At 46.8% G+C, this 67,956-nt stretch overlaps 2 pseudogenes and 5 gene segments (V, D, J or C); all 7 read left to right on the top strand.

The window, feature by feature from the left end:
- The first annotated feature begins 3,595 nt into the window (after positions 1-3,595).
- On the top strand, positions 3,596-5,243 carry LOC130852036 (immunoglobulin heavy variable 4-59-like). The segment is given in 3 exon segments: positions 3,596-3,665; positions 3,750-4,073; positions 5,137-5,243. Coding segments are annotated over 3 exon segments (477 nt in total).
- A 16,389-nt stretch (positions 5,244-21,632) lies between these two features.
- LOC130852480 (immunoglobulin heavy variable 4-59-like) lies at positions 21,633-22,118 on the top strand. The segment is given in 2 exon segments: positions 21,633-21,705; positions 21,790-22,118. Coding segments are annotated over 2 exon segments (375 nt in total).
- Positions 22,119-27,501: 5,383 nt separating this feature from the next.
- Positions 27,502-27,998, top strand: LOC130852481 (immunoglobulin heavy variable 3-23-like). The segment is given in 2 exon segments: positions 27,502-27,577; positions 27,682-27,998. Coding segments are annotated over 2 exon segments (363 nt in total).
- Positions 27,999-33,538: 5,540 nt separating this feature from the next.
- On the top strand, positions 33,539-34,030 carry LOC130852035 (immunoglobulin heavy variable 4-59-like; annotated as a pseudogene).
- A 3,924-nt stretch (positions 34,031-37,954) lies between these two features.
- Positions 37,955-47,458, top strand: LOC130852034 (immunoglobulin heavy variable 4-59-like). The segment is given in 3 exon segments: positions 37,955-38,042; positions 38,127-38,450; positions 47,418-47,458. Coding segments are annotated over 3 exon segments (411 nt in total).
- A 12,411-nt stretch (positions 47,459-59,869) lies between these two features.
- LOC130852033 (immunoglobulin heavy variable 4-38-2-like) lies at positions 59,870-60,434 on the top strand. The segment is given in 2 exon segments: positions 59,870-59,957; positions 60,043-60,434. Coding segments are annotated over 2 exon segments (438 nt in total).
- Positions 60,435-63,471: 3,037 nt separating this feature from the next.
- Positions 63,472-65,442, top strand: LOC130852032 (immunoglobulin heavy variable 4-59-like; annotated as a pseudogene).
- The last annotated feature ends 2,514 nt before the right edge of the window (positions 65,443-67,956 follow it).

The raw sequence follows: 67,956 nt of genomic DNA, 5'->3' as shown, positions 1-67,956 counted from the left end.
TTTTTTTTCCAGTTTTCAGAAAATATGAATAAGGCTAAGTAAACATCATGTGCATCATGTGCAGGTTTGTAGCTGGACCTAAGTTTTGTGATCTTTCAATTGCATACAAAGGAGCACTATTCCTGAAACACAAGGGTATGTTTACGTTTGGAAGGAGCCACCAAAGTGTCCCCCAAGGTGCACCCGTTTCACATCCCCAACAGCAGTGAACAGACCCCCTGTTGCTGCATATCCTCCTAGGGTTTCATGTCCTCAGTGTCTGGGTTTGGGCCACTCTGGTGAGTCTGCAGGGGTCTGCCCTTGTATTTATTTGTATTTCACTCTGATATAAGTTCTTCCATAGCCTTATTTGCAACCTGCGTGTCTTTTTGGTGAAGTGTCTGCTAAAATTTTGCCCTATTTTTTAAAACTCTTGTTTTCTTAGTGTTCAGATTAAGACTACTTTATATTTTAGATAACATTCAAATAACATAGATATGTCGTTTGCAGGTATTTTCTTCCAATCTGTGTCTTGTCTTCGGATAAATTTCAAATATATGTGATTTCACTTTCTTGCTTCTCAATCGTTTAGTGTTTCAACTTCAGCGAAAAGGGAGGTTAAGTGAACTTTCACTGCCTAAACCATCGGGAAGTGTATGTGTGAACATGTGACGGTAGATGCGAAGGCTTCTTACAGACACGAGGATGGAGTGGGTAAGTGGACGGGGATTGCTTCAGAGATGCTCTTCTGGAAAAACAGAAATGTCCAACACACCCCACCTCCTGTCTCACTGGTGAGAACTCTGCTGCACGTCCACAGAGACCCCGATCCCGGGTGGGAGGGTGAAATCTCATCCGATAGCACCCCCATGTTCTAACCCTGACTTTACCTGCGGTGGACCTGGAGCTGTGGGTGGCTGTTATGAATGATTCCATGGTTGTAGCCATGGCTAGAAACAACAGCAATGCTTTTTGTAAAATAATTAGTATTAGTTTACATTTCTGTTGCCCCAGAGCAGGGATTGACAATTACAATTCATTAACACATTTCCATAGCCTGGCTTATAACTACTAAATTTTAGACACCACGCTCTGTCCTCATAAGGGAGTTTCATCTGCATCACTCTTGCTTCAACCTGGATTCCCAGTGCAGCTGCAGGATGAACTGTGAGCATAACGAATCCTTGTACATCCAGTAACATCCTGGACAACTCATCTCACATCGCCTGGGGGCACCGCTGCTTTCCAAGTACAGTTCCTGCTTCTTCTTTCCTCAATGATTCCTACAAAGACCCTCAATATCCTTGAACACCTGGCTTTAAACCTCCTGACGTCCACACTCCGTTCTGAGCTTAGGCTCTGCAGCATCCCAAGGGGAAATACAGAGGCCGGCAGAGGGTCCTGTCCACGTGGTCCCCATGAAGCCCATCACCGTCTCTCCTCCTTCCCACATCAGCCTGGTCAGGCCTTCTTGGTGAGACCATCACTGGTAACTTCGACAGAAATATGGCGGAAATCTCAGCACTTCTTTTCAACATCACCCACGGGTCACCTGTAGAGGATATTCCCTCCAGCATTACAATATATTTTGGTCGCCACGTACAATTGTGTTCAATTATCTCCACAAAGGGCAAAATAAGGTTTTTACATGCTGGTGACCTAACATGTTTCTCCTGGGGTAAATAGATCCTAACAGTCCACCCCACCCAATGAGACATAAAGACACCTGCTGTGTTTCCATCCATGTGACCATGAACGTGTAAGGGTCTCCTCCGATCCACAGCTAATGAAGGCCAGGTCAGGTGCTGGGACATTTGCTCCAATGCAGGCCCTGATTCCACCTGCAGAATAATGGGCTTACCTGGTTCTAGGTGTCAGAAGCCAGCCCTTCCCCTCCCCCATCCCACAGCATCTCGGCTCACTTTTCAGGTCCAGATCAGAGGGTCCAGGCTTGTCCTGTGACACTTGTTCATCCTGTTCTAATTGACTCTCTTATCATCTACATTCAGGCCGGCAGGTTATTTATGATTTAAGATACTCTATTAATATTACTGAAAAGGTCGAAGTAATATGGGACTCTGTTCATGAAATAGTATGGAGGGAGGAGCATTTGACAGACAGCTGCTTCTACATCAGTCAGGGAGATCACCGGGCCGAGGAAGAGCTGAGCTGCCCCAGACCCACAGGTGTGACATCTCAGGACAGGAGTGGAGACAGTGTTACATGAACAAGGGTGTCAGTCAGAGATGGGTTCTCACCTTGGACTTTTGGTCCCAGGAGAGATGATGCCACGGATGATACTGATGACAGCATCCCACACCCCTGGCAAACACACTATACAGTTCAGACACGCTGTGACTATCTGGTCCCCAACTTACATCCTTGCAGACTGAGATGCTGGTGCTGAGGCTGCACACTCAGTGCCCACTGAAAGACAGGATGGAGCTGTGCTCTGCTCTCCAGCTCTATGTACTCATGTGACCTCAGGATCCGTCCCAGAACTCAGGAACCCAGGACTCAGGAAAGCTGCTCTCAGGTGAGTTTTCAGGGGAACCTGCTTCCTGGGATGGGAGATTTCCTCTGACCATGACGCCCTCACCCGCTGGAAGACATTCACAGTAAAGGTTCACTTCCAAGCATCATGCCTGCTCTCTCACCCAGTGTGGTGGGGACTATGTGAGCTGAGCTCTCACGTCACTGTCAGTGACACAGAGAGTAAGACATAATCACATCTAGGAGGAGTGAGTCTGTGCATGGTGACCAGGCCACAAGCCCAGCATATGGGAGGGCTGAGAAGTTTCCTGGAGTGTCCGTTCTTAGTCTTTGGTAGCCTTGGGGTTCCTCAGTGTCCACCCACAAGGAGGGGGTCCTGAGGTTCCTGGTGTTCCTGCAGACACTCTGCTGTGCACAGGAAAAACACAGCACAGGCTACTGGGCAAGTCAGCAGTGCTGGGAAGATGTCCATCTCAGCAGACATGACCAGCTTCTCCACAAAACTAAGTGTATGTTTAATTTTTATGTAAAAATCCACCTCCAGAGCAACTCATGATATGATTTAAGTTGTTTCAGGTGAAGAAAATGTCACCTACATTGAGTGAGAAACTCAATATGTTGCGAACCAAACATTCAACATTATCCAGCTGGTGATTACATATAGGGTCTGTCTCCAGTGTTTGCATATCCAGGAAATAAATATTAGTGAACACAGGAAGCAAAACATAAGAGTTTGTGTCTAACTGTGGGACCCTGAGTGTGTGGTGGGTATTTGATAAGTGAAGATATAAACCTCCATGGGATTAAAGACTATTCCCAAAACCTACAATTGAAGTTGGACCACAGCTGAATTCCTGACCAGCCCTTCAGCATCACTTCATTCCTGGACAAAGAGGCCCCCGGGCATGGGGAGGGGACCAAATGGGGCTGAGTTCTCTGAGGGCACAGTCAGAACACCCCTCACAGGGGGAGCCCCAGACACAGGGACCTCCCTTCACTACTTTCTGCTTTTTATACAAAGGTCCCTCCCATATGCAAATCTCCCCTTAGGCCACCAGGTAAAAACAAAGCACCAGTTCCCATAAATGCAGGCTTCTCCTCCAGCTTGAGGAGATTTTCTGGAGGCGTGAATCTCCTCTGCAAGAAGATGAATCCACTGTGGTTCTTCCTCTTTCTGCTGTCAGCTCCCAGAGGTGAGTGTCTCGGGGATTCAGACAGGAACACATGGGGAAGCTGCCTCTGAGTCCAGGAGTCACCGTGCTTCTCTCTGTCCACAGGTGTCCTGTCGCAGGTGCAGCTGCAGGAGTCGGGGCCCATCCTGGCGAAGCCCTCGCAGACCCTCTCCCTCACCTGCACGGTCTCCGGATTCTCATTAACCAGCAATGCTGTAAGCTGGGTCCGCCAGGCTCCAGGAAAGGGGCTGGAGTGGCTTGGTGTGATGGTTAGTGGTGGAAGCGCATATTATAACTCAGCCCTGAAGTCCCGGCTCAGCATCACCAGGGACACCTCCAAGAGCCAAGTCTCCATGTCACTGAGCAGCGTGACCCCCGAGGACACGGCCGTCTATTACTGTGCAAGAGGCACAGTGATGGGAAGTCCGCGTGAGCCCCGACATAAACCTCCCTGCACAGGGCCCATCCCCAGCAGTGGGCGCTCAGGACCCACCGAGTACAAAGCTGAGCCCAGGTGCAGGTGCAGGGGGCAGGCTGGGAGGGATGCTTGTCAGACCGTGGGCTTCCTCTTCCTGCCCAGGAGCTCCACCAGAGACCCTCTTCTCTGTCCTAATGTCTCATTGTTGTGGTTTAAGTCACACTCATAAAGGTGTGTGTATTTTCATTTAAATTTTTTGTTGACGGACAGTTGATTTTATACATGTGTGCACACACAGAAACACATAGGCCGACTTGGAAGTAGATGCACCGACACAGACACAGACAAATTAACCTAAGGAGCTAAGCCTTTATTTTTGCTTTCTTTTTCTTTTTCTCAGAGAATCTCAAAACAACACTGGGGATCACAATTATTTTCCCGGTGAGTCTAAATCTCGAAACTGTTGAATGTCATGAGAAGGTACAGGAGATTTTCAAACATTATTAATGTTTTTGCTTTGGTAGATGTGGAAGGAAGTGACAGACCCTCCTTTCCGTCACCTGCACAGAACAGTTGGTTTCTGTGGCATACAGTGCTGTAGACGCTAATGCCAGAGTCAAACAGCCCTGCACGTCCAGTGACCCCCGTTACTCACAGATTCCACAAATGCAGCTTTTATTACCAGCCACAATACATACTGTGGTTTCCTGGTCATGCAGGGACATCTACAGAGCGGCTGGTTCCTTGAATCACCCAAGACACACACACACACACACACACACACACACACACACACACACACACACAAACACACACACAAACACACACACACACACACCCATTTGAGGTAAGTGAAGAGTATCACAGTCTCTTTATTGGTTTCAACATCCATCATGAAAAAGATTAGTGCCATGCTTTTCACATTTCTGTGATTTTTGGCTTTCTTTGGTTTCTCTAGTTATTTTACAAGATGATTTATGGAGAACAAAAGATACTGAGGATGTGAGTGGATGTGAGTGGGGGAATCAGTGGATGTGTGACAATGTCCTGACCCAGATATCTCCGTGTTTGCAGGTGTCAAATGTGAGGAGCAGCTGGTGGACTCTGGCGGAGGCTTTGTGCAGCCCGCGGTGGGGGTCTCTGAGAACCTCCTGTGCAGCTTCTGGATTCACCTTTGCTGAGTATGCCGGGAGCTGGGTCCGCCACCCTCCAGGGAAGGGTCTGGAGATGGTCGCAGCCATTAGTGGTGATGGTAGTCACACTAAATGTGCAGACTCTGTGAAGGGCCGATTCACCATCTCCAGGGACAACAACAAGTACATGGTGACTCTGCAAATGAGCAGCCTGAGAGCTGAGGACATGGCCGTGTCTTCCTGTGTGAGAGACACAGTGCGGGGACCTCAGTGTGAGCCCAGACACACACCTCCTGCAGGGAGACAGGAGGGCGGATGCAGGGGGTTCTCGGCACCCCTCCCTGGGGCAGCATATATGGCTCAACAATTTTGCCTTCAGCCCCAGGAGCAGGTGCAGATGGTAGTTAAAGGCTGCTTTCCTGTCAGGAATTGGGGCTTCCTCTCCATAGAGCAGTTGTCCCTGGGGAACATCTCTGGACCCATGCTTCTGTGCTTACACAGTCACTGTGATGGTTTTTGAAAGAAAGGAGAAAACTATCTCAGTATTACAGAAAGAGAGTCACTTGCAGTTAGACATGCAGATTTTCCATTGTCTAAATCTTGTCTAAATTGAGCCATTTCAAAAGTATCACAGTGGGTTTATTAAGAGGTGAAGAAAAGGAAAACATAGGCAGAACAGTCAATGACATAAATCAAAGCAAGATTCTTTTTGACCCACCTCCTAGAATAATGGAAATAAAATCAAAAATAAACAAATGGGACCTAATGAAAGTTAAAAGCTTTTGCACTGTACAATAAAACATAAACAAGACAAGAAGACAACCCTCAGAATGGGAGAAAATATCTGTCAATGAAACAAATGACAAAGGGTTAATCTTCAGCATATAAAAGCATCACATGTGGCTCAATATCAAAATAGCAAATAACCCAATCCTAAAAAGGGCAAAAGACCTAAATAGACATTTGTCCAAAAAAGACGTGGAGATGGCCAACAATCACATGAAAAGATGCTCAGCATCACTCATCATTAGAGAAATGCATGTCAAAGACACAATGAGGTATCACATCACACTGATCAGAATGGCCATCATCGAGGAACAATAAATGCTGGAGAGGGTGTGGAGGAAAGGGAAACTTCCTCCACTATTGGTGGGAATGGAAACGGATACAATTGGCACTATGGAAAACAGTATGGAGGTGTCTTGAAAAACTAAAAATAGAACTACCACATAACCCAGCAATCCCACTACTGGGCATATACCCTGAGAAAACCATCATCCAAAAAGACTCATGCACCCCAATGTTCATTGCAGCACTATTTACAATAGCAGGACATGGATGCAACCTAAATTGCCATCAACAGATGAATGGATAAGGAAGATGTGGCACATATATACAATGGGATATTACTCAGCCATAGAAAGGAATGAAATTGGGACATTGGTAGAGACATGGATGGACCTAGAGTCTGTTATACAGAGCAAAGGAAGCCAGAAAGAGAAAAACAAATACCGTGTGCTAACTCATATATATGGAATCTAAAGCAACGGCACTGATGAACCTAGTGACAAGGGCAAAAATAAAGATACAGATGTAGAGAATGGACTTGAGGATATGGGTTGTGGTGGGGGGAGGAGCTGGGCTGAAATGAGAGAGAAGCATTGACATATATACACTACGAAATGTAAAAAAAGAGAGCTAGTAGGAAGTTTCTGCATAACACAGGGAGACCAACTCGAAGATTGGTGATGACTTAGAGGCCTGGGATAGGGAGTGTGGGAAGGACACATGGGAGGGAGGGGATATGAGGATATATGTATAAATACAGCTGATTCACTTTGCTGTACAGCAGAAACTGGACAAACACTACAAAGATATTATATTGCAATACAGAGCTAAAACAATTTTGAACATATTGTTCCTTCTTCATAATGAAATCTCAGCCCTGCCTACTGGTAGACCAGCTGTCCCTGCAGGCTCTAGAATTAGCTACTAACATCTTGCATGAGAAGCTTTGCTATGGTGTCTCGGGCTTTTTCCACAGACTTTCGCAGTTGTGGCACACCCTGCTCCAGTGCCTTCAGGCTGTCTTTTCACAGCCAAGAGCTGTTCTCCAAACCCCACTTTCCAGCACCCAGCTCCCCTTCCCAACAGGCGACTCATGATTCAGGCTGGAATGCGAGTTCTGAGCAGGACTGATCACAATTCAGATCACACATGCGGTTCTTACTTTGCCTTGCCTTCCACAGACCGTCTGCTGCATTCTCTTTTGATCTCCTGAATTTCTGCTTCTACTTCTGTCCCAGCTGGTTCCCCCCCATGAAGGAGTCTTTCTTAATGTGGGGATCTCTCCTCACCATCAACTTCCCAACCAGGGTTCTGGTCTCTTTTTTGATTCCTCTTTTCTTCTTTCTCTCATTCTTTTAGGTGTCCCAAGTCTACTGCTAACGTTCAGCAGGTGCTCTGTGGGATTTGATCCCTTTGTGGATGTGTTTCTGAGGAGTGACAAATTTCACATCTTCCTCTTCCACCATCTTTACTCCTCCCTCGAAATTGGTGTCCTTGTTTTCTTTTCTCCCATGTGTGTCCTTGTTAGTCAGAGGACAAACAGAGATTTGAAAATATGTCCTCCCTAGGTAGGTTTATTCCTTGGTGTTTTATTCTGTTTGTTGCAATGGTAAATGGGCATGTTTCCTTAATTTCTCTATCTGATTTTTCATTATTGGTTTATAGGAAAGCAAGAGATTTCTGTGCATTCTGGTTGTATCCTGCAACTTACCCAAATTCTGTGATTAACTCTCAACGTCTTCTGGTAGCATCTTTAGGGTTTTCTATATAGAGTATCATGTCATCTGCAAACAGTGACAGTTTTATTTCTCTTCCAATTTGGATTCCATCTACTTCCTTATCTTCTTTGATTTCTGTGGCTAAACTTCCAAAACTATGTTGAATAATAGTGGTGAGAGTGGGCACACTTGTCTTCTTCCTGATCTTGGAGGAGATGCTTTCAGTTTTTCACCATTGAGGATGATGTCGGCTGTGGGTTTTTGACATGCAATGCCTTTATTAGGTTGAGGTAGGTTCCCTCTAGGCCCACATTCTGGAGAGGTTTTATCATAAATGGGTGTTGAAATTTTCAAATGCTTTTTCTGCATCTATTGAGATAATCATATGGTTTTATCCTTCATTTGTTAATATGGTATGTCACAAAATACCTGCATGCAGAAAATTATAACACAGTGATGAAAGAAACCAAAGAGGAAATAAACAAATGGGGAGATATACCATGTTCTTGGCTTGGGAGAATCAACATTGTGATAATGACTATAGTATGCAAGACAATGTACAGACTCAATGCCATCCCTGTCAAAATACCAATGGCATTTTTCACAGAAATGGAACAAAAATATATACAATTTATATGGAAACACATAAGACTCCAAATAACCAAAGCAATCTTGAGAGGAAAACAATGGAGCTGGAGGAATGAAAATGCTCGACTTCAGATGATACTAGAAAGCTACAGTAATCAAGACAGTATGGCACTGGCACAAAAACAGAAATATAGGTCAATGGAATGGGATAGAAAGCCCAGAGATAACCCCATGTCCATATGGTCACCTTATCATGGACAAAGGAGGAAAAAAAATATGCAATGGAGAAAAGACAGCCTCTTCTATAAGTGGTGCTGAGAATACTGGACAGCTACTTGTAAAAGAATGATGTTAGAACACTCCCTAACACCATACACAAAAATAAACTCAAAATGGATCAAAGACTTCAATGGAAGTCCTGACACTGTGAAGCTCTTAGAGGAAGACATAGGCAGAACACTCTATGACGTAAATTGTGGCAAGATAATTCTTGATCCACCTCCTAGAGTAAGGGAAATAAAAACAAAAATAAACAAATGGGATCTTATGAATCTTAACAGTTTTTGCAAAGCAAAGGAAACCGTAAATATGATGAAAAGACAACCCACGGAGAGGGAGAAAATATTTGCCAGTGAAGCCACAGACAAAAAATTAGTCTCCAAAATATATAAGCAGCTCATGCAGCTCAATATAAAAAAACAACAACAAAGCAATCCAAAAGGGGGTAGAAGGCTTAATCAGGGATTTCTCCAAAGAAGACATAATGATGGCCAACAAGCACATGAAAAGACACTCCACATCATGCATCATTAGAGAAATGCAAATCAAAACTACAATGTGTATCACCTCACACCAGTCAGACTGGCCATCATCAAAAATCTAGGGACAATAAATGATGGAGAGGATGAGGAGAAAAGGGAACCCTCCTGCACTGTCGGTGGGAAAGTAAATTGATGCAGCCACTAGGGAAAATGCTATGGAGGTGCCTTAAAAACCTAAAAATAGAAATACCTTACGACCCAGCAATCCCACTACTGGGAATATATCCTGATAAAACCATAATCCAAAAAGAAACATGTAACATGATGTTCATTGCAGCACTATTTACAATAGCCAGGTCATGGAAGCAACCTAAATGCCCATCGACACATGAATGGATAAAGAAGATGTGGCACATGTAGACAATGCAATATTACTAAGCAATAAAAAGGAATGAAATTGTGTTATTTGTCGTGAGGCAGATGGACACAGAGTCTGTCATACAGAGTGAAGTATGTCAGAAAGAGAAGAACAAATATCGTATACTAACACATATGTATGGAATTAAAAAAAATGGTAATGATGATATCAGTGGTAGAGGAATAATAAGGATGCAGAGGTAGAGAAGAGACTTGAGGACCTGGGGAGGTGGAGAAGGGGAAGCTGGAACAAAGTGGAAGAGGAGTATTGACTTTTATAAACTACCAAATGTAAAATAGATAGCTAGTGGGAAGCGACTGCCTAACACAGGGAGATCAACTTGAACATTTCCGATGACCTAGCGGGGTGGGATAGGGAAGGTGGGAGGGATGCTCAGGAGGGAGGCTCAAGAGGGAGGGGTTACGGGAATGTGTGCTTAAATACAGCTGATTCGCTTTTTTGTACATCAGAAACTGGCACAACAGTGTAAAGCTATTATATTCCAATAAAGATAGAAAGAAAAGACGAAAAGAAAACAAAGAAAATATGACCTGCCTGAATGTGTCTTGTCCTTTGACTCACTGAACAGAATCTTTTGCAGAAAAAAAAGTTTTTAATTTAGATGCAGTAAAACGTAACAGTTTTTTCTCTCATGGAATATCTATTTGATGTTTTGTGTCTAAAATCTCATTTTTACATCCAAAGTCAACCTTGAAGGTCTCCCCTGTCCACAAGTGCAGACCATACTCTAGCTGGACGTTAAATTTCACATCCATGAAAGTGAATAAATGTTCACTCTACTGAATTCTTACTGGAAACGTTCAAGTTGCATAGGAGAGACCCTTGAAAGAAGGGATACGTACATAACTAATATGGAATTATTCCTTAAGGGAGATTTTGTCATTCATCTCATGCTTTCTCTCTTCAATCTTTGATTACTATCACTATGGACTCATAGACATCTATTGTATTCTTTGGTTAAAATCCAAGATTCTGTGACTAATTTTGTTGTTTGAATTTTTCAGCTGTTTTGTGTATTGAAACCTCTTTCACATATTCTTTGGAAAGCTGCCCATGCTTTCCTTCTATTTTATGCCGATTCTTTACTTTCTCACGCTACAGGTGAACCCTTAACATAAGCTGCTCCATCCAGAGCAGCACAGATTTTAGAACATACATTCAGTTTCCTTTCTTACTGACCCTGGAATGTCCTAGAGCTACAGATGGGGACTATCTAGCTAAGAGAAAACTCATCTAGCTTTCTTAAGAATTCCAGGTACTGGGCTTCAGGAGGTGGGGCAGATTTATCCTGGGGTAGAAGATTAATTGTGCCTAAAACCAACAAGGTGACCCTGAGCAGACCATCTCAGGATCAGTCTCACGAGGATTATTGGAGCTGACTGTGCTGTTCTACACCTACCCCCACTACCAGCCTTTTGACCCCTTCCACACACCTTTAAAAGTTTTGCCCCCGAACCAGCAATTTGGAATGTTGTGGCAACAGTGAAGGCTTTTAACCTCTTCTGAACAGCCCATAAGAAATGGAGAATTGGTTGCAGAGTTATTAAATGCTATACAATTGTCAAAAGTGTTAGCAGTTGTTGAAACACCAGGTGATTGCAGTTCTAAGATGATGGAAGCTAAAGGAAATCAGCTTGCTGAAGCTGTCACCAAGCAAGCAGTTCTAAATACTCATTTTCTCCAGCCTGAGACTGTCCCCTGCCCTCTGTTAACCCTGGTGGCACAGTGAAGGGTTTCCTTCTACAGGCTCAAGACATTGCCACTGAAGAAGAGTAACATTTATGGCAATAAAAACAAGAGTAGTTAGCGCCATCATATAAACATGGTTTGGACCTGGTGAGAAACCGATAGCCGCTGCTGGAGCCCAATGGCCATTGCTCCAGGATATGCATTCTTCAAACTGCTGGGCACCTGAGGAAATGATTCTATGCAGAAAACTACAGTTGGAAACTCTCTTCTACAGTGTCTCCCCATGGATATTGTCGCCGTAACATATATGATCCAAACGTCATCCTGCAAAGCCACATCTTGGGTCATATGGCCACCCTCCCCTTCCTAAGGTACTCCTTAAGGTGTGGCAATTGGGATTTGTCCAAATTCCACCACCTCACAGAAATACATGCATTTTGGTAATGATCTGCATGTTTTCACGCTAGGTTGAAGCTTTTCCCTGAAGAAGAGCATGCCTTTAAAGGTACGTAAATTGTTATTAGAAAAGATACTTGCTCTTTGGGGATTTCCTTCTGAATCACACAGTGACTAGGGTACTGATTTTACTGGATGAATAAATATACCTTGACACTGGACCAATAATGCAGCACTTTCACTGCACTTTTCATCCCCAGTTTTCAGGACAGGTAGAAAGGACTAATGGAACTATCACAACTCCATTGTTCTTTTAAGGAACCTCCATATTGTTCTCAGACATGGATGGACCTAGAGATTGTCATACACAGTGAAGCAAGCTAGAAAGAGAAACACAAATATCGTATAATACCACTCGCATATGGAATTTAGAAAAACGGTGCAGATGAACTTATTTGGAAAGCAGTAATAGAACCACAGACATAGAGAACAAACTTATGGTTATGAAGCAGGGACAGGAGGGTGAAAAGAGTTGGGAGATTGAGATTGACATATATAGACTACTAAGTGTTAAATAAATAAGTTGTGAGAACCTGCTGTACAGCACAGAGAACTCTGCTCAACGCTCTGTGGTGAACTAAATGGCAAAGAAATCTAAAAAACAGTGGATATATGCATATGTATAACTGATTCAGTTTGCTGCACAGCAGAAACTCACACAACATTATAAAGCAACTACACTCCAGTTAAAAAAAAACTGCAGTGGCAAACTTCTAGAAGCAATTTCTCCTCACATGGACAAAAGCTTTTCTGCTAGAGCATCTCAAACTGAGATATGCACCTTTTGGTAAACATTAGCTCCTTCCTTTTGTTTGTTTGTTTGTTTTAATAATTTATTTGCTGGCTGCATTGGGTCTTCCTTGCTGCACACGGACTTTCTCTCGTTGTGGCAATCGGGGGTTAATCTTCATTGTGGTGCATGGGCTCCTCATTTTGATGGCTTCTCTTGCTGGAGAGCACAGGCTCTGGGCATGTGGGCTTCAGTGGTTGTGGCACTTGGACTCAGTAGTTGTTGCTCATGGGCTCTAGAGCACAGGCTCAATAATTGTGGTGCACAGGGTTAGTTGCTCTGTGGCCTGTGGGATCTTCCTGGAGCAGGGATAGAACCCATGTTCCCTGCATTGGCAGGTGGATTCTTAACCACTGCACCATCTAGAAAGTCGAGCTGCCTCCTTTTGAAACAATAACAGGATAGCCTATGTAATTCGATGAGGAATTACATGATCCAGACATAGTCCAAGGAATATATGAAATTCTTGCCAGGGACCTGATTGAATCACCCAAGCAAAATAAAACTGAGTAGTAACTCCTTTCACAGTAAGCTCCTGGGAGGCAAAGACATAAAGAACCATGGATTACAGCCTGCAGATTCTGTTTATTGGAAAGGACATAGAATGAAAGGTTCAGTGCAGCCACCTTGGAGAGGACCTTATCAGCTATTATCAACTAATCACGTGATGCCAAAGTAGAAGGCAGGGACCCATGCAACCACAGCTCGCGTTTTACAAGGTGCCTCCACCTGAATAGATCCCCTATTTCTGACACCCAGCTTCAACGATCTGAGATCAATGGCACCAACCCAAGATGAGAAGAAGACAGCAGTAGTAGACAGCTCACCCGAGAGTCTGCACCAGGCCTGTGAGACGCACCCTACTCATCTAGAGGTACGATGACCAAAGCTCTGTCTCTCTATCAAAATTTAAAGTTACTATTTTACTTCCAGCTATGCCTTTGCCCCAGTGTTCAGGATGGAAAGTAAACTCTGCAATAAAGTTGTCACAGAGCACAGCCACTGGCAGCAATATAACTGAGTTTCGGATTTGTCCTCAAATTCCTCAGTCAATACAAAACCAACATAAGCCCCTCATACTGTTGTGCATCTGTGTTCGTAGCTCTGGAGAAGCTGAGACCTGCCTCGTAAAACTATCTCAGCAAACAATCCGGTTCCAAATTATAAGAAAACTGGACCTTTAAATGCCCTGTTTTGTTTGCTCCCTTCAGAAATAGACAGAAGTTTTCACTTTGCTTTACAGATGACTAGTATTTTTATACCATGTATTAGCCCTCTTTTCCTAACTATCAGGCTACTCATGACATGAATCCCTGCTTGCTTTAGTTCTACTGCCAAAAGGACAGGTGCCATGTTTGTGTGACCATTTAATGCAGGTGAGAATATGTACAGCCTAGGGAATGCTTCCTGTCAATATATACCTCTGTGCTCATCCAGTGCACTCAATTAATTATTCCCTCAATGAGGATAACTAGAAAGGAAAAAATAGGTAGACCTAATACTGAGAGACATGATGGATCAGGGGCAGGCAGTCGCCGACCTGGCTTCAAGGGACTTCTATTTTGACCATCAATGCTTACTGAAAGATTTATGATCAAAAGGGGGGACTCATAAAGGAGAATTTTACATATTGAGATATCAGGAAGACATTCTGGCTTACATGTGAATTCACTTGAATATTTTTGCTAACTGAAATAGCCGGTTTGTGGCCTATCAAACATACATTGTTCATCTGCTTTAATTAATAAAGAAGGTGGCACATTGACCAGAAGTAAAGACTGTCCCCGTAAAAAATAAAGATAAAATGCCCCACTTCCTGGGACACCAGTGCTGCTAGTCCTTTGATGGTAAAACTCCCTTCTCAGGGCCGAGGCCACAATAAATTGCTGTCTACATGCTGGTCTGCTCTTTTTAAAACCTTGAAGAATGTATCCCTGATTTGTTTAATGTTCTTTGTTCTGACAGGATATAAAACTGCTGGAAATCAGGCTGCTACAGAGTGGTTCCTCAGAGTAATCCAGGAAGCTGGTTTCTGGGCTAAAAAACAGCGTGGCTCAAATTAAATGTTTTCTGTGTATATTATTGATGATGTATTGATTAATTATGTTGACAAAGGGGACAAACCATGAAACCTAACTCTGCCATCTGACAAAGGGGAGCCTCACGCTGCCACAGGGAAACCTAGGAGAATAAACAGGTCTCAGAATTTTAATCCCGAAGAAGGTTGCCTCCCCCTGCCATGCACAGCAACCCAGGAGGTTCAGCAGGACTCTCAGGGTTAATTCCTGAGCTGGCACATCACACTCCTGCCACAAATGCATTGACAAATACAGACCCCGGTGGGGCAGGAGCTACAGGAAAGTGTGTAAAGAAGGAAAGGTGGGTTCCAGGTGTGTGATGAACTGAGATGCTTGTGGGAAACCTGAGGTTTGCATCCTCTCCAACCACAAATGCACAGGATGGAGGGAGCCTTAGGAACTCATGCAACAGCAATGGTGTAACAAAGTAACCAGCTCTCAGGGGTGGTAAGAACGACCTCTCAGGAAAGGTAGATGGAAGGAAAGCAGGAGCTGTGCTGTGCTCAGCCCTGAGGAAGCAAGACCCAGGGACCGAGAGGATGGGGAGCTGAGCTGAGATGAGGGATGGGCAGGAGGTGGGGCTTTGAAACATGGAAACTGTGGGCTCAGAGAGGAGGAGCTCTCTTGGACCTGTTCCAACCCTTCTTGTAGACACAGTGCTTTCCCATCCTAAAACTTTCAAACCACGTAAATTCAAAACTAGACAACCCCAGGGAACCTGGAATGACCAGGGTTAGTGTGGCTACAGCCTCTCCAGATTTACAGGGACAGAGCTCTTCTGTGCAATTTCCTCCTCAAGCTCCAGGGTAAAATCCACCCTTGAGCTGTGGGAGCTCACAACTCTCTCCTCAGACAGGGCCGAGGTCTCTGGGGAAGACAGGGCTGTGGTCCACAAGAAGATGGGGCTGTTTGGTCTTCTCCTCTGCCTGGTGACAGCTCCCTCCCCAAAGTGAGGGTCTCAGATGTCAGACACAGGTCTATGGGGATGATTGTGACTACAGGTGACTGAAAGGGACTAATTCTCATTGTCCCAGGTGTGCTGTCCCAGGAAAGCTTTGGGACTTGGGCCGAGGACTGAAGAAGCCCTGGCAGATCCTGTCCCTCACCTGTGCTGTCTCTACTCCATCACCAGTGGGAACGATTGGACCTGGCTCTTTCAGCACCCACGGAATGTGCTGCTGTGGATGAGGAAATATGTGATGATGGGGACATTTACGACAGCCCATCCCTCCAGATCTACACCCCCATCTCCAGACACATGTCCAAGAACCAGTTCTCCCTGTAGCTGAGCTCTGTGACCACGGAGGACTGGACCGTGTATTCCTATGCAATGAACACAGTGAGGGGAAGTCCGTATGAGCCCTGACACACACCTCCTGCAGGGAGACAGGAGGGGATGCAGGGGGCAATCAAAACACACAATTGTGTGTTTCAGCTCCAGAAGCAGGTGCAGGTGGTAGTTAAGGCTGGCTTCCTGTCAGGGTCTGGAGTTTCCTCCCCAGAGAGCAGTTTTCCCTGGAGAACGTCTCTGGACCTGTGGTTCTGTGCTTTCACATTCAGTCTAATTGAGTCTCTGAATTAGAAAAGCTGTTCAAAATACAGAAAATTTTCTTATGCGCTAAAGGCATGGAGACACTTAAATTTAAATGTTCATGTTGCCCTTGTCTAAATCCTTTCAAAATGGAGCAGTTTTATAAGTATCACAGGGGATTTATTAAGATGTGAACATACTCTTCCTTGCTCACTGTGAAATCCCTGCCCGGCCCTAGGGATACACCAGCTGCCCCTGCCGGGATGCTGGCTCTTGGCATCTCTGCTAACCTCTCACTTGAGAAACGTAAGTGACCTGAGCCACACCACTGGGTCCTCGTGGGTCACTGGGAAGGATGCCAGGTAGAGGGGACGTGGGTGGGGGTTTCTACATGGGCCTCTAGCTTTCAGGTCCAAAAAATCCCTATAGCTTAGTTAATGCCTGCATCCTGGTCTACTGTGCACTTTAGTTTATGTCAAATATTCATCACTGAAGCTATTGCCAACAGACACATAGGTGGATGGTAGGGAAAGGTTATAGTCAGGTGGATAAAAATACACATTTTCACAATATGCAGGAAACAAATCTGTGCTCCTTTCTTCACCACAGCCTCTTAGGTGAGCACGAGAATGCAGGAAAATCTCACCTGTTCTCACTCCAGGAAGAGTCCTGCAGCCTCACCAGGCAGCCCCCTCTGTGCAGGAACCCCTGCAGGGGCGGCCAGGTCCAGTGTGGAGAAGCCCCGGCCTGGACAGGAGGGCTCCCTGTGCCCTGATGTGAGCTCCCCAGAACCTCCTGACCAAGTCCAGGCTGTGGTCTAGCTTCACTTTTGCAACATGCAGGTAAACTGACACATACATCACCTGCTTGGTGTGCATATTTAGGAACAAAATAATAAAACAGACACTGAGTCCTGGGGCCCAGGGTAGGGCATCCCAAATGTTCTTCCATGGAGGACTCTTTGCTCTGAATTAAAGTGACTTAAGAAAGAGCCAAGGCAGAGGGACACTCTGACCTTCCTCCCTGTCTCCCTGGAGCAAGAACTAATCTCTCAAATGAAAGGTGTTCTCCCTGCATCTGGAAGAGGAAGTGAAACTGTCCTCCACCCCATGTCCTCTGCCTGCCTTTTTTCTGTGGAAAAACTTTAGCCAAAGAATAAGTGTAATCAGAGAAGTGAGAAAATGCAGAATGAAAGGAAAACTGTACAACAAGACTAAATAATAATGGTTTCATCATTAAGCAAATCAAGGACTTTTCCTTCCTTCTCCAGGGCTACAGACAATATTCTTGTCCACGTCCTACGAGCTGTCTTATAGCCACTGAAACTCCCTCCAGGAGGAAGAAGTTACCTATGTGATGACCAGACTGTAGCCATGACACAAGCTGCCACAATCCCAAGAACTGTCCTCAAGGAAATGGGGACAAACCAACCCTGGAACTGAAGATTAAATGTACCTAAAACAGTCAAGATGACGCTGGCCAGACCAGAGCAGGACCAATTTCAGGATGACTGTCAGAGCTGACTGTGCTGTGTCTGCACGTAGCCCCTCCTTCAGTCTTTAAAGCCCTTGCCCACGGTGTATAGGCAGGAGGGGGGTGTCCTATGGACAGAAGCCCGTCCCCCTCCCAGCTGCAGGCATCCAAAATAAAGCAAGCTTTCCTTTCCATCAACTTTGCCTCTTTCTTGGGTTTCGAGCATCCAACAGTTGGACCCTCTTTCTGTTACAGGACACTCTCATCACCAGATGTGAGGAATTTGGGCCTGGAAGCCTCTGCGAACAAACCTTGCTCCTTCTTTAATGCCCTGCCCCACCCCCACCCTCTACTTAGGTCCTTCCCTAATTGAGTGCCCAAAGCATACATTTCTTCCTCCTATGAATTCCTCACAAATATGGGATCTTTGTCTAAGAATTTAAAAGCTGCCTGCTTTGCTCCCTTCTGGGTGCATTTCTTTGACATGTCCATGCCCATGGTCAAACTTTATTTCTTTTCTGCTGTTAATCTGTCTTTGTCAGTTTTACCATCACTCCAGCCCCGAGAACTTAAGAGGGGCAGAGGAGGAGAGTTCCCTCCTGACAATCCCAAGCTGTCTTCCCTTCAGCCTCACTCTTAGCAGCCTCCGTGCTCACGGCCACTTTCACATTCCTGACCTCATCTTGTCAACATCTTAGCAGACATCTTCTGGCATGTCTACTTTGCAATTCCATCACACCTTTGTGTGTTTCTTCCAAATCTCTGTGGCATTTCAGTGTCCATTTTCCGGACACACACAGGCTATAAGTCATTCACCTCTCAAAGGACATCTTGCATGTTTCTAAATTTCAGAAAATATGAATAAAGCTAAGTAAACATCATGTGCAGCTAGGTACCTGGTCATAAATTTTATTTTCTTTCAGATACGTATGAAAGAGCACTATTGTGGAAACATAAGGTAAGACTATGCTTACTTTTGTAAGAAGCCACCAAAGTGTCCCCCAAGGGGCCTTCATTTTGTATCCCCCCAAGCAGTGAACGCACTCCCCGCTGCTCCACCTCCTCCCAGGGTTTCAGGTCCTCAGTGTCCTGATTTGGGCCACTCTAGTGAGTCTGCAGGGATCTGCCCTTGTATTTATTTCTATTTCCCTGCGACATATGTCCACCCACAGCCTTATTTGCAACCTGTGTGTCCTTTTGGTGAGGTGACTGTTAAAGATTTCTGCCCATTTTTTACCAGTCTTGTTTGTTTCTTGGTGTTGAGATGAAGACTTCTTGGTGTATTTTAGATAACAGTCAGATACACCAGATATGTATTTTGCAAATATTTTCTTCCAATCTGTGGCTTGTCTGAATAAATTTCAAATATGCATGGTATAATTTTCATGCTTCTCAACTATTAGGTGTTTCAACCACAGTAAAAAGTTAGTTAGGTAAACGTTCACTGCCTAAACCATGGGGAAGTGTATGTGTGAACATGTGACAGTAGATTCAAAGCCGTCTTTCAGACCAGAGAATGGAGGGGGGTAAGTGGACGGGGGATTTCTTCAGAGATGCTCTTCTGGAAAAACAGAAATGCCCCAACACACCATGACTCCTGTCTCACTGGTGAGAACTCTGCTGCACGTCCACAGAGACCCCGATCCCGGGTGAGAGCTCATCCGTTAGCATCCCCATGTTCTAACCCTGACTTTGCCTGTGGTGGACCTGAGGCTGTGGGTGGTGGTCACTTGAATGATTCCATGGTTGTAGCCATGGCTGGAAACAACAGCAATGCTTTTTGTAAAATAATTATTAGTAGTATAATTTATGTTGCTCCAGAGCAGAGATAGCCAATTATTTTGAGTAACACAATTCCATAGCTTAATTTATAACTACTAAATTTTAGACACCACGTTGTGTCCTCATAAGAGAGTTTCATCTGCATCCCTCTTGTTTCAACCTGGATTCCCAGTGGAGCTGCAGGAAGAACTGTGAGCATAAGGAATCCCTGTACATCCAGTAACATCCTAGACAACTCATCTCACATCACCTGGGGCATCGCTGCTTTCCAAGTACAGTTCCTGCTTCTTCTTTCCTCAATGATTCCTACAAAGATTCTCAATATCCTTGAACACCTGGCTTTAAAGCTCCTGACATCCACACCCCGTTCTGAGCTTAGGCTCTGCAGCATCCCAAGGAGAAATACAGAGGCCGTCAGAGGGTCCTGTCCAAGTGGTCCCCATGAAGCCCATCACCGTCTCGCCTCCTCCCCACATCAGCCTGGTCAGGCCTTCTTGGTGAGACCATCACTGGTAACATCGACAGAAATATGGCGTAAATCTCAGCACTTCTTTTCAACATCACCCATTGGTCACCTGCAAGGATATTCCCTCCAGCATTACAATACATTCTGATCGTCAGGTACAATTTTGTTCAATTATCTCCCCGAAGGGCAAAATAAGGTTTTTACATGCTAGTGACCTCACACATTTCTCCTGGGGTAAATAGATCCTAACAGCCCACCCCACCCACTGAGACATAAAGACACCCGCTGTGTTTCCATCCATGTGACCATGAATGTGTAAAGTTCCCCTCTGGTCCACAGCTCATGAAGGCCAGGGCAGGTGCTGGGACATCTGTTCCAATGCAGGCCCTGATTCCACCTGCAGAATAATGGGCTCACCTGGTTCTAGGTGCCGGATGCCAGCCCTTCCCCTCCCCCATCCCACAGCCTCTCGGTTCACTTTTCAGGTCCAGATCAGAGGGTCCAGGCTTGTCCTGTGACACTTGTTCATCCTGTTCTAGTTGACTCTCTTATCATCTACATTCAGCAGGCAGGTTATTTATGATTTAAGATACTCTATTAATATTATTGAAAAGATTGAAGCAATATGGGTCTCGTCTCATGAAATAGTATGGAGGAACGCGCATCTCACAGATAGCAGCTTCTACATCACTCACTGTACAGGTGAGATCACTGGCCTGAGGGAGCATTTACCTTCCCCAGACTCACAGGTGTGACATCTCAGGGCAGAAGTGGTGCCAGTGTCACATGTACAAGGGTGTCAGTCAGAGATGAGGACTCACCTTGGACTTTTTGGACCCAGGAGAGATGACACCACAGATGACACTGATGACAGCATCCCACACCCCTGGCAAACCCACTGTACAGTACAGACACGCTGTGACTGTCTGATGCCCAACACACACCCTTGCACACTCAGATGCAGATGCCGCATCCTAAGTGCTCACAGGGAGACGGGATGGAGCTGTGCTCTGCTCTCCAGCTCTACGGACTCATATCACCTCAGGCTGCGTCCCAGGACTCAGGGACCCAGGACTCTGGAAAGGTAATCTCAGGTGGAGTTTTCAGGAGAACATCCTTCCTGAGGTCGGAGATTTCCTCTGACCATGATGGCCTCAGCCTCTGCAAGCCATTCACTCTGAAGGTTCACTTCCAAGCATCATGCCTGTTCTCTCACCCAGGGTGGTGGGGACTATGTGAACTGAGCTCCCATGTCACTGTCAGTGACACAGAGAGTAAGAAATAATCACTTCCAGGAGGAGTGAGTCTGTACTGTACCCACAGCTGGTTTCCTGACCAGCCCTTCAGCATCACTTCACTCCTGGACAAAGAGGCCCCTGGGCATGGGGAGGGGACCAGGTGGGGCTGAGTTCTCTGAGGGCACAGTCAGAACACCCCTCACAGGGGCAACTCCAGACACAGGGACCTCCCTTCACTGCTTTCTGCTTTTTATACAAAGGTCCCTCCCATATGCAAATCTCCCCTTAGGCCACCAGGTAAAAACAAAGCACCAGTTCCCATAAATGCAGGCTTCTCCTCCAGCTTGAGGAGATTTTCTGGGAGGCGTGAATCTCATCTGCAAGAAGATGAATCCACTGTGGTTCTTCCTCTTTCTGCTGTCAGCTCCCAGAGGTGAGTGTCTCGGGGATTCAGACAGGAACACACGGGGAAGCTGCCTCTGAGCCCAGGAGTCACCGTGCTTCTCTCTGTCCACAGGTGTCCTGTCCCAGGTGCAGCTGCAGGAGTCGGGGCCCAGCCTGGTGAAGCCCTCGCAGACCCTCTCCCTCACCTGCACGGTCTCCGGATTCTCAATAACCAGCTATGCTGCAGGCTGGGTCCGCCAGGCTCCAGGAAAGGGGCTGGAGTGGCTTGGTTCTATATTGAGTTTGATGGAGTATGAAGAAAGCACAATCTATAACCCAGCCCTGAAGTCCCGGCTCAGCATCACCAGGGACACCTCCAAGAGCCAAGTCTCCATGTCACTGAGCAGCGTGACCCCCGAGGACACGGCCGTGTATCACTGTGCAAGAGGCACAGTGATATGAAGTCCGTGTGAGCCCAGACACAAACCTCCCTGCACGCTGGCCCATCCCCACCAGGGGCCGCTCATGACCCACCGAGTACAAAGCTGAGCCCAGAAGCAGGTGAAGGGGGGAGGCTGGGAGGGATGCTTCTCAGAGCCTGGGCTTCCTCTTCCTGCCAAGGAGCTCCACCAGAGATACTTTTCTCTGTCCTAACGTTTCATTATTTTGTGTTATGTCATTCTCAGATAATTGTGTGTGTGTGCGTTTTAATGTAAATTTTTTTGAAATAAGATTGATTTTATACACTTGCTTACACACACACACACACAGAAATAATCGTAAGGTGTTAAGTCTTTTTTTCTGCTTTTTCTTCTCACAGAATCTCAATGCAATGCTGAGGTTCACCCTATTTTCTCGGTGAGTCTGAAGCGCGAAGCTGGTGAATGTCCTGAGAAGTCCAGCAGGTATTTAAACATTGTTATTATTATAATTATTATTATTATTATTATTATTATTTATTATCATTATTATTATTTCTTTTTTGGTTTTGTACATGTAGAAGGAAGAGACAGACCCTCCATCTTTCCGTCACCTGCACAGAACAGCTGGTGTCTGCGGCATGCAGTGCTGTAGGCGCTAATGGCACAGTCACCCAGCACTGCACGTGCAGTGACCCTCATTACAGATTCCACACGTGCAGCTTTTATTACCACCCACAACACACATTGTCCTTTCCTGGTCATTCAGGGACATGTACCGTGTGGCCCATTCCTTGAATCACCCAAGACACACACATACACACACACACACACACACACACACACACACACACACACATCCCCATCTGAGGTCAGTGAAGTTGATACTCTCTTCCTTTGTTTCAACACCCATCATGAAAAAGATTAGTGCCATGTTTTTCACATTTCTGTGATATGTAACAGTTGTTGAACGTGACCTCAGGCACAGTGATGAAGAACAGCCTAGTGTGCCCACAGAAAAATGGCCGTGACTGGACTTAGGAGAAGATATATGTGCCAGGTCAGCTTCATTCAGCCATGAGCTACATGGCCATGGGCTGTGAGATTGATATTCATGTTTCCAATATAAATCTCATCCAGAAGATAAAGACAAAGGTTTAATCATAAAGCGCATGAAAACCTCCTGGCCATTCCTCCTCTGGGTTCCATCTCCCAGCCATGAGCATCTCCTGGCTCGGAGGAAGGTAGAATTCCCCGGTGACGGCTGTGAAGTGGGTGTCTCATGGTTTCTCCTTCCCCAGGTGTCCTGTCCCAGGTGCTGGTGCAGGTGGTGGGCCCAGGACGATGGAAGACCCTCTCCCTCCCCTGCTCGGTCTCTGATCCTCCATCACAGACAGTGCTGACTGCTGGGACTGGATCCCTCAGCCCCAGGGACAGGGCTGGAGGGACTGGGGGCTTTGGTTCTGGGAAGCACAGGGTGCATCCTGTCTCTCCAAAAGGCCTCTGCACCTCCAGACACACATCACAGACTTAGGGTTTCCCGCAGCTCCGTCCTGTGAGGACCCAGGACTCAGCCCTGCATTCCTGCCCCAGGAGGGCAGGCAGAGGTCAGGGTGCATCCAGACACCCCCTCCCTGCAGAGGCCGTTCCCGCCACCAGGGGGCACGCAGTTCAGCAGGCAACCAGAGGACCAGTTTCAGGGCAGGTGCAGGGGATGTCCCGGGGGGGCGTTTCTCTCAGAGGCTGGGGTCTCCCCACGGGACCCTTGTCTCCCCCGCAGGCTCGATCCGTCGTGATTCCAGGGAGCGTCCCTGCCTCAGAACATGGTACGTTTTTTCGTGGAGTCGGGTGTGTCTGTGCTAACCCGTCTCTCTTAGGACAGGCTGCACAGAAAGATTTCTTCTAAGAACTTTATTTTAAATTCAGGCCAGTAAGTGCCCTTTTTTCGTTGTCAAGTTGTGAATCATTTAATGGCATAAATAATTCTTCTGTTGAACGTCACATCTGCTTCCACCCTCTGATGGATTTCCAAGTCCTCTCATCCTGAAAACCTCCTCAGTCCTGTGTGATGCAATGCCTTTCCTATCAATAGTATGAGTGATGTTTATACTTGTAAATTTTTGTCCACATGGCACGGGAGTTATTTTGTTCCTAAGAGGACATTTGGAAATGTCTTCACACAGGTTGCATGTGACACCTATGGTGTGTTGCAGGTACCTAGTCATGTGCTGGGTAGGTAGACAATAGAGCTAAAATAGAGAGAGATAACAGGGAACAATAGAAACAGGTGTATCCTCATGAAATGGGAAATAACCATAGAATGGACTCCATAAACCAAATACAGGAAGTGGTAGAGGCTCAAGTGTGTTCAGGTGATGCAAGTGTCCTCATGAAGATATTTGTAAAAGCGTAAATATTCCAATGCTTTGGTAAATACTTTCTAGCCCACTCCTCAATCACACGGCGAGCCTCTGTTTCTCCCTCTAAGAAATCGTCAAACATCTTCCCAACTGGCTGCCATGCGCACTCCCTCCAGCAAGTGAACGAGGGCACTTCTGTTCTACACCATCTCCAGTGGCTGACTTTTTTACTACGTTTTGCGCTTTAACTGTTGCAACAGGTGCGAAGCAGTACCTCTTCATTGTGTTATTTTATGTCTTTCATGAAAAATCTTGTAAAATCCCTGTTTTCTCTTCTTTCTGGAAGTATCTTCAGATCACTGGCTCAGTTTTCATTGTTTTTATTTTCTGTTGCTGTTTTCAAGCTGTGAATTTACTGAATACACATGACACAAGTCCTTGATCAACTGTGATTTTCGAAAGCATGTTCTCCACGTCTGTGCTTTAATTCCCATCTCAGTGTCACTGTGGCTCTTGCTGTCTCCAGAACAGGGTTTTGAACAGACACAGAAAAATTAAAAAGAATTGGATGAGTCATGTTTCTGGCATGATATCCAAAAACACATCATGAAGCTCACGGTCACCCACAATGTCTGCCACGCCCCTAAGCCCAGGCTACCCTCAGGGGTGGAGGGTTAAGTCCCCCTTCTGCAGGGGGTGTGATCCTGTTGAGTCACCTGGAGTTATTCCTTCAGGGACATGTGTCTTTCCATCCCCATTAGTTTTCTTTCTGGAATCTCTTTATTTCAGTAGGAATCACGGACGTTTGTTTCCTACTTTGTGCTAAAGTTAGATACTAAGGCATTTGCTTTGCTTCCGTAACGACTACATCCTGGCATCCACGGGGGCTCTTTCAGGTGGTCTCCTGTCTCCTCTTTACCTGCCCCCATCCATTTGGGTGGACACTTCCTTACTTTCTGCACCCACAGGAACCTGCAGGATAATCCTTTGTATCCTCTTCTCCAGCCCTAGACCTAACCAGTCCTCAGATGAGTGCTGGCTCCTCTTCTGGAGAAGAGTATTAGGAACCAGGACGTTGGCTACTAGGATGCTGATGCTGGTGTCCTGTCGCTGTAGGGGGCGTTGAATCCAGACCCCATCACCTAACAGACCTTGGGAATGTATCTGTGTGCACGACCCACGTATACATACACACGTCTGCAGCTATCTCTGCATCTCACCTCTGACCTGTACTGAGGTAACTGTGAGAACATTCGCACTTCTCAGATCCTAGTGCAACACCACATGGTGAATCCAGGCTTTCCCCTTTCTTGTCGGTGACTTTCCATCCAACGGGGAGAAACCTGGCTGCACCGATGCCATCAGGTACTGACTGTTCAATTCCACATGCACGGAAGGAACAGACCCGTTACCTGGTCCCTGGTGGAAAAGCCACTGCTCTCCAGGCCCCAGGGCTTATGTGCAGCGTCTCTGACTTCCGTCCTCTGACTCCAATCATTTCTGTTGTCACTTTTAGTTCTTGTCCTTTCGTGATATAATAGTTTAGTATTTAAATTGCTGAATACAAGTCCACTGCCTGAATGCATGGTGCATTGTTTACCTCCTAATCTGTGGAGGAAAGTCTCTGTTGCTGGCACTTTAGCTCAACTGTAAATGGAGCTACTACAATAACTCATGGCCGTCTGTGATGGAGAGGTGAGCTCCAGGTCAGGTGGGGAAGGATTAGGGCATGACTACTGGGACCTTGTGCTGAGCTCCGTCCAGGTTTGTGAGAGATTGTCCTGAGGAAGGGCTGGGGTGCAGGCACCACTGCTGACCCAGGCATCTTGCTGAAAGGAAGCCAGGGCCCAAGAAACACCCGCACCGGTGGACCCAGGGCCCAGCCCTGAGCCCTGGCAGAGCCCCCAGCCCACAGTCAGGTCACCCTCCCCTACAGCAGGGGGTGCCTCGTAGGAGCAGGTCCTACCGCTGATCCCGAGATGCTCACAGGGACCCTGCCTGGGCAGGTGGGCTTCTCCTGCAGGCCCTCCCAACGCACACACGGGAACAAATGACGGGGCTGCTGTCACTTTAAGCTGTCAGGGCCGTGCCTGTGTCTGGGCACCACCCGCACCTGGGACGTTACTGCGCATCTCCCAATGGGAGCCTGGGTCCCCACGTCCTACGTGCTAGGTGCTCGGCACAGCTGGATCACACGGCAAGGGGAGATGCCGGGAAACAGGCCAGACCCAAGTCCAGGGCCCAGGTCCTCCTCCCCACGACGCAGGAGGACCTAGGAGCTCAGGCAGGACTCTGGGCTGTCCGGGGAGGAAGACACACCTGTGTGCACGAGAGGTGACACCACGTGCTGCACGCTCAGCAGGACCAGGTGGGCACGGGTGAGGGAGCTGGTGAGGAGACCCAGGGGGTTTGCACCTGTACCACCTCGACCTGCCGGCACCGTGTCCAGTTTATCTCGCGGTAGGTGTATTCTGGCCAGCAGCCTCGGCCCCGGTCATGTCCATGTCCTTAAGCTTTGTCGCCCTGTGAGCACTTGCCTCTCTCCACAATTTCAATTTCCTGTTTGTCTCTTTAATACGATTATCTGATGTATTGATGAGATTTTGACGCTGAGCAACTTGTCCCAATTTGAGGATCTTTGAGGAACATTAGATAGCATTTTCTCAGCATCTATCTGTCACGCACCCCTTGTTTATCCTGAACGCTCCACACAGCCTCTGCACGTGTGGGTGTAGTTTATACCTGTGGTATGTGGGTCACAGTGACAGCTGCCTCACAGGCTGTGTGTGCACGTGGGAAACAACATATGGGTGCTAAGTGTTTCCTCTGGAAAAGTCACATGATCAAAGCTATATTTCCCCAATGCTTTCAACACCACAAAGTCCAAGCCTCTCACACCTGCTCTGGAACCTGCCCTTTCTGAGGCCATTCAGGGACATCACCTCTTATACACTAGACGGTCATGCAAATAAGGTTCTCCCTCTGCTTATAAAAGTCAGCCCAGCCCTGACCCTGCAGCTCTGGGAGAGGAGTCCCAGCCCCAGGATTCCCAGGTGCTCCCACCCAGGGCTCAGGACTGAACTCAGAGGACTCACCATGGAGTTCTGGCTGAGCTGGGCTGTGCTGGCTGCTATTTTACAAGGTAATTTACGGAGAACAAGAGATGCTGAGGGTGTGAGTGGATGCGTGTGAGGGAATCTGTGGATGAGTGACAGGGTCCTGACCAGGATGTCTCTGTGTTTGCAGGTGTCCCGTGTGAGGAGCAGCTGGTGGAGTCTGGGGGAGGTTTGGTGCCGCCTGGGGGTTCTCTGAGACTCTCCTGTGCATTTTCTGGATTTTGTTTTGAGGATTATGTCATGAGCTGGGTCCGCCAGGCTCCAGGGAGGGGGCTGGAGTGGGTCGCAGCCATTAGTGGTGATGGTAGTTACACATCCTATGCAGACGCCGTGAAGGGCCGATTCATCACCTGCATAAAGAAGTCCACTAACGAGTTGTGTCTGTGCATGGACAACGTGACAGGCGAGGATACAGGCTTGTATTACTGCGGAGGAGCGACACGGTGAGGGGACGTCCATGTGAGCCCAGACAAAAACCTCATGCAGGGAGACAGTAGGGGGGAAGCAGTGGCTCAGGACCTCTTTCTGAGGGGAGGGACTCAGGACTCAGCAATTTTGCCTTCAGCCCCTGCAGCAGGTGCAATGGTAGTTAAGGGCTGGTTTCCTGTCAGGGTCTGGGGTTTCCTCTCCATTTGGCAGTTTTCCCTGGAGGACATCTCCGGACCTGTGGTTGTGTGCTTACACATTCAGTCTGTGATTAGAAGTCATTTAGAAATAGGAAAAAAATGTTTCAAATACGAAAGGCAGAGTGTCAGTTACAGTTAGATATGCAGGGTTTCCCTTGTATAAATCTTGTCTAAATTGAGCGCTATCAAAACTATCACAGTGGATTTATTACAGGGTGAAGATAGTCTTCCTTCCTCACTGTGAAATCCCTGCCCGGCCCTGCAGAAACACCAGCTGCCCCTGCCGGGATGCTGGCTCTTGGCTTCTCTGCTAACCTCTCACATGAGAAGTGTAAGTGAGCTGAGCAGCACCACCGGGTCCTCGTGGGTCACTGGAAAGGATGCCAGGTAGAGCGGACCTGGGTGGGGGCTTCTACTTGGGCTCCTTTCTTCCAGGTCCGATACGATCCCTATAGGCTTAGCTAATGCCTGCATCCTGGTCTACTGTGCACTTTACTTTATGTCAAATATTCACCATTGGGGCTATTACCAAAGACACATAGGTGGATCGTAGGGAAAGGTTATAGTCAGGTGGATAAAAATACGCATTTTCAGAATATGCAGGAAACAAATGTGTGCTCCTTTCTTCACCACAGCCTCTTAGGTGAGCACGAGAATGCAGGAAAATCTCACCTGTTCTCACTCCAGGAAGAGTCCTGCAGCCTCACCAGGCAGCCCCCTCTGTGCAGGAACCCCTGCAGGGGCGGCCAGGTCCAGTGTGGAGAAGCCCCGGCCTGGACAGGAGGGCTCCCTGTGCCCTGATGTGCGCTCCCCAGCACCTCCCGACCAAGTCCAGGCTGCGGTCTAGCTTCACTTCTGCAACATGCAAGTAAACTGACACTTACATCACCTGCTTGGTGTGCATATTTAGGAACAAAATAATAAAACAGACACTGAGTCCCGGGGCCCAGGGTAGGGCATCCCAAATGTTCTTCCATGGAGGACTCTTTGCTCTGAATTAAAGTGACTTAAGAAAGAGCCAAGGCAGAGGGACACTCTGACCTTCCTCCCTGTCTCCCTGGAGCAAGAACTAATCTCTCAAATGAAAGGTGTTCTCCCTGCCTCTGGAGGAGGAAGTGAAACTGTCCTCCACCCCAGGTCCTCTGCCTGCCTTTTTTCTGTGGAAAAACTTTAGCCAAAGAATAAGTGTAATCAGAGAAGTGAGAAAATGCAGAATGAAAGGAAAACTGTACAACAAGACTACATAATAATGGTTTCATCATTAAGCAAATCAAGGACCTTTCCTTCCTTCTCCAGGGCTACAGACAATATTCTTGTCCACATCCTACGAGCTGTCTTGTAGCCACTGAAACTCCCTCCAGGAGGAAGAAGTTACCTATGTGATGACCAGACTGTAGCCATGACACAAGCTGCCACAATCCCAAGAACTGTCCTCAAGGAAATGGGGACAAACCAACCCTGGAACTGAAGATTAAATGTACCTAAAACAGTCAAGATGACGCTGGCCAGACCAGAGCAGGACCAATTTCAGGATGACTGTCAGAGCTGACTGTGCTGTGTCTGCACGTAGCCCCTCCTTCAGTCTTTAAAGCCCTTGCCCACGGTGTATAGGCAGGAGGGGGGTGTCCTATGGACAGAAGCCCGTCCCCCTCCCAGCTGCAGGCATCCAAAATAAAGCAAGCTTTCCTTTCCACCAACTTTGCCTCTTTCTTGGGTTTCGAGCATCCAACAGCTGGACCCTCTTTCTGTTACAGAAGGACACTCTCATCACCAGATGTGAGGAATTTGGGCCTGGAAGCCTCTGTGAACAAACCTTGCTCCTTCTTTAATGCCCTGCCCCACCCCCACCCTCTACTTAGGTCCTTCCCTAATTGAGCGCCCAAAGCATACATTTCTTTCTCCTATGAATTCCTCACAAATATGGGATCTTTGTCTAAGAATTTAAAAGCTGCCTGCTTTGCTCACTTCTGGGTGCATTTCTTTGACATGTCCATGCCCATGGTCAAACTTTATTTCTTTTCTGCTGTTAATCTGTCTTTGTCAGTTTTACCATCACTCCAGCTCCGAGAACTTAAGAGGGGCAGAGGAGGAGAGTTCCCTCCTGACAATCCCAAGCTGTCTTCCCTTCAGCCTCACTCTTAGCAGCCTTCGTGCTCACGGCCACTTTCACATTCCTGACCTCATCTTGTCAACATCTTAGCAGACATCTTCTGGCATGTCTACTTTGCAATTCCATCACACCTTTGTGTGTTTCTTCCAAATCTCTGTGGCATTTCAGTGTCCATTTTCCGGACACACACAGGCTATAAGTCATTCACCTCTCAAAGGACATCTTGCATCTTTCCAAATTTCACAAAATATGAATAAAGCTAAGTAAACATCATGTGCAGCTATGTACCTGGTCATAAATTTTATTTTCTTTCAGGTACGTATGAAAGAGCACTATTGCGGAAACATAAGATAAGACTATGCTTACTTTTGTAAGAAGCCACCAAAGTGTCCCCCAAGGGGCCCCCGTTCTGCATCCTCCCCAGCAGTGAACGCACCCCATGCTGCTCCACCTCCTCCCAGGGTTTCAGGTCCTCAGTGTCCTGATTTGGGCCACTCTAGTGAGTCTGCAGGATCTGCCCTTGTATTTATTTCTATTTCCCTGCGACATATGTCCTCCCACAGCCTTACTTGCAACCTGTGTGTCCTTTTGGTGAGGTGTGTGTTAAAGATTTTCGCCCATTTTTTACCAGTCTTGTTTGTTTCTTGGTGTTGAAATGAAGACTTCCTGGTATACTTTAGATAACAGTCAGATACACCAGGTATGTATTTTGCAAATATTTTCTTCCAATCTGTGGCTTGTCTGAAGAAATTTCAAATATGCATGGTATAATTTTCATGCTTCTCAACAATTAGGTGTTTCAACCACAGTAAAAAGTTAGCTAGGTGAACGTTCACTACCTAAACCATGGGGAAGTGTATGTGTGAACATGTGACAGTAGATTCAAAGCCGTCTTTCAGACACGAGCGTGGAGTGTGGTAAGTGGACGGGGGATTTCTTCAGAGATGCTCTTCTGGAAAAACAGAAATGCCCCAACACACCATGACTCCTGTCTCACTGGTAAGAACTCTGCTGCACGTCCACAGAGACCCTGATCCCCGGTGAGAGGGTGAGAGCTCATCTGTTAGCATCCCCATGTTCTAACCCTGACTTTACCTGAGGTGGACCTGAGGCTGTGGGTGGTGGTCACTTGAATGATTCCATGGTTGTAGCCATGGATGGAAACAACAGCAATGCTTTTTGTAAAATAATTATTAGTAGTATAATTTATGTTGTTCCAGAGCAGAGATAGCCAATTATTTTGAGTAACACATTTCCATAGCTTAACATATATTTACTAAATTTTAGACACCACGTTGTGTCCTCATAAGGGAGTTTCATCTGCATCCCTCTTGTTTCAACCTGGATTCCCAGTGGAGCTGCAGGAAGAACTGTGAGCATAACGAATCCCTGTACATCCAGTAACATCCTGGACAACTCATCTCACATCACCTGGGGGCACCGCTGCTTTCCAAGTACAGTTCCTGCTTCTTCTTTCCTCAATTATTCCTACAAAGATTCTCAATATCCTTGAACACCTGGCTTTAAAGGTCGTGACGTCCACACCCCTTTCTGAGCTTAGGCTCTGCAGCATCCCAAGGAGAAATACAGAGGCCGTCAGAGGGTCCTGTCCACGTGGTCCCCATGAAGCCCATCACCATCACTCCTCCTCCCCACATCAGCCTGGTGAGTCCTTCTTGGTGAGACCATCACTGGTAACATCGACAGAAATATGGAGTAAATCTCAACACTTCTTTTCAACATCACCCACGGGTCACCTGTAGAGGATATTCTCTCCAGCATTACAATATATTCTGGTCGCCAGGTACAATTGTGTTCAAATATCTCCCCGAGGGGCAAAATAAGGTTTTTACATGCTGGTGACCTCACACACTTCTCCTGGTGTAAATAGATCCTAACAGCCCACCCCACCCACTGAAACATAAAGACGCCTGTTACATTACCATCCATGTGACCATGAACGTGTAAGGGTCCCCTCCGGTCCACCAGCTAATGAAGGCCAGGTCAGGTGCTGGGACATTTGCTCCAATGCAGGCCCTGATTCCACCTGCAGCATAATGGGCTCACCTGGTTCTAGGTGTCGGATGCCAGCCCTTCCCCTCCCCCGTCCCACAGCATCTCGGCTCACTTTTCAGGTCCAGATCAGAGGGTCCAGGCTTGTCCTGTGACACTGCTTCATCCTTTTCTAGTTGGCTCTCCTATTACCCACATTCATGCAGGCAGGTTGTTTATTATTTAATTTACTCTAGTAATATTATTGTAATTATAGAAGCAATATGGGACTCAGTTCATGAAATAGTATGGAGGAAAGGGCATCTCACAGACAGCAGCTTCTACATCACTCAGTGTACAGGTGAGAGCACTGGCCTGAGGGAGTATTTACCTTCCCCAGACTCACAGGTGTGACATCTCAGGGCAAAAGTGGTGCCAGTGTCACGTATACAAGGTTGTCAGTCAGAGATGAAGACTCACCTCAGACTTTCTGGACCCAGGAGAGATGACACCACGGATGACACTGATGACAGCATCCCACACCTCTGGCAAACCCACTATACACTTCACACATGCTGTGACTGTCTGATGCCCAACACACATCCTTGAAGACTGAGATGCAGATGCCGCATGCTCAGTGCCCACAGGGAGATGAGATGGAGCTGTGCTCTGCTCTCCATTTCTACGGACTCATATCACCTCAGGCCCTGTCCCAGGACTCAGGGACCCAGGACTCGGGAAAGCTGCTCTCAGGTGGAGTTTTCAGGAGAACATCCTTCCTGAGATGGGAGATTTCCTCCGACCATGACGCCCTCACCCTCTGCAAGTCATTCACTCTGAAGGTTCACTTCCAAGCATCATGCCTGTTGTCTCACCCAGGGTGGTGGGGACTATGTGAGCTGAGCTCCCATGTCACTGTCAGTGACACAGAGAGTAAGAAATAATCATTTCCAGGAGGAATGAGTCTGTACTGTGCCCACAGCTGGTTTCCTGACCAGCCCTTCAGCATCACTTCACTTCTGGACAAAGAAGCTCAAGGGCATGGGGGGGGGGGACCAGGTGGGGCTGAGTTCTCTGAGGGCACAGTCAGCATCCCCCTCACAGGGGCAACTCCAGACACAGGGATCTCCCTTCACTACTTTTGATTTTTATACAAAGGCCCCTCCCATATGCAAATCTCCCCTTAGGCCAATAGGTAAAAAAAAAAACACCAGTTCCCATAAATTCAGGCTTCTCCTCCAGCTTGAGGAGATTTTCTGGGAGGCGTGAATCTCATCTGCAAGAAGATGAATCCTCTGTGGTTCTTCCTCTTTCTGCTGTCAGCTCCTAGAGGTGAGTGTCTCGGGGATTCAGACAGGAACGCATGGGGAAGCTGCCTCTGAGCGCAGGAGTCACCGTGCTTCTCTCTGTCCACAGGTGTCCTGTCCCAGGTGCAGCTACAGGAGTCGGGGCCCAGCCTGGTGAAGCCCTCGCAAACCCTCTCCCTCACCTGAACGTTCTCTGGATTCTCAATAACTAGCTATCGTGTAAACTGGGACCGCCAGGCTCCAGGAAAGGGGCTGGAGTGCGTTTGTGCTATGGGTTATAGTGGAAGCGCATATTATAACCCAGCCCTGAAGTCCCGGCTCAGCATCACCAGCGACACCTCCAAGAGCCAAGTCTCCATGTCACTGAGCAGCGTGACCCCCGAGGACACGGCCGTCTATTACTGTGCAAAATGCACAGTGATGGGAAGTCCGTGTGAGCCCTGACACAAACCTCCCTGCATGGGGCCCATCCCCACCAGGGGCCGCTCAGGACCCACCGAGTACAAAGCCGAGCCAAGGAGCAGATGCAGGGGGGTGGCTGGAGAGATACTTGTCTGACCATGGGCTTCCTCTTCCTTCCCAGGGTCTCCACCAGAGACCCTCTTCTCTGTCCTAATGTCTCATTGTTGTGGTTTATCTCATGCTCAGAAAAGTGTATGTGAGAATACATAGTTTCATCTAAAGTTTTTTGTTGAAGTAGCATTGATTTTTTACACACACACACAGTGCTCAGCAGTTAACATTGATTTTTCTCCTTTATTTTATTCTGCTCAAAGGATCTCAGCCCAACACAGAGGTGACCCTCATTTCCCCAGTACGTCTGAATCTCCAAGGGCTCAATGCCCTGAAAAGGCCCAGGAGATCTTCCAACGTTATTTTCTTAGTTTCGTTTTTGTACCTCTGGAAGGAAGGGACACACCCTGCTCATCCCAGTCACGATGCACAGACCATTGAGCTCTGCAGCATGCAGTGTGGTCGACACTACTGCCAGGTTCCCCTGTACTGCCCATGCCAGGGTCCTCGGTGTTCAGAGTTCATATTTGCAAATTCACCCACTTGTAGCTTCTAGCAGCACCCAAAATAAATACTGAACTTTTGTCGTCAATCATGGACATTCACAAAGTGGCCAGATCCTTGACTCACCCAGCACAAACACACACACACACACACACACACACACATCCCCATCTGAGGTCAGTCAAGGTGATACTCTCTTTCTTTGCTTCAACTCCTGTCATGAAAATCAGCACATATTTGGGCCAACTTAGTGCCATGCTTTTCACATTTGTGATAATCTTGGCAACTGTTGAAAGTGAAACCAGGCACAGTGCTGACTGACAGTCTAGTGTCCCCACACACAAATGGCCGTGAGTAGACCTAGGAGAAAATATATGTGCCAGGTCAGCTTCATTCAGCCATGAGCTATATGGCCATGGGCTGTGAGATTTTTATTCATGTTTCCAATATAAATCTCATCCAAAAGATGAAGACAAAGGTTTAATCATAAAGGACACGAAAGCCTTCTGGTCATTTCTCCTCTGGCTTCATCTCCCAGCTGTGAGCATCTCCTGGCTCTGAGGAAGGTGGAATTACCGGGCGACGGCTGTGAAGTGGGTGTCTCATGGTTTCTCCATCGCAGGTGTGCTGTCCCAGGTGCTGGTGCAGGTGGCGGGCCCAGGACTATGGAAGACCCTCTCCCTCCCCTGCTCGGCCTCTGATCCTCCATCACAGACAGTGCTGACTGCTGGCACTAGATCCCTCAGCCCCAGGGACAGGGCTGGAGGGACTGGGGGGTTCGGTTCTGGGAAGCACAGAGTGCAACCTGTCTCTCCAAAAGGACTCTGCTCCTTCAGAGACACATCACACATTCAGGAGTCCCTGCCGCTCCGCCCCGTAAGGACCCAAGACACTGCCCTGCGTTCCTGCCCCAGGAGGACAGGGAGAGGACAGGGTGCATCCAAGCACCCCCTCCCTCCAGGAGCCGCTCCTGCCACCACGGGGCGCGCGTGTCACCAGGAAACCAGAGGACTAGTTTCCGGGCAGGTGCAGGGGATGTCCAGGGGGGTTTCTTCTCAGAAGTTGGGGTCTCCCCACGGGACCCTTGCCTCCCCCACAGGCTCCCTGCATCGTGATTCCAGGGAGCGCCCTTGCCTCTGAACGTGGCACGTTGTTTCGTGGAGTCAGGCATGTCTGTGCTTCCCCATCTCTCTTAGGACAGGATGCACAGAAAGATTTCTTCCATGGCCTTTATCTGAAGTTCAGGTCCCTATGTATTGCTGTTCGTTTCCAAGGCTTTAATTGTTTAAAGACATAAATAATTCTTCTTGCTCGCCTTTGTTTGAAAACCCTTTGCATGTAACCCCTAGCAACTCCCGCGCTCTGTAATCCCCTGAAATCTATGGAAACTGAGTAGCCAAGCAATTAATGCCAACTGCCGCCGTGAGTCTTATCCTATATAAGGAGAGAATTTACCTGGAACGGGGCCCAGAATGTTGGAGAATTAGCTCGTCTGAATCCGCCAGCTCAATAAACCTGAGTTCTCCAGCCCTACGAGTGTGGTGCTTGCTTTCTCGGGGGATCGATTCCTGCAACAATTCCCCCTGGGGAATAATGGGCTCACCTGGTTCTAGGTGCTGGATGCCAGCCCTTGCCCTCCCCCGTCCCACAGCATCTCGGCTCACTGTTCAGGTGCAGACCAGAGGGTCCAGGCTTGTCCTGTGACTCTTGCTCTTCCTGCTCTAGCTGACTCTCCTATTATCTACACTCGGGCAGGCAGGTTATTTACTGACTTTCTGTGCTGATATCATTGAAAAGATAACAGCAATAAGGTGCTCAGGACTCTGATTGTGACACGTGTGGAGGAAAGGGTTTGTCGTGGACAGCAGGTTCTACATCAGTCAGTGTACAGCTGAGATCACTGGGCCGAGGAAGAGCTGAGCGGCCCCAGACCCACAGGTGTGACTTCTCCCGGCAGGAGTGCAGCCAGTGTCACATGTCCAAGGGTGTCAGTCAGAGATGGGTTCTCACCTTGGACTTTCTGGTCCCAGGAGAGATGACACCACGGATGACACTGATGACAGCATTCCACACCCCTGGCAAACCCACTGTGCAGTTCAGATACACTGTTACTATCTGATCCCCAACTCACATCCTTGCCGACTGAGATGCAGATGCTGAGGTGGCATCCTCAGTGCCCACAGGGAGATGGGAGGGAGCTGTGCTCTGCTCTCCAGCTCTACTTTCTTACATGACCTCAGGCACTGGCCCAGGACTCCGGGACCCAGGACTCAGGAAAGCTGCTCTCAGGTGGAGTTTGAAGGGAACCTGCTTCCTGAGGTGGGAGATTTCCTCTGACCATGATGGCCTCACCCTCTGGAAGACATTCACTGTGAAGGTTGACTTCCAAGCATCATGCCTGTTGTCTCACCCAGGGTGGTGGGGACTATGTGAGCTGAGCTCCCATGACACTGTCAGTGACACAGAGAGTAAGAAATAATCACTTCCAGGAGGAGTGAGTCTGTACACCGTGACCAGGTCACCTATCCAGCATATGAGAAGGCTGAGGAGGTTCCAGGAGCGTTTGTTCTTAGTCTTTGGTAGTCTTGGGGATCCTCAATGTCCACCCACAAGAGGAGTATCCTGAGTTTCAAGGTGTTCTTCCAGAAATTTAGGTGCACACAGGAAAAACACAAGACAGGCTACTGGCCAAGTCAGCAGTGTTGCAAAGATGTCCACCTCAGCAGAAATGACCACCTTGTCCACAAGACTCACTGTATGTTTAATTGTTAGTTAAAAATCCACCTCCAGAGCAGCTTGTGATAATATCTAAGGTGTTTCAGGTGAAGAAATGTTCACCTATGTGAAGTGAGACACTAAATATGTAGTGAATTAAACATTCAATTTTTCCCAACTAATGATTAGATAGAGGTTTCATCTCCAATATTTGCATATCAAGCAAGTAAACATTAGTGAACACAGGAAGCAAAAACCAAGAGTTTGCGTCTAATTGTGGGACCCTGAGTGTGTGGTGGGTATTTGATAAGTGAAGATATAAACCTCCATAGGATTAAAGTCTATTCCCAAAATCTACAATTGAAGTTGGACCACAGCTGAATTCCTGACCAGCCTTTCAGCATCACTTCATTCCTGGACAAAGAGGGCTCTGGGCATGGGGAGGGGACCAGGTGGGGCTGAGTTTCTGAGGGCACAGTCAGAACACCCCTCACAGGGGGAGCCCCAGACACAGGGACCTCCCTTCACTACTTTCTGCTTTTTATACAAAGGTCCCTCCCATATGCAAATCTCCCCTTAGGCCACCAGGTAAAAACAAAGCACCAGTTCCCATAAATGCAGGCTTCTCCTCCAGCTTGAGGAGATTTTCTGGGAGGCGTGAATCTCATCTGCAAGAAGATGAATCCACTGTGGTTCTTCCTCTTTCTGCTGTCAGCTCCCAGAGGTGAGTGTCTCGGGGATTCAGACAGGAACACACAGGGAAGCTGCCTCTGAGCCCAGGAGTCACCGTGCTTCTCTCTGTCCACAGGTGTCCTGTCCCAGGTGCAGCTGCAGGAGTCGGGGCCCAGCCTGGTGAAGCCCTCGCAGACCCTCTCCCTCACCTGCACGGTCTCCGGATTCTCAATTACCAGCTATGGTGTAAACTGGGTCCGCCAGTCTCCAGGAAAGGGGCTGGAGTACGTTGTTGCTATGGGTTATAGTGGAAGCGCATATTATAACCCAGCCCTGAAGTCCCGGCTCAGCATCACCAGGGACACCTCCAAGAGCCAAGTCTCCATGTCACTGAGCAGCGTGACCCCCGAGGACACGGCCGTCTATTACTGTGCGAAAGGCACAGTGATGGGAAGTCCGTGTGAGCCCAGACAAAAACCTTCCTGCACAGGGCCCATCCTCAGCAGGGGGTGCTCAGGAACCACCAAAGCTGAGCCCAGGAGCAGGTGCAGGCGGGACGCTGGGAGGGATGCTTCTCAGAGCCTGGGCTTCCTCTCCCTGCTCAGGAGCTCCACCAGAGACCCTCTTCTCTGTCCTAACATCTCATTCTTTTGGTTTAGGTCTTGCTCAGAAAGGTATGTGTTTATACCTTTTATTTTTTTTATTGAAGTAAGGTTGATTTTATACACACACACACACACACACACACACACACACAGAGTGCCCAGCAGGTAAGATTGTTTTTTTCTCTTTATATCTCTTCTTTTTCTTTTTTTTCTAAAGTGCCAGGGGACTGGTCAGTTATAAATTTAATGTGCATTTCAATGTGAAATGTGTCTATGACACTACTTCAAGTCAGCAATGGCTTATTCTTTGACAATATTCTCCTAATTTGCCTCCTATCATCATTAATTCTTACATACTCTTTATTTTGAAATATTTGAGGCATGAAAAAGAGACCTGTATACATAATCATACTTCTGGTAATATAAATTATATATGTTATGTAATTATATCTCTTCTTACAGGGTCTCAATACAGCACTGAGGCTCACCATTATTTTCCCGGGGAATCTGAAGCGCGAAACTGGTGAATGTCCTGAGAAAGCCCAGGAGACTATTAAACATTATAATTATTTTTATTTGTTTTTTGGTGTTGTGCATTTGGAAGGAAGAGTCAGACCCTCCTTTCATCACCTGCACAGAACAGCTGGCGTCTGCGGCATGCAGTGCTGTAGACGCTAATGCCAGAGTCACCCAGCACTGCACGTGCAGTGCCCCTCATTACACACAGATTCCACAGTTGCAGCTTTTATTACCACCCACAATACATACTGTCATTTCCTCATCATTCAGGGACATGTACAGTGCGACCGTTTCCTTGAATCTCCCAAGACACACACACACACACACACACACACACACACACACACACACGTCCCCATCTGAGGTCAGTGAAGGTGATACTCTCTTTCTTTGTTTCAACTCCTGTCATGAAAATGAGCACATTTCTGGCCCAGTTTAGTGGCGAGACTTTCACATTTCTGCGGTTTTGGGCAATTGTTGAACGTAACCCCAGGCACAGTGCTGAAGAACAGTCTAGTGTCCCCACACACAAATGGCAATGAGTGGACTTCGGAGAAAATATATGTGCCTGGTCAGCTGCATTCAGACATGAGTTATATGGCCTTGGGCTGTGAGATTGATATTCGTGTTTCCAAGAAAAATCTCATGCAGAACATGAAGACAAAACTCACTGTTGCATATTGGAGGCAGCCTTGGAACCTTGGCTTAATTCCACATAGAGCCGGGCAAGTGGAGACTTGTGGCCAAGACGAGGGTGGGGTGGAGCAGGTGGAAAATTACTAACAGAAGAAATAAAGGCTACGTGGATTCTGGTTCCATGGACTCTAAAGGATTCTTGCTAAAGGGAGACCAGGGTGATGAGATGTTTTGTGGATGAGAGGAGGTTTCATGGATTTGAAAAAATATTGAGGGTGAGCAGATCTCAAGGGCGGGGGATTCTCATTTTGCTGACTTAGCAGGTTCTTGATAAAACCTGGAGATGCAAATACAAACACAGAAACCCACAGGTGATGCCACGTTGAGCAGAGAATTTCAAGGAGCCCACTGGCTAAGATATGTTCAATGATATTTGTCACAGTTAAGAAGAGTAATATTGAACATGCAAGGAAGCCAGGGATGCACTCACGCGTGCGCACACATACACGTGACCACCTGAGGCCTCAGTGAGAAGAGGCCCATCTGCAAGCAAAGGAGAAAGGCCTGAGGAGAACCACAACCTCCTGACACCTTGATCTTGGACGTCTTGCCTCCTGGTCAGAGTGAAATACATTTCTGTTCTTTAACCCCCCAGTCTGTTATCCTGTAATGTCCACACCAGCCAACTAACACCCACATGATAGAGATGCAGATACATGTATAAGGAAATGTAAGCAAGATGATGGGAAGGAAAATCATCCATCCTGCAGGGGCGACTTGATGGTCATCCCCCGACAGACATACAGGTGCCTCCTGTAATAGGCTTCAGAATGCATAATAGGGTGTGGAATGATTGCTGGACAAATTGATGTCTGAATTATATTGGTTTGACTATAAGTTGGAAATGAGTAATATAAAAATGGATTAAAATTAACGTGCAATGTTTCTTACAAAACACAGCTCAAATTTTCAAGACAGGGTATTTTAAAGTATATCCAAAATTCATCACGGGATTGCAAAGTAAAGTGTTGTGGACATAGGATGTGAGGTGAAGAATTAAGATACATAACAACAAAATAGTAGAATGCGTACTATTGAACTGTGTTCACTGCATTTGTAATAAAGATGCCAACACAGTGTGAAGAAGCGTGTAAAGATGGGTGTGTGGGAAAAAAGATGGCGGCGAAGTAGAGAGACGTGGAGTGCATCCCTCTCCACAGATGCATTGGGAATGCACGGAAGGATGCAGTCATTCCCACAGAGAACCAGCTGAACACCAGCAGACGGCCTCGGACACCAGAAAGGGCTGCAGGGAGCCTGACATAGCCGACTGAATATTCGTCTACTCCAATACTTGGACATTAGTCTGAGGCTTGGACAGTCTTCTATAAACACCTCTATCACCAGGACAAGCAACCCCAAAAGCTTGGACAACCATGAGGAAACAAAGAAACACCATGCAGGCAAAGGAGCAGGAAAAAAAACCCACAAGACCAAATAAATGAGGAGGAAATAGGAAAAATGCCTGAAAAAGAATTTAGAGTAATGATAGTAAAAATGATACAAAATCTCGATAACAAAATAGAGAAAGTACAAGAAACAGTTCATAAGAACTCAGAAAAACAAACAGCAATGGATAACAAAATAACTGAAATTAAAAATACTCTAGATGCTCTAACCAGCAGAATGACTGAGGCAGAAGAACTAATAAGTGAGTTGGAAGATAGAATGGGAGAAATAAACGCCACAGAGCAGGAAAAAGAAAAAAAAATAAAAAGACTAAAAGACAGCCTCAGAGACCTCAGTGATAACCTTAAACGTACCAACATTCGAATTATAGGCATCCCAGAAGAAGAAGAAAAGAAGAAAGGGTCTGAGAAAATATTTGAAGAGGTTATAGTGGAAAACTTCCCCAACATGGGAAAGGAAATAATTCACCAAGTCCAAGAAGCACAGAGAGTCCCATACAGAATAAACCCAAGGAGAAATACACCAAGACACATATTAATCAAACTAACGACAATTAAACACAAAGAAAAAGTATTAAAAGCAGCAAGAGAAAAGCAACAAACAACATATAAGGGAAAACCCATCAGGATAACAGCTGACCTTTCTACAGAAACTCTGCAGGCCAGAAGGGAATGGCAGGATATACTGAAAGTCCTGAAAGAGAGAAACCTACAGCCAAGAATACTCTACCCAGCAAGAATCTCATTCAGATTTGAGGGAGAAATCAAAAGCTTTCCAGACAAGCAAAAGTTAAGAGAATTCAGCACCACCAAACCAGCCTTACAACAAGTGCTAAAGGAACTTCTCTAAGTAGGAAACACAAGAAAAGGAAAACACCTACAAATACAAACCCAAAACAATTAAGAAAATGGTAATTGGAACACACATGTCAATAATCACTTTAAATGTAAATGGACTAAATGCTCCAACCAAAAGACACAGACTGGCTGAATGGATACAAAAACAAGACCCTTCTATATGCTGCCTACAAGAAACCCACTTCAGACCAAGGGATACATATAGACTGAAAGTGAAGGGATGGAAAAAGATATTCCATGCAAATGGAAGTCAAAAGAAAGCTGGAGTAGCAATACTCATATCAGACAAATTAGACTTGAAAGTAAAGACTATTAAAAGAGACAAGGAAGGGCACTACATAATGATCAAGAATCCATCCAAGCAGAACATATCACAATGGTAAATATCTATGCCCCCAATATAGGAGCACATCAATACATAAGGCAAATGCTAACAGCTATAAAAGGGGACATCGACAGGAACACAATAATAGTGGGAGACTTGAACACCCCACTTACATCAATGGACAGATCATCCAAACAGAAAATAAATAAAGACACACAAGCTTTAAATGACACATTAGACCATCTCGACTTAATTGATATTTATAGGACATTCCACCCAAAAACGACAGACTACACTTTCTTCTCAAGTGCACACGGAACATTTTCCAGGATAGATCACATCTTGGGTCACAAATCAAACCTCAGCAAATTCAAGAAAATTGAAATCATATCAAGCATCTTCTCAGACCACAACGCCATGAGACTAGATATCAATTACAGGAAAAAAACTGCAAAAAAGACAAACACATGGAGGCTAAACAATTCACTCTTAAACAACCAAGGAATCACTACAGAAATCAAAGAGGAAATCAAAAAATATCTAGAAACAAATGACAACGAAAACACAACAACCCAAAACCTATGGGACGCAGCAAAAGCAGTTCTAAGAGGGAAGTTTATAGCAATACAGTCCTACCTTAAGAAACAAGAAAATGATCGAATAAACAACCTAACCTTACACCTCAAACAACTAGAGAAAGAAGAACAAAGAAACCCCAAAGCGAGCAGAAGGAAAGAAATCATAAAGATCAGAGCAGAAATAAATGAAAAAGAAAGGAAAGAAACCATAAGAAAAATAAATAAAACTAAAAGCTGGTTCTTTGAGAAGATTAACAAAATTGATAAACCATTAGCCAGACTCATCAAGAAAAAAAGGGAGAAGATGCAAATCAACAGAATTAGAAATGAAAAAGGAGAAGTCACAATGGACACCTCAGAAATACAAAACATCATGAGAGACTACTACAAGCAACTATATGCCAATCAATTGGATAACCTGGAAGAAATGGATACATTCTTAGAAAAATACAATCTTCCAAGACTGAACCAGGAAGAAATAGAAACCATGAGCAGACCAATCACAAGTACAGAAATTGAGGCAGTGATTAAAAATCTCCCAACACACAAAAGCCCAGGACCAGATGGATTCACTGGCGAATTCTATCAAACATTTCGAGAAGAGTTAACACCTATCCTTCTCAAACTCTTCCAAAATATTGCAGAAGGCGGAGCACTCCCAAACTCATTCTACGAGGCTACCATCACCCTGATACCAAAACCAGGCAAAGATGTCACAAAAAAAGAAAACTACAGACCAATATCACTGATGAATATAGATGCAAAAATCCTCAACAAAATACTAGCTAACAGACTGCAACAGCACATTAAAAAAATCATACACCACGATCAAGTGGGGTTTATCCCTGGGATGCAAGGATTCTTCAATATACGCAAATCAATCAACGTGATACATCATATCAACAAATTGAAGGATAAAAACCATATGATCATTTCAATAGATGCAGAAAAAGCTTTTGACAAAGTTAAACATCCATTTATGATAAAAGCTCTCCAGAAAATGGGCATAGAAGGAAATTACCTCAACATCATAAAAGCCATATATGACAAACCAAAAGCCAACATTGTTCTCAATGGAGAAAAACTGGAAGAATTCCCTCTAAGAACAGGAACAAGACAAGGGTGTCCACTCTCACCACTGTTATTCAACATAGTTTTGGAAGTGTTAGCCACAGCAATCAGAGAAGAAAAAGAAATTAAAGGAATCCAAATTGGAAAAGAAGAAGTAAAATTATCACTCTTTGCAGATGACATGATACTATATATAGAAAACCCTAAAGACTCTACCAGAAAACTGCTAGCACTCATTGATGAGTTTAGTAAAGTAGCAGGATACAAAATTAATGCACAGAAATCTCTTGCATTCCTATACACTAACAACGGAAGAGCAGAAAGAGAAATGAAGGAAACTCTCCCATTCACCATTGCAACAAAAAGAATAAAATACCTAGGAATAAACCTGCCTAAGGAGGCAAAAGATCTGTATGCAGAAAACTTTAAGACATTGATGAAAGAAATCAAAGACGACACAAACAGATGGAGGGACATACCATGTTCCTGGATTGGAAGAATCAACATTGTGAAAATGACCGTACTACCCAAAGCAATTTACAGATTTAATGCAATCCCGATCAGATTACCAATGGCATTTTTCACAGAACTAGAGCAAGAAATCTTACGATTTGTATGGAAACGCAAAAGACCCCGAATAGCCAAAGCAATCTTGAGAAGGAAAAATGGAGTGGGTGGAATCAGGCTTCCTGACTTCAAACTATACTACAAGGCCATAGTGATCAAGACAGTATGGTACTGGCACAAAAATAGAAAGGAAGATCAATGGAATAGAATAGAGAACTCAGAAGTAAGCCCAAACACATATGGGCACCTTATCTTTGACAAAGGAGGCACGAGTATACAATGGAAAAAAGACAGCCTCTTCAATAAGTGGTGCTGGGAAAATTGGACAGCAACATGTAAAAGAATGAAATTAGAACACTTCCTAACACCATACACAAAAATAAACTCCAAATGGATTAAAGACCTACATGTAAGGCCAGACACTATAAAACTCCTAGAGGAAAACATAGGCAGAACACTCTTTGACATACATCAAAGCAACATCCTTTTTGACCCACCTCCTAGAATCATGGAAATAAAATCAAGAATAAATGAATGGGACCTCATGAAACTTAAAAGCTTTTGCACAGCAAAAGAAACCATAAACAAGACTAAAAGGCAACCCTCAGAATGGGAAAAATAATTGCCTATGAAACAACAGACAAAGGATTAACCTCCAAAATATACAAGCAGCTCAGGCAGCTTCATACCAAAAAAGCAAATAACCCAATCCACAAATGGGCAGAAGACCTAAATAGACATTTCTCCAAAGAAGACATACAGATGGCCAACAAACACATGAAAAGATGCTCAACATCACTCATCATCAGAGAAATGCAAGTCAAAGCCACAATGAGGTATCACCTCACACCGATCAGAATGGCCATCATCATAAAATCTGGAAACCACAAATGCTGGAGAGGGTGTGGAGAAAAGGGAACTCTCCTGCACTGTTGGTGGGACTGTAAGTTGGTACAGCCACTATGGAAAACAATTTGGAGGTTCCTTAAAAAACTACAAATAGAACTGCCATATGATCCAGTCATCCCACTCCTGGGCATATACCCAAAGAAAACCATAATCCCAAAAGAAACTTGTACCATAATGTTTATTGCAGCACTCTTTACAATAGCCAGGACATGGAAGCAACCTAAATGCCCATCAACAAATGAATGGATACAGAAGATGTGGCATATATATACAATGGAATATTACTCAGCTATAAAAAGGGATGAGATGGAGCTATATGTAATGAGGTGGATAGAACTACAATCTGTCATACAGAGTGAAGTAAGTCAGAAAGAGAAGGACAAATATTGTATGCTAACTCACATATACGGAATCTAAAAATGGTACTGATGAACTCAGTGACAAGAACAAGGAAGCAGATACAGAGAATGGACTGGAGAACTCGAGGTATGGGAGGGGGGGTGAAGGGGAAATTGAGAAGAAGCGAGAGAGTAGCACAGACATATATATACTACCAACTGTAAAATAGTCAGTGGGAAGTTGTTGTATAACAAAGGGAGTCCAACTTGAGGATGGAAGATGCCTTAGAGGACTGGGGCAGGGAGGGTGGGGGGGACTCGAGGGGGGGGGCGTCAAGGAAGGGAGGGAATATGGGGATATGTGTATAAAAACAGTTGATTGAACCTGGTGTAACCACAAAAAAATAAAATAAAATAATAAAAAAAAAAGATGGGTGTGTGACTAAAGAGAAGAGCACAGCACTTGTTTCTCAAGCACCTCAGAGTTAGAGCAGATACAGAGCAGGTGTGCAGGGAGCAGGGAGGAGGCCCAAGGAGGCTGGGAGGGACGAGAGCAGGAGGGCAGAGGAGCCCAGCTCTAGGCGTCAGTATCACATGTGACCTCAGGACGTTTTCACAGGAAACCCTGGGAGGGAACAGGAGTCCTGATGTGCTGATGGTCACCCCCCTGCCCTCTGCCTCTCCCTTGTCCACACACTCCTGCTCTGGAAGCAGAGACCCTGTGCTCAGTGAACAGAAGCTGTGTCCACCCTGGATCTCAGGCAGCACTCTCCTGCAGAGCCCCAGAGAGGGACCAGCCATGAGCATCTTTATACAGAAACATGCCCCCACCTGCTCATCACACCCTGGGCTCAAGGGGAGACACAGCACCTGTGCTACTCAGAGTCAGGGTTCTCATCTTCACCAACGTAATTCTCTGCAAGTCAAAGATGTAATCCATAAGCACATGAAAACCTTCTGACCATTCCTCCTCTTGGTTCCTTCTCCCTGCTGTGAGCATCTCCTGGCTCTGAGGAAGGTGGAATTACCGGGTGACGGCTGTGAAGTGGGTGTCTCATGGTTTCTCCTTCCCCAGGTGTCCTGTCCCAGGTGCTGGTGCAGGTGGTGGGCCCAGGACTATGGAAGACCCTCTCCCTCCCATGCTCGGTCTCTGGTCCTCCATCACAGACAGTGCTGACTGCTGGGACTGGATCCCTCAGCCCCAGGGACAGGGCTGGAGGGACTGGGGTTTCGGTTCTGGGAAGCACAGGGTGCATCCTGTTTCTCCAAAAGGCCTCTGCACCTCCAGACATACATCACAGATTCAGGGGTCCCCGCAGCTCCGTCACGTGAGGACCCAGGACTCAGCCCTGCGTTCCTGCCCCAGGAGGACAGGGAGAGGTCAGGGTGCATCCAGACACCCCCTCCCTGCAGGGGCCGCTCCCGCCACCAGGGGGGGCCCAGGTCACCAGGCAACCAGAGGACCAGTTTCAGGGCAGGTGCAGGGGATGTCCCGGGGGGGTTCCTCTCAGAAGCTGGGGTCTCCCCCACGGGACCCTTGCCTCCCCCACAGGCTCCATCCATCGTGATTCCAGGGAGCGTCCCTGTCTCTGAACGTGGGACGTTGTTTCGTGGAGTCAGGTGTATCCGTGCTTCCCCGTCTATCTTGCCACGGGAGTCTTACCAGCTCGGCTCTGCCAGTGTTAGTGCCTCTGTCTGCAGGTCAGGGTTTTCCATCCCGTGGACAATAGAGGTTGGCCGTTTTGGAGGAGCTTTTAGATAAAACATCAGAAAATGATCCATTCCAGAAATTACTGATAAACTAGACTCTGTTAACATTAAAAACGTGTGTCTCACCAAAGACACCATTCAGGAAATGAACAGACAAATGTGCACAAGGAGAATGTTTTTCCAAATCATATATCTGACAAAAGATGGTGTTCATAGTGTATTAAGAACTTCATATACTATGTGGGGAGCCCTGCACCCGTGCACCTCAGGGCTGGGCCCCAGGAGCAGGGCAGAGGGAGGCTGGGGAATCAGGGGCTCCTGTCAGGTTCAAAGGTGACATTATTATGAGCAAACGTGTGCTACGAACCCTCTTCATTTTCCCTCCCTGAACTCCGGCTTCGCACATAACAGGAGACAAAGGCAGCAGGTTGGTTAACCCTCTGTCATCATCATGTCAACACTGAAAGAGGCTGGGTGACACAGGGGCAGTGTCACTTCTTTAGTTTCAAAGTTTTCTTTGTATAAAAGTGTGGTTATTTCTGGTGTGATTAGATTGGGTCCTCTGCAACATGCCATGAGCTGGCATAAGAAAGGACTTTGCACAGCGCATCGTAGACAGAATAATAAAACTTCCAACATCACTAATCAAGGGTCCTCCTTGCCTGCACCTTCCTCTGCTTGGGATGTTGTTATTCAGATTACAGTAAGGTCGTAGGTAGTTAAAATAAAAATATATATACTGCAAAGGACCATTCTTTATATTGTGAGCATTTTAAACCAATATACATAAATTAAGTATGAAAGTATACGTATGAAGTTTTGACACTTGCAGATCTATAAAAGTGCGGGTTTTTAGAAATCATCTGAACACATGCTAACCGCTTTAATATCTACTAGAAAAATGCATGAGATTTGAAATCGTCCAGCATTTATTCTTATGCTTAGGAAGTCTTGTCCTGTTTTAACCTGATTTCAGTGTATCTCATAAACCAGTTGCTGCCCTAACCCAGATTCACATATTGAGTGACTGGCAGGAAAGAGACCTCACCCAGGCACAGAAAGACCACAGGGAGCGTGACCTCCCTCCATCCCCACTTATAAGAGCAGGGCTCCGCCACATGCAAATTTTCGCTCAAGCACTAGGGTAAAATCCAGCCTTGGGCTGTGCCAGCTCACAGCTCTCTCATCAGACAGGTGTGAGGTCTTTGGGAAGGCAGAGCTGTGATCCTGAAGAAGATGAGGCTGTGGGGTCTTCTCCTCTGCCTGGTGACAGCTCCCCAAGGTGAGGGTCTCAGGTGCAGGGCATGGGGGTGTGGGGGTGGTTGTGACGACAGGTGACTAACAACGACGGATTCTCCCTGTGCCCAGGTGTGCTGTCTGACGTGACACTGCAGGAGTCGGGCCCAGGACTGGTGAAGCCCTCGCAGACCCTCTTCCTCACCTGTGCTGTCTCTGGAGTCTCCATCACCAGTTTCTGCGGGAGCAGGATCCGTCAGACCACAGGGAAGGGATTCCGATGTATGGGAGGCATAAGTTACAGTGGAAGCACTGGCTACAGCCCATCCCTCAAGAACCGCACCTCCATCTCCAGAGACACATCCAAGAACCAGATCTCCCTGCAGCTGAGCTCTGTGACCCCCGAGGACACGGCCGTGTATTACTGTGCAAGCGGCACAGTGAGGGGAATTCTGTGTGAGCCCAGACACAAACCTCCCTGCACGGGGCCCATCCCCACCAGGGGGGCTCAGGACCCACCGAGCACAGGGCTGAGCGCAGGAGCAGGTGCAGATAGGCTGGGAGGGGGTTTCTGGTTAGAATCCCTGGGCTCCTTTCCCTGACCACCAGCTCTACTACAGAACTTCTGCTGTATTCTAATCTTTCATTGCTGTGGTTTATGTTGCTTTCAGAAAATATCAGTTTTACTCAGAAATTTAGCATACTTTTTCTACTTCTGGAAGGAGCTCTGGCAACACCATAATTCTCAAGGTGAGTCTGAAATCCTCCAACCTGGTGAACGTCCTGAGAAACTCCACGCGATCGTAAGTCATGCAGTGAACCTCATCACTCAGGGAGTCCATGTTTGTAACTTCACACACTCAGTGAAATCTATCTGCAGCCCTAAAGGATGTGGCTGTTGTATTTACAGTCTCACATGGACGTTTACAATGTGACCAGCACTTGAACCACCCAGCACACACACCTTCCCTCCTGAGGTCAGTCAAGCCTCTTCCTTCTTGCTTCAACTCCCAATAAGTCAGCCTCTTGTGATCCATTTACTGACATAGTTTTTGCATTTTTGTGCTATGAGTTGATAATGTCCTCACTAAAACTGGCCCCATGTGTAGGTCTGAAGTACAGGCTGGTGTCTCTAAGCCCAAAGTGCTGTGTTCTGATTGAAGTTGAAAATGTCTATGACAGAAAAAGTTCTTTGGGGCATGAATTACATAGTCACGGTGGTAAGCTTGATATTGACGTTACAAATACAAACATTATGTTTGTAAAAAGAATGCAGTCTCACTTTTGGTATTTGAGGCAGCCTTGGAAACTAGGCTTAAATCCAAACACAAGTGGTAAAATGGAGGTTTAAGTCCAAGAAGATGGTGAGCTGGACTGGAAGGAACTCGACGATGAGGAGAATTCAAGTGCAGGGGGTTCCGGCTCCGGAGAATTCTTGCTAATGGGAGGGGAGGCCATGGGAGTCAGACATCACCTGGGAGACAGCAGGTTTGCTGAATGGGATCAGATATTGAGGGTGATTCCATTTCAAGTATAGGAATTCTCTCTAACCTGTCTTAGCAGATTTCTTGATAAAACTAGGCAAAGATGGACCCAAACCCTAGAAGTCAAGACCTAGTTGAGGAAAGCACTTCAAGAAGCCTGATTAAAGTGTGGTTAAGAGGCCCTTGTCCCCTTCACAGTCAGGGATCTTGTCTTCAATGCCATAGTTCTCTGAAAGTCAAAAATTTAGTCCCAAACAACATGAAATCCTTCTGGTCATTCCTTCTCTTGCTGGCACCTCTCATCTGTGAGCATCTCCTGGCTCTGAGAAAGGTGGAATTATGGGGTAACGGCTGTGAAGTGTGTGTCCATTGTTTCTCCTTCCCCAGGTGTCCTGTCCCAGGTGCTGGTGCAGGTGGCGGGCCCAAGACTCTGGGAGACCCTCTCCCTCCCTGCTCGGTCTCTGGACACTGCATCACAGACAGTGCTGACTGCTGGGACTGCATCCCTCACCCCCCAGGGGAAAGACTGAAGTGACTGGGGTGTTTGGGGACTGGCCATAACCCAGTGTATATGGTATCCCTGCAAACATTAGTGTCTGTCTGCAGAGACACAGCAGAGAACCAGTTCCCTGTGACGCCCGGCTCTGTTATATCTGAGGACCCACCATGTGTTCGTGAGCTACACAGAGTGAGGGGAAATCAGTGGGATTCCAGACACAGAGCCCCAGCAGCTGGACAAGGAGGCCTGCGGGGGTGTGCGGGACCACCAAGGAGGGCTCACTCTCAGCAGAAAATGCAGAGGACCACCAGGAAAGCCAGGGCCCCTATTCTGGAGCAGGTGCAGAGGAGGACATGGAGGGGTTGTCTCTGAATTCTCCACCGGATGGTTGCCGACCCGGGAAGCCTCATCCACAGTGATTCCGGGAAACTTTCTCGTCCCTGAACTTGATTCATTTTTCACAGAGTCAGGGGTGTCCCTGTTCCTCCAACTATTTAAGGACCAGCTACACAGAGATACTTCTTCATGACCGCGTGTTTTTAAATACGAGTTACTACACAAGATATTAAAAGTCTAATAACTAATAATACAAGTTTAAAAGCTTGTATTATTATATGCATTATATATATATAATATATATATATTTCACCATTTATAAACATTTAAGAGCCTGAATAGCTCTTGTATTCAACATCCAATCTTCCCTCAAAGATTCTTGTTTGTCACAAGAATCTGCAATTCCTGATATTCTGAAGAGTCCAACCCACTCCTGTTTCACACAATGCCTTTCACCTGAATAGCAGGAACAATGTGGTATGTTTGGAAATTAATGTCAGTGTATCACTGGAGTTGTGGTGCGCCCCAGAGGACATTTGGCAGGGTTTGAAGGCGGGAGCTTGGCAGAGACCCGGGACTGGGGAGGGATGCTGCATGGTCTGCATGGATTGTGGAACCTGGGGCCAGGTCTCTCTGTGCTCGACCTGAGTCTCCAGGCTCGGACAAAGCTGACTTGATTGGTTTAATGGTTTCATCTTCCCACCTGTACTTCTATAGATAATAAGTATCTCAGCATGTCCTGTGCAATGATAGTTTACCCATAGATAACTGATAGATGTAGAACATATAAAGCATATATCAAAACTTTCATTGGCTGTATGTCTAGAAGCCTGTTAGTTGTAATTTTTCTCACCATACCAATATAACCAACATACATTGTGTCAGAAAAGACTGGAACTTCACCAAAAGGTTTCTAATGTGTGCAATTTTTTTGACCTGGGATAGTACAACCAGGAAAGGCCCTTAGTGGCATTGAGAAACAAAAAGCCCCCGAAGCTGGAAAACCTGACTATTGATCAGTGATGCTTTCAGAGAGTAATCTGGATCAAAAGGGGGAAATGTGAAACTAAAAGGAACAAAATCCTCAATTACATCCCGTTAGGAGGCCGGAAGGGGGAGCTCTCCTACCCGACAATGCTAACTTACACCAAGAGAAGACGGATGCTGCCTCTTTTTTCCCAGCAAGAACTCAGCCCATGAGAGACTATCACAGCTCAGCCAATGACACCCATGGACTCTGGGTTTGCTGTCACCCTCAAAGCTTCCTTTTCCCTTTTATAAGTGTGTTTGCCTCTACGTTATTGCTGGGAATTTGCATGTGGCTCACCATGGCTGCAGACCCAAACTGCACGTCTTTGTTGATGTCCAATAAACCCATTCATATAAAGAAATAACTAGCAATCCATTTGGTTTAGCTCAATAATTCACAAACTCTTTGGCACTTATGTTTGTTCTCATGTAATTTGCTCTGCAGGTCACTGAGGTGGACATCTGTGTCAGAAAGTGTGCAGAAACTACTAGATCTTCACCAAAAGGTATATCACCTCCTGTCAGGAGCACAAAGTTAAAATTAACGTCATCTCATGTCTTGCAGAATTGTGGTGGCCACACTCTCTCTTATAAACAAGAATCTTCCAGGAATGTCTGTGAAGTGAGGACCACATGAGAAGGGAGGTGGCTAGCTGAGAAACGTTGAGTGTGAATGTTTCTCCATCGCTAGTGTATATGATTGGGGTTGATTCCACCAGCCTCCAGGAAAGAGGCTGGAATGGAGGGGATGTGTAAAAGCTGGTGGCAGCTCTTATTACAGCCCATCTGTCATGAGTAGCATCTCCATCTCCAGAGACAAGTGCAAGGACCATGTCTCCCTGTATCTAAACATTGTGACCACCAAGTACAAGGCGAAGTATTACTGTGCAAGATTCACACTGAGGGGGAGTCAATGTGGGCCCCAACAAAACCTGCCTGCAGGGACACAGAAGGTGCTGGGCTTCAGGGGATTTCCAGGACCCACATGGGGCACTCAGGACCAAACAGCACAAATTCCAGACCCGGGAGCAAATACACAGTGGGTTAAGGAAGAGGCTTCCTGTTGGAATCAGTGATTTTCTTTACAGGCTCTCAGCTGACCCCAGGGACATTTCAGGTTTCCTACCAGATCTAATTTTATATTTTTTTATGTAAACACCAAATGAGGAGGTAACATCATGTGTTTGGAAATGAGATATCACCCCTGAATAGGGACATTTCTTAAGTCCCCATATATTTATTTTAATACTGACAAAAGGTATATTCTGAGGGTACTTATGATCTGAGAAAGACCAGCACAGTCCAGTCACTCCCTGAGCTCAGCTCATGACTTCTGCCCTTCGAAAGGCACACACGACCTCCACATGGTTATGAGAATCTGCCATGGACAGCTGCCCCAAGGGGTCTTGTTCTCCCAGATGCACTGTATACTACCACTGGTCATCCACTGGGGTGGACACTGCTGATCAGGGATTGCCCTCATCTGTATCCATGTCTGCATCTCTTGGGTGGAGAAGCAGCCCACCTGAGGGATGCAGCTCTCAAATTTCCACATGAATCAGGCAGGATGATAAGCAAAGGGACATATTCCCATCCTAGCACTGCTGGGGCAGCTTCTGGGCAGGGCTCTGAAAGCAGTTTCGGGGGCCATGTTCTAATATATCAACTTCCATGCAGAGAATCCACAAAGATAATGAGAACCTGCTGGACAGAGACCTGAGCCCTGCCCACCCTCTCCTGTCCGTTGATTGTCCCAGGAAACCAATCTCAACACTGACCTGTATTTCCTACCGTGCATTTCTCACTAAGGCTGTCCTAGACCACGAGCTCCAAGCACTTAGAACCCCTCTCACTCTTCCCAGCTCCTCCGCCAAGTGCCAGACACCGTGAGGCTCACTAATGAGTCTAAGCAGGAATGGCAGGGCTTGAGAGCAGATTATAGAGCTCTCATAGGTTTGAAAAGAAAAATGAAATGTCATAAACTAGTGAGATGATGCAAAGTCATGAGTCATGAAAGAAATGTTGAGACATTGGGATTAAAATTTCAAACCTTGTCTCTTTCAAACTCTAGGCAAAGGGGATGAAAGACAAGCCATAGTGTGAGCTAGATTTTCCTCTGATGTCCTTGCTTTTGTGTCCTTTGTTTACTTGGAGATTCCCTAGAGTTTTCATAAAGCAGGAGGGAGATGCATGTCTTTCCTTGATTTCTTGCCCTCTTTTGTAGAAGACCCCTGTTGGTGTGGGGTAGGTGTGGGGACAGGTGAGGCATCTACATCCTATGGCTGAGCTTCCTTTTCCTGAGTCTGTGTCTTTGTTGTGACCATCCGAGGTGTTCTCAGTTCACACTCCTTATTGGAGACAGAACGTTCATGGGGGAAAAGGGGATGGGAGCGTGGGGGTTCCCTGTGTAGCATCTATACATATGTAGCCAGTCACAGGGAACATGCAGACACCATCAAAGGTGAGCACAAAAGTAAAGGAGGAGCATTCACACATTGGATACAACTCAGCACTAAAACCAGTGCCTGCCTGATTCAAACACAGCACACACACATTTCCTGGGACAGGGTGGGAAGGGGGTGGAGTGGGAGGGAGAAATTACAGAGGAGCAACGGGAAAGATTTTGGGGTGAAAGATGGAGTCACTAGTTTGGTGTCTGTGATGTTTCCATGCTGTACACACATGGCAATACTTAAAAAAATATACATGGTAAATATGTGCACAGTCTTATATGTCAGTTAGAACTCGACACTACAAATAACCAAATACATGTACAGGGAAGGAGCTTTAGAGACCCAGATGGTGTCACTTGAATGTCAGACACCAATGTACCTGCATGCGCCTTGTTCCTCTACACATCCTCTAGGAAAACACTCAATAATAAATACAGCGAAGGAAGACCCAATCTCATTACACGGAGAGGGTTCTGCATTCCTCACTGGGTACCTCTTCTTGTGGCTTGACGTGGGTTCTGAGAGCAATCGGGTTCAGTGGCAAAGAGCATAGGCTCAGATGCTGGGGCTACCCTCACTACATATGAGATCTTGAAAATGTACCCCAGTCCATCTGTACTTCTGCTTGTAGTTATTCATCCAGAAAATTGTATCTGTGCCTCCAAAATCAGCTGGAATGCACACATCTGCTCTCAGACACGGTCCTCTCTAAAGAGACCACCCCCATGATTGCTGTATCATCAGAGGACATGCAAATAAGGTCCTCCCTCTGCTGATGAAAACCAGCCCGGGCCTGATCCTGCAGCTCTGGGGGAGGAGCCCCAGCCCCAGGATCCCCAGGTGCTCTCAGCCAGGGATCAGGACTGAACTCAGATGACACATCATGGAGTTTGGGCTGAGCTGGGTTGTGCTTGCTGTTATTTTACAAGAGGATTTATGGAGAACAAGAGATACTGAAGATGTGAGTGGATATGATTGAGGAAAAGAGTGGATGAGTGACAGTGTCCTGAGCAGGAGGTCTCTGTGTTTGCAGGGGTCCAGTGTGAGGAGCAGCTGGTGGAGTGTGGGAGAGGCTTGGTGCCGCCTGGGGAGACTCTGAGACCCCCATGTGCAGCCTCTGGATTCACCATTAGTAGCTCCTGGATGAACTGGGTCCACCAGGCTCCAGGGAAGGGGCTGCAGTGGGTCTCATGCATTAATAGTGGTGGTAGCACACACTATGCAGATTCTGTGAAGGGCTGGTTCACCATCTCCAGGGACAATGCCAAGAACGTGGTGACTCCACAAATGAACAGCCTGAGAGCCGAGGACACGGCCGTGTATTCCCGTGTGAGAGACACAGTGCTGGGACGTCTGTGTGAGCCCAGACACACACCTCCTGCAGGGAGACAGGAGGGGGACGCAGGAGGTGCTCAGCACACCTCCTTGGGGCAGCACATAGGATTCAATAATTTTGCCTTCAGCCACAGGAGCAGGTGCAGATGGTATTTAAGGGCTGGTTTCCTGTCAGGAGCTGGGGCTTCCTCTCCATAGAGCAGTTCTCCCTGGGGAACATCTCTGGACCCATGCTTTTGTGCTTACACATTCACCGTGATGGTTTTTGAAATAAAGGAAACAAATGTCTCAGTATGAAAGGCAGAGAGTCACAGTTAGAGATGCAGATTTTCCCTTGTCTAAATCTCCTCTACATTCAGCCATTGCAAAAGTATCACAGTGGATTTCTTGAGTTGAACAAGAGGAAAACATAGGCACAACACTCTGTGACATAAATCAAAGCAAGATTCTTTTCGACCCACCTCCTAGAATCATGGAAATGAAATCAAAAATAAACAAATGGGACCTAATGAAAGTTAAAAGCTTTTGCACAGCCAAAGAAACCATAAACAAGGCAAGAAGACAACCCTCAGAATGGGAAAAGATACTTACCAATGAAGTAATGGACAAAGGATCAACCTCCAAAATATACAAGCAGCTCATGCAGCTTAATACCAAAAAAGCAAATAATCCAATCCACAAATGGGCAGGAGACCTAAATAGACATTTCTCCAAGAAGACAGACAGGTGACCAACAAACACATGAAAAGATGCTCTACATCACTAATTATTAGAGAAATGCAAGTCAAAGCCACAATGAGGTATCACCTCACACCGGTCAGAATGGCCATCATCACAAAATCTAAAAGCAACATATATTGGACAGGGTGTGGAGAAAAGGGAACTCTCCTTCATTGTGGGTGGGAATGTAAGTTGGTACAGCCACTATGGAACACAGTTTGGAGGTTCCTTAAAAAACTACAAATAGAACTACCCTATGACCCAGTAATCCCTCTACTGGGCATACACCCAGAGAAAACCATAATCCGAAAAGAAACATGTACCATAATGTTTATTGCAGCACTATATACAGTAGCCAAGACATGGAAACAACCTAAATGCCCATCAACAAATGAATGGATAAAGAAGATGTGGCATATATATATACAATGGACTATTACTCAGCTATAGAAAGGAATGAAATGGAGCTATATGCAATGAGGTGGATAGACTTAGAGTCTGTCAAACAGAGTGAAGTAAGCCAGAAAGAGAAAGACAAATATTTTATGCTAACTCACATATACAGAATCTAAAAAAGAAAAACAAAGATGGTACTGATGACCGCTGTGACAAGACAAGAATAAGGATGCAGATACAGAGAATGGACTGGAGGACATAAGTTTGGGGGCACAGGGGGCAAAGGGGAAGCTGAGATGAAGTGAGAGAGTAGCATAGACACATTTACACTACTAACCGTAAAAGAGCCAGTGGAGAGTTTCTGTATAACAAAGGGAGATCAACTCAATAACGGGTGATACCTTAGAGAGCCAGGACAGGGAGGGTGGGGGGGCGTTGTGGGAGGGAGGAAAATTGCGGATATGTGTATAAATACAGCTGATTGACTTTGGTGTAATCCATAAGCTGGTACAAGAGTGTAAAGCAATTATATTCCAATAAAGAGGTTAAAATATATATATATCGGTATAATTTGAATTTAAGGAAATCAAGAAAACAAAACAAACCAAAACAAACCAAAAAACAAATCAAAACAAAAACATCGTCCCCATACTCAGGATCCTGCTCCATCAGACTTTCTCTGGTTTTGTTCCCTGAAAGCAGCCCTGCGAGGACCAAGATTCACTTTTCATGAAGTGAACACAGTGGTGCATTCGTGGCTCACAGCTCAGCCTAAAACATTCTTTAATGAAGGAATACGAAAGCTTGTTGATGGATGGACAAAGTGTATTGAAAAGCAAGGAGATGATGTCAAAAGATGATGTACTTGTCTTTGCTAAATGTTAATTAAAATAAACTTTAGAGCCAGAGGGCGGATAATTTTTGGCTCACCCTTGTATTTCCTTCTATATGAATGTGAATTAGACAGGGACTCCTGTCCCCACCAGCTCATGAAGGCCAGGTCAGGTGCGGGCATCTGTTCCAGTGCAGCTCCTGATTCCACCTGCAGAATAATGGGCTCACCTGGTTCTAGGTGTTCGATGACAGCCCTTCCTCTCCCCCATCCCACAGAATCTTGGCTTATTTTTCAGGTCCAGATTACAGGATCTATTCTTGTCCTGTGACTCTTGTTCATCCTGCTCTAGCTGACTCTCCTATTATCTACATTCAGGCAGGCAGGTTATTTATTATTTAATTTACTCTAGTGATATTATTGAAATGATAGAAGCAATATGGGACTCAGTTCACAAAATGCTATGGAGGAAAGGGCATCTCACAGACAGCAGGTTCTACATCAGTCAGTGTACAGTTGAGATCACTGGTCTGAGGGAGCATTTACCTTCCCCAGACTCACAGGTGTGACATCTCAGGCCAGAGTGGAGCCAGGGTCACATGTACAAGGGTGTCAGTCAGAGATGGGGACTCACCTTGGACTTCTGGTCCCAGGAGACAAGACACCACGGATGACACTGATGACAGCATCCCACACCCCTGGCAAACCCACTGTACAGTTCAGACACGCTGTGACTACCTGATTCCCAGCTCACATCCTTGCAGACTGAGATGCAGATGCTGAGGCCACATCCTCTGTGCCCACAGGGAGACGGGATGGAGCGGTGCTCTGCTCTCCAGCTCTACATACTCACATGACCTCACGCCCCATCCCAGCACTCAGGGACCCAGGGACTCGGGAAAGCTGCTCTCAGGTGGAGTTTTCAGGGAACCTGCTTTCTGAGGTGGGGGCTTTCCTCTGACCATGACACTCTCATCCTCTGCAAGCCATTCACTGTGAAGGTTCACTTCCAAGTGTCATGCCTGTTGTCTCACCCAAGGTGGTGGGGACTATGTGAGCTGAGCTCCCATGTCACTGTCAGACACAGAGAGTAAGAAATAATCACTTCTAGGAAGAGTGAGCCTGTGCACGTTGACCAGGCCACAAGCATTGCATATGGGAGGGTTGAGCAGCGTCCAGGAGTGTCTGTTCTCAGTCTTTGGTAACCTTGGGGTTCCTCAATGTCCACCCACAAGGAGGGGGTCCTGAGGTTCCCGGTGTCCCTGCAGACACTCAGTTGTGCACAGGAAAAATGCTGGACAGGCTACTGGCCAAGTCAGCCGTGTTGCAACGATGTCCATTTCATCAGAAACGAACACCTTGTCCACAAAACTAAGTGTATGTTTAATTTTTATGTAAAAATCCACCTCCGGAGCAGCTCGTGATAATATATAAGCTGTTTCAGATGAAGAAATGCTCACCTACATTCAGTGAGACACTAAAGAAATTGTGAATTAAACATTCAATTTTACCCAACTAACGATTACATGTAGGTTTTGTCCCCAATATTTGCATATCGAGGAAATAAACATTAGCTACCATAAAAAGCAAAACATAAGAGTTTGTGTCTAACTGGGACCCTGAGTGTGTGGTGGGTATTTGATAAGTGAAGATAAAAACCTCCATGGGATTAAAGACTATTCCCAAAATTAATAATTGAAGTTGGACCACAGCTGATTTCCTGACCAGCCCTTCAGCATAAATTGATTCCTGGACAAAGAGACCTCCAGGCACGGGGAGGGGGACCAGGTGGGGACTGAGTTCTCTGAGGGCACAGTCAGAACACCGCTCACAGGGGGAGCCCCAGACACAGGGACCTCCCTTCACTACTTTCTGCTTTTTATACAAAGGTCCCTCCCATATGCAAATCTCCCCTTAGGCCACCAGGTAAAAACAAAGCACCAGTTCCCATAAATGCAGGCTTCTCCTCCAGCTTGAGGAGATTTTCTGGGAGGCGTGAATCTCATCTGCAAGAAGATGAATCCACTGTGGTTCTTCCTCTTTCTGCTGTCAGCTCCCAGAGGTGAGTGTCTCGGGGATTCAGACAGGAACACACGGGGAAGCTGCCTCTGAGCCCAGGAGTCACCGGTGCTTCTCTGTGTCCACAGGTGTCCTGTCCCAGGTGCAGCTGCAGGAGTCGGGGCCCAGCCTGGTGAAGCCCTCGCAGACCCTCTCCCTCACCTGCACGGTCTCCGGATTCTCAATTACCAGCAATGCTGTATGCTGGGTCCGCCAGGCTCCAGGAAAGGGGCTGGAGTGTCTTGGTGCTATGGCTAGCGGTGGAAGCGCATATTATAACTCAGCCCTGAAGTCCCGGCTCAGCATCACCAGGGACACCTCCAAGAGCCAAGTCTCCATGTCACTGAGCAGCGTGACCCCCGAGGACACGGCCGTCTATTTCTGTGCAAGATGCACAGTGATGCGAAGTCCCTGTGAGCCCAGACACAAACCTCCCTGCACCAGAGCTCATCCCCAGCAGGGGGTGCTCAGGACCCACTGAGTACAAAGCTGAGCCCAGGAGCAGGTGCAGGGGGGAGGCTGGAGAGATACTTGTCAAAGCCTGGGCTTCCTCTCCCTGCCCAGGAGCTCCACCAGAGACCCTCTTCTCTGTCCTAATGTCTCATTGTTGTGGTTTATGTCATGCTCAGAAAATTGTGTGTGTGTGTATTTTCATTTAAATTTTTTATTGACATTCAGTTGATTTTTTACACGTTTGCACACACACAGAGACACTGGCACACACACACAGACACACACAGAATTACCGACACATTATCCTAAGGAGCGAAGTCTTTATTTTTGCTTTCTTTTTCTTTTTCTCAAATACTCTGAAAACAACACTGGGGCTCACAATTATTTTCACAGTGAGTGTAAATGTTGAAACTGTTGAAGGTCTTGAGAAGGTGCAGGAGATTTTTAAAGATTATTAATGTTTTTGCTTTGGTGGATGTGGAAGGAAGAGACAGACCCTCCATCTTTCCGTCACCTGCACAGAGCAGTTGGCGTCTGCGGCATGCAGTGCTGTAGGCTCTAATGCCACAGTCAACCAGCACTGCAGGTGCAGTGACCCTCATTACAGATTCCACACGTGCAGCTTTTATTACCACCCACAATACATACGTCATTTCCTGGTCATTCAGGGACATGTACAGTGTGACCGGTTCCTTGAATCACCCAAGACACACACACACACACACACACACACACACATCCCCATCTGAGGTCAGTGAAGGTGATACGCTCTTTCTTTGTTTCAACTCCTGTCATGAAAATGAGCACATTTCTGCTCCAACTTAGTGCCACGCTTTACACATTTCTGTGATTTGGGACAATTGTTGAACGTGACCCCAGGCACAGTGCTGAAGAACAGTGTAGTGTCCCTATGCAGAAACGGCCATGACTGGACTTAGAAGATATATGTGACAGGTCAGCTTCATTCAGGCATGAGCTATATGGCCATGGGCTGTGAGACTGATATTCGTGTTTCCAATATAAAAGTCGTCCAGAACATGAAGACAAAGGCTGAATCAAAAAGCACATGAAAACCTTCCGACCGTTCCTCCTCTGGGTTCCGTCTCCCAGCTGTGAGCATCTCCTGGCTCGGAGGAAGGTGGAATTACCGGGTGACGGCTGTGAAGTGGGTGTCTCATGGTTTCTCCTTCCCCAGGTGTCCTGTCCCAGGTGCTGGTGCAGGTGGCGGGCCCAGGACTATGGAAGACCCTCTCCCTCCCCTGCTCAGCCTCTGATCCTCCATCACAGACAGTGCTGACTGCTGGCACTGGATCCCTCAGCCCCAGGGACAGGGCTGGAGGGGCTGGGGGCTTCGGTTCTGGGAAGCACAGGGTGCATCCTGTTTCTCCAAAAGGCCTCTGCACCTCCAGGGACACATCACAGACTCAGGGCTCCTCGCAGCTCCGCCCCGTGAGGAACCAGGACTCAGCCCTGCGTTCCTGCCCCAGGAGGACAGGCAGAGGTCAGGGTGCATCCAGACACCCCCTCCCTGCAGGGGCCGCTCCGGCCACCAGGGGGCGCCCAGGTCACCAGGCAACCAGAGGACCAGTTTCAGGGTAGGTGCAGGGGATGTCCCGGGGGGCTTCCTCTCAGAAGCTGAGGTCTCCCCACGGGACCCTTGCCTCCCCCACAGGCTCCATGCATCATGATTCCAGGGAGCGTCCCTGTCTATGAACTTGGGACGTTGTTTCCTGGAGTCAGGTGTATCCGTGCTTCCCCGTCTATCTTGCAACGGGATTCTTACCAGCTCGGCTCTGCCAGTGTTAGTGCCTCTGTGTGCATGTCAGGGTTTTCCATCCCGTGGACAATAGAGCTTGTCCATTTTTGGGAAGTTTTAGATAAAACATCAGAAAATGATCCACTCCAGAAATTACTGATAAACTAGACTCTGTTAACATTAAAAACGTGTGTCCCACCGAAGACACCATTCAGGAAATGAACAGGCAAATGTGCACTAGGAGAATGTTTTTCCAAATCACATGTCTGACAAAAGATGGTGTTCATAGTGTATTAAGAACTTTATATACTATGTGGGGAGCCCTGGACCCGCGCACCTCAGGGCTGGGCCCCAGGAGCAGGGCAGAGGGAGGCTGGAGAGTCAGGGACTCCTGTCAGGGTCAAAGGTGACATTATTCTGAGCAAATTTAAGCTACGAACCCTCTTCATTTTCCCTCCCTGAGCTCCAGCTTCGAATATAACAGGAGACAAAGGCAGCAGGTTGGTTAACCTTCTGTCATCATCATGTCAACACTGAAAGAGGCTGGGTGACACAGGGGCAATGTCACTTCTTTAGTTTCAAAGTTTTCTTTATATAAAAGTGTGGTTATTTCTGGTGTGATTAGATTGGGCCCTCTGCAACATGCTATGAGCTGGCATAAGAGAGGACTTTGCACAGCGCATCGTAGACAGAATAATAAAACTTCCAACATCAGTAATCAAGGGTCCTCCCTGCCTGCACCTTCCTCTGCTCGGGATGTAGTTATTCAGATTACAGTAAGGTCGTAGGTAGTTAAATCAAAAACATATATACTGCAAAGGACCATTCTTTATACTGTGAGAATTTTAAACCAATATACACAAATTAAGTATGAAAATATACATATGAAGTTTTGACACTTGCAGATATATAAATGTGCTGGTTTTTAGAAACCATCTGAACAAATGCTAACCGCTTTAATATCTACTAGAAAAACGCATGAGATTTGAAATCGTCCAGCATTTATTCTTTTGCTTAGGAAGTCTTGTCCTGTTTTAACCTGATTTCAGTGTATCTCATAAACCAGTTGCTGCCCTAACCCAGATTCACATATTGAGTGACTGGCAGGAAAGAGACCTCACCCAGGCACAGAAAGACCACAGGGAGCGTGACCTCCCTCCATCCCCACTTATAAGAGCAGGGCTCCGCCACATGCAAATTTGCCTCCATTCTCTACTGTAAAATCCAGGCTTGGGCTGTGCCAGCTCACAGCTCTCTCATCAGACAGGTGTGAGGTCTCTGGGAAGGCAGAGCTGTGATCCTGAAGAAGATGAGGCTGTGGGGTCTTCTCCTCTGCCTGGTGACAGCTCCCCAAGGTGAGGGTCTCAGGTGCAGGGCATGGGGGTGTGGGGATGGTTGTGACGACAGGTGACTAACAACGACGGATTCTCCCTGTGCCCAGGTGTGCTGTCTGACGTGACACTGCAGGAGTCGGGCCCAGGACTGGTGAAGCCCTTGCAGACCCTCTCCCTCACCTGTGCTGTCTCTGGGGTCTCCATCACCAGTTACTACGGGAGCTGGATCCGTCAGACCCCAGGGAAAGGATTCCAATGTATGGGAGGCATAAGTTACAGTGGAAGCACTGGCTACAGCCCATCCCTCAAGAGCCGCACCTCCATCTCCAGAGACACGTCCAGAACCAGATCTCCCTGCAGCTGAGCTCCGTGACCCCCGAGGACACGGCCGTGTGTTACTGTGCAAGAGGCACAGGGAGGGGAAGTCCGTGTGAGCCCAGACACAAACCTCCCTTCACAGGGCCCATCCCCACCAGGGGGGCTCAGGACCCACCGAGCACAGGGCTGAGCCCAGGAGCAGGTGCAGGGGGGCTGGGAGGGGATTTCTGGTTAGAATCCCTGGGCTGCTTTTCCTGACCACCAGCTCTACTACACACCTTCTGCTATATTCTAATCTTTCATTGCTGTGGTTTATGTTGCTTTCAGAAAATATCAGTTTTACTCAGAAATTTAGCATACTTTTTCTACTTCTGGAAGGAGCTCTGGCAACACCATAATTCTCAAGGTGAGTCTGAAATCCTCCAACCTGGTGAACGTCCTGAGAAGCTCCACGCGATGGTAAGGCATGCTGTGACCCTCATCACTCAGGGAGTCCATGTTTGTAAATTCACACACTCAGTGAAATCTATCTGCAGCCCTAAAGGACGCGGCTGTTGTATTTACAGTCTCACATGGACGTTTACAATGTGGCCAGTACTTGAACCACCCAGCACACACACCTTCCCTTCTGAGGTCAGTCAAGCCTCTTTCTTCTTGCTTCAACTCCCAATAAGTCAGCCTCTTGTGATCCATTTACTGACATAGTTTTTGCATTTTTGTGCTATGAGTTGACAATGTCCTCCCTTAAACTGGCCCCATGTGTAGGTCTGAAGTACAGGCTAGTGTCTCTAAGCCCAAAGTGCTGTGTTCTGACTGACGTGGAAAATGTCTATGACAGATAAAGTTCTTTGGGGCATGAATTACATAGTCACGGTGGTAAGCTTGATATTGATGTTACAAATACAAACATTATGTTTGTAGAAGGAATGCAGTCTCACTTTTGGTATTTGAAGCAGCCTTGGAAACTAGGCTCAATTCCAAGCACAGGTGGTAAGATGGAGGTTTATGGCCAAGAAAATGGTGAGCTGGACTGGAAGGAACTTGACGATGAGGAGACTTCAAGTGCAGGGGGTTCTGGCTCCAGAGAATCCTTGCTAAAGGGAGGGGAGGCCATGGGAGTCAGACATCACCTGGGAGACAGCAGGTTTGCTGAATGGGATCAGATATTGAGGGTGATTCCATTACAAGTATAGGAATTCTCTCCAACCTGACTTAGCGGATTTCTTGATAAAACTAGGCAAAGATGGACCCAAACCCTAGAAGTCAAGACCTAGTTGAGGAAAGCACTTCAAGAAGCCTGATTAAAGTGTGGTTAAGCGCTCCTTGTCCCCTTCACAGTCAGGGATCTTGTCTTCAATGCCATAGTTCTCTGAAAGTCAAAAATTTAGTCCCAAACAACATGAAATCCTTCTGGCCATTCCTCCTCTTGCTGGCACCTCTCATCTGTGAGCATCTCCTGGCTCTGAGGTAGGTGGAATTACGGGGTGACGGCTGTGAAGTGGGTGTCCATTGTTTCTCCTTCCCCAGGTGTCCTGTCCCAGGTGCTGGTGCAGGTGGCGGGCCAAGACTATGGGAGACCCTCTCCCTCCCTGCTCGGTCTCTGGACACTGCAGCACAGACAGTGCTGACTGCTGGGACTGCATCCCTCACCCCCCAGGGGAAAGACTGAAGTGACTGGGGTGTTTGGGGACTGGCCATAACACAGTGTATATGGTATCCCTGCAAACATTAGTGTCTGTCTGCAGAGACACAGCAGAGAACCAGTTCCCTGTGACGCCCGGCTCTGTTATATCTGAGGACCCACCATGTGTTCGTGAGCTACACAGAGTGAGGGGAAATCAGTGGGATTCCAGACACAGAGCCCCAGCAGCTGGACAAGGAGGCCTGCGGGGGTGTGCGGGACCACCAAGGAGGGCTCACTCTCAGCAGAAAATGCAGAGGACCACCAGGAAAGCCAGGGCCCCTATTCTGGAGCAGGTGCAGAGGAGGACATGGAGGGGTTGTCTCTGAATTCTCCACCGGATGGTTGCCGACCCGGGAAGCCTCATCCACATTGATTCCAGGGAACTTTCTTGTCCCTGAACTTGAATCATTTTTCACAGAGTCAGGGGTGTCCCTGTTCCTCCAACTATTTTAGGACCAGCTACACAGAAATACTTCTTCATGACCGCGTGTTTTAAATATGAGTTACTATACAAGATATTAAATGTCTAATAACTAATAATTCAAGTTTAAAAGCTTGTATTATTATATGCATTATATATATATATATATATATATATATATATATATATATATTTCACCATTTATAAACATTTAAGAGCCTGAATAGCTCTTGTATTCAACATCCAATCTTCCCTCAAAGATTCTTGTTTGTCACAAGAATCTGCAATTCCTGATATTCTGAAGAGTCCAACCCACTCCTGTTTCACACAATGCCTTTCACCTGAATAGCAGGAACAATGTGGTATGTTTGGAAATTAATGTCAGTGTATCACTGGAGTTGTGGTGCGCCCCAGAGGACATTTGGCAGGGTTTGAAGGCGGGAGCTTGGCAGAGACCCGGGACTGGGGAGGGATGCTGCATGGTCTGCATGGATTGTGGAACCTGGGGCCAGGTCTCTCTGTGCTCGACCTGAGTCTCCAGGCTGGGACAAAGCTGACTTGATTGGTTTAATGGTTTCATCTTCCCACCTGTACTTGTATAGATAATAAGTATCTCAGCATGTCCTGTGCAATGATAGTTTACCCATAGATAACTGATAGATGTAGAACATACAAAGCATATATCAAAACTTTCATTGGCTGTATGTCTAGAAGCCTTTTAGTTGTAATTTTTCTCACCATACCAATATAACCAACATACATTGTGTCAGAAAAAACTGGAACTTCACCAAAAGGTTTCTAATGTGTGCAATTTTTTTGACCTGGGATAGTACAACCAGGAAAGGCCCTTAGTGGCATTGAGAAACAAAAAGCCCCCGAAGCTGGAAAACCTGACTATTGATCAGTGATGCTTTCAGAGAGTAATCTGGATCAAAAGGGGGAAATGTGAAACTAAAAGGAACAAAAACCTCAATTACATCCCGTTAGGAGGCCGGAAGGGGGAGCTCACCTACCCGACAATGATAATTTACACCAAGAGAAGAAGGATGCTGCCTCTTTTTTCCCGGCAAGAACTCAGCCCATGAGAGACTGTCACAGCTCAGCCAATGACACCCATGGACTCTGGGATTGCTGTCACCCTCAAAGCTTCCTTTTCCCTTTTATAAGCGTGTTTGCCTCTACGTTATTGCTGGGAATTTGCATGTGGCTCACCATGGCTGCAGACCCAAACTGCACGTCTTTGTTGATTTCCAATAAACCCATTCATATAAAGAAATAACTAGCAATCCATTTGGTTTAGGTCAATAATTCACAAACTCTGTGATACTTATGTTTGTTCTCATGTAATTTGCTCCGCAGGTCACTGAGGTGGACATCTGTGTCAGAAAGTGTGCAGAAACTACTAGATCTTCACCAAAAGGTATATCACCTCCTGCCAGGAGCACAAATTTAAAATTAACGTCATCTCATGTCTTGCAGAATTGTGGTGGCCACACTCTCTCTTATAATCAAGAATCTTCCAGGAATGTCTGTGAAGTGAGGACCACATGAGAAGGGAGGCGGCTAGCTGAGAAACGTTGAGTGTGAATGCTTCTCCATCGCTGGTGTATATGATTGGGGCTGAATCTACCAGCCTCCAGGGAAGAGGCTGGAATGGAGGGGATGCATAAATGCTGGTGGCAGATCTTACTACAGCCCATCTATCATGAGTAGCATCTCCATCTCCAGAGACAAGTGCAAGGACCATGTCTCCCTGTATCTAAACAATGTGACCACCAAGTACAAGGCCAAGTATTACTGTGCAAGATTCACACTGAGGGGGAGTCAATGTGGGCCCCAACAAAACCTGCCTGCAGGGACACAGAAGGTGCTGGGCTTCAGGGGATTTCCAGGACCCATATGGGGCACTCAGGACCAAACAGCACAAATTCCAGACCCGGGAGCAAATACACAGTGGGTTAAGGAAGAGGCTTCCTGTTGGAATCAGTGATTTTCTTTTCAGGCTCTCAGCTGACCCCAGGGACATTTCAGGTTTCC

Source organism: Hippopotamus amphibius, chromosome 4 (genome assembly GCF_030028045.1).
Source record: "Hippopotamus amphibius kiboko isolate mHipAmp2 chromosome 4, mHipAmp2.hap2, whole genome shotgun sequence".
NCBI lineage: Eukaryota > Metazoa > Chordata > Mammalia > Artiodactyla > Hippopotamidae > Hippopotamus > Hippopotamus amphibius.
This window is presented reverse-complemented; position numbering and strand designations above follow the sequence as displayed.